Below are 72089 nucleotides of genomic sequence, written 5' to 3' on the forward strand. Positions count from 1 at the left end.
CCTAATATACCATGACCCCCCCTGTCCTTTTCAGACCTTTAACCCTGGCTTTTTTTTTTTTTTGGCAAATAATCCATGCCTCCACATTCACATCCAAGTTTTACACAATAAATTCCTCACAGAATACATTAATAACGCAATGTATACTGACAACAGTGGTGAAAAAAGTAGCTATGATAGATGAAGCTCACAAAATTGTTAAGTCTTTTGTTTGGACATGTTGATGATCAGGACAGCTGTTTAGACCCCTGTCTTTTTTCATTCTCTCTTTTTGGCAATGGATTTGGGGTTAAAACAAACACAGACATTTACAGGAGCACACCATTCACGCCTCCCTTTTTTTTGTGCGTGTGTGTCCTATATCTTCCACAATACCAGTCTTTTTTACCACGTAAATTAGACTATTGTCCCTTACATTACTTGAATTCCAACAAAAAAGTTAAACAGCTCTAATTCTTAATAGAAAGGAATGTATTCTTAAAATTAGGGTCCCCATACCTATCATTGGAATCATACTTGTACTCGTAAAAATGCTGTGATACCAGAAACCGATACTGTCTGATGTACAAATGCCATTTAGTGCACAAATTAAAATCGTGATATGTCCTTGTGTGATTATTAACAAAAATGCTGCAATTTTTTTTTTTTTTTTTTTTTTTTTTTGCATGTGCTGCGTGTTTCAAAGTAAATGCTCATACACTGAAAACACTGCATCATGAGCATTACGTACTGAGGTTGTGCAAAAAAAAAAAAATCTTTATTCGTCACTCTGACAGACTGAGTTGTAAAATTTCCATCATGGCCTACTTATATCCGTCATACTTGTTTTAATTTTAGAAGTACTCACTGATTCTTGAGAGAAGGGACAAAACCTGTTTTAACGTTTTCAAATTTTTTTTTTTTTTTTTTTTTTTTTAAACTAAATTAATTTGAAGTGGATGTATTTGTAGACAAAGATCTCAGCTAACAAACCATGTAAAGGAACAGGTTTTTATAAAAACACTTTTATTCTGAAAATTGACATTTATTCACTTCATAACTTACGTACATCTTATTGTAATTTGTGTCAACTCCATCAGACACACTAAACAGCATACTATTTTAATTTGATCCATCCAACAAGAATGTAAAGTCTGTAAAGAATATACAGTTATCGAATTATGGTGTTCAGTAAAAGAGTTAAGTGATACAATATATTCTATAAAAAAAAATCTGTTTTCACACTATTCTGAAAATTCTGCTAAACACAACTCAATATTTTTCCATCTTAACTATGTGTTGTACTCCAGAGCCATTTTGTTTTTGTTTTTTCCTCAGCTGAAGCTGCCTCTATAACTTCAACTATAATGCCAAAATTATTCCACAATTCTTAACAAAAATTATCACAATGGGATGACAGTTCTGACATGTTGAAACTGTGACTGCAGCATAACAGGTAGAAAGAATAAAAGTCTAACATAGGATTAATCTAAAAACTATTGAATCATTAGTACATTGAAAGTTATAAAATACATTTAAGCAGTTAATTAATTAATTAAATATCAAATACATTATATAAGTGGTTGCTTTTATGAACCAGGAAAGAAAACAATAATAACATTTAAGTAAATATAATAAGCATGTAATGAAATCTCTCCACTTATTAAGATGTGATTTAATAAAGGCTAAATCAGTTGTTTAATTGATGATTGATTTACTAATTGTATGATAATTATGAATGAAGAAATGCAGTAGAATGGGAGCTGAGCTAAATAAATATTCACTGCTACTGCATTCCTGACATGGGCCAGACCCTAAGTCACCCCTCAGATAACTTGTACATATAATACATAAAAATAAAGATAATAAGAAAATATTTAATCATGAAAAATAAAAAAGAATATTGATTAGCAATAAATGAGGATAGTAAAAAAGAGAATATGTAAAAGTAAAGGGGATTGAAAATCTACCCCTTCACTAAACTCACAAAATGTTCGTTTGTAAGCCGGAGTACAAAATGCGTTATTTTAACATCACAAAAAGTGGCCAAATCCAGATTTTATTTAAAGAAATTTTCTCAACATGAATTTCTACCTAGACAATTCAACAGAAAATATAATAATATACAACAATAATAAAACAAAAAGCACAAAATATAAGAAATAATAATAATAATAATAATAATATACCAAATGATTTTAATATCAAGTTTCATTTATACATAAAAAATATTTGAGAGTCTGACCTGGAAAAAAATAAATATCTAGGTGCATTTTTAGAAAAAGCAGAAATATACCCTTTACATCAATTCATAATCAGGTGGTGGTGGTGGTGGTATATTATATTATTATATTCAAGCATAATTGTTGACATGAGAAAATTGTATACCCCTGATTTCACTTCATAATTAAAAATGTACACAGTATATATTTTCAAGATGTCATCTTCAATATATTATATATATATATATATATCTATCTATCTATATATATATATATATATATATATATATATATATATATATATATATATATATTCAGCTATAATATTTTACTCTCTGAGACCCCTTTAAGCATAATGCATGCGTTCACTTGCTGGTGAACTGTTTTGACAAACCTGCTTTGAGATAACTCAGAGCGTCTTTATTTGCTTCCTCAGCTATGGCCACTTTCCTCAGGATCTCCAGTTCCCTGACCCAGTTATCTTTACCAGCCTCCTTCACTCTGGGGATGAAGAAGTCAAGATGATGAAGAGTGAAAGCAGAGTCTGGTTTCAATGCAATCTTAGACAGATGACTGATGGCCATGTAAGCATCATATAACAGAATGGACTTTTGTGCTTCAAGTTCCTTCAGATCTTTTTCAATATTTTGCATGATCTTAAAAAACAACATGGACTGTTCTTCTGCATACTCTCTTTTAATATCATCATATTGCATGTTAGTGCTTGAGTTTCTGATCACGTATTTCTTGTTTTCTTTGACATGTTTACTGTGGTGGCACTTCCCTGTGCACACAGTGCAGAAGCCATTTTTCATGACTTCACATTTGCTAGGGCCAGAAACCCACCAGCAGCCATATTCATGACAGTTTTCTTCACAGACAGTGCAAGTGGTTGCCTTCCTGTTTTTCCAAGAGTCACTCACAATGAGAACCTTTTCTTTGTAGGTCCTGCTAACTTCAATGGGAAAATTTGTACACTTGTCAATCTTTTCCTTGTTTTGCCTCAGTATTTCTTGAATCTGTATCTTTTCAGTCTTTTTGAATTCCTTTTCCTGTATTCGCATCTGCAAGTTGGAAATAGATGCCTCCAACTGCATGCGCTCCCTTAGTACATCAGAAGTCATCTCTAAACTTTTTCTGTTCTGTTTTTTTAGTGACTCAAAGAATTTCTTCATGTTTTCCATGCTGCTGTCCCATGCATCTCTTTGAGCATGAAGATAACGTGTCTCAGTTTGACGGCCCTCAGCTTCACGGTTGTTGAATAAGAAATAAACAGGTTGGCCACTGCTGTCTCTTTTGCAGGGGATTTTAGATTTATTGATAGCATTGAGGACATTTTGAGGTGGCAAACCATCAGAGTGTGTGATTAAAAAGACAATGTTGTTCACTATGTCTTTGCTGAACAGAGACAGAATTGAACTTATTATGTAGTGCTGTCTGTCTGAGAAGCGATTCTTAGATGCTTGAATCACAAAACAGATGGCATCGATCTCATGCACTCCATCTTCACTCTGAAACAGCGTGGATAAATTTTCAGCAACTTCCAAATCATTTTCCAGTCCTCTGGTGTCTCCATATCCTGGAGTATCAATGACTGTGAGTGATATTGATAATGGTGCTTTAGGACAAACCTCATACATAGTGATTTCAGAAGTTTGAGATTCTGATTGGTCCCTGGCCTCTTCTTCTGTGATTTCATACCAAATGTTGTGGTCAAATTTGACCCCCTTTAAATAGTTGACCATTGTGTTTAGGAGAGTGGTCTTGCCAGAGCCCGTTTCTCCCACCAGCAGTACAATTTTGTTTTGTTTACTGGTATCTCTTTTCCCATATGTCCATTTTCTTACTTTTCCATGATCATCAAGCACTTTTCTCTCTGTATGTAGACGGTATCGTACTGGAGGACCTCGATGAATAAGAGATGGTTTGGTTGGCAATGGCATCGGACATCTGCAACATATGGATTATGGATAGTTAGAATGTAAGAACTGTAAGCTTTGTCAGGTTTGCCACTGGATCAGGGGTCGATTGGCATGCAAGCAATAGCGAGAGAGGTGTAGAATTTATTATATATTTAGTAGACTATTTAAAAAAAACAAACAAAAAAATCTTGCAACTGCATGCCAACCCATCTTTCAATAATCCTTTCTCATTGTCATGTAGTCTGTTTAACTTCAGCCTGGTCTCATGAACATTGTGACTGTGGAAACATTTGTGCAAAAACGAAATTATGTGCTTTATTACACGTTTGATTACAGTTTACCAGTTAAATGTCCAGCAGGGGGAGCCAAAAGTGAGTAAAGTAGTGTCATAATCAAGTTTCAAGTTTTATTGGTCACATACATAACCATACACAGTATGACAAGTAGTGAAATTCTTGGTACGACTTTTCTCCCCACAGTTTATGATAAAAATATATATAGATAGATAGATAGAAAGGAGTAGAAATAGAAGTAAAAAACACAATTAAAAAACAATTTACAACACAATAAAATACACAATAAAATAGGAGAAAGAAGAAATATATACTGTATGTAAAAAGTATGCATATGAATATGAAATAGGGCATAATGACAGATGTAGAGGTGGTAGCAGCAACAGTTGACTGGCAATATGTAGATTGTGCAAGGTAAAATACAATTGTGCAGTAATGTTGACCTGCAACAGGCTGATGTTATAGAGGTGATGTTGTAGATGTATATAATGATAATATAATAATATGATAATGCAGAATGTAATATTGCTTCAAGTGTGTGGTGTTGAATAGTGAAACTAGTCCTGGTGTTGTCCTTGGTTCAGGACACGGATGGCCAGGGGAAAGAAGCTCCTTCTCATTCTCTCTGTTTTGGCAGTCAGGGAGCGGAAACGTTTCCCTGACCGCAACAAAGAGAAGAGTCCATTATTAGGATGGTTGAGATCTTTCATGATCTTCCTGGCTTTGGTCCTAATCAGATGAGTTTCTAAGATAAATGTTAAATGGAAATTTTAATGAGTAAAATGTACCTCCCTAACCTAAAACTTTAACCTAAACCTAACTGATAGTAATCTAAAATAAAATGAGAGGTGAACAAAACAGACGTCCTTACCCATAACCAACACCTTAACCTAACCAACAGTGACCTAAAACTAAATGAGAAATGCAAAGCACATTTTCTAAAGCAACCACATCATCTTGTGTCGCTTCTATGACTCTCGTTTCACAAGTCAGCTTGCGTGCTTGACTGGTCTTGAACCGTGTTCTTCTGAATCTAGAGTCCAACACTCAGTCAGGTGAGCTACCATGGAAACTAATCACTTTGGAATACGTGTATAAATGTTGCTTAGTCTGTAATACAAGCTTTAAAATGTATCATTTTTCAAATGATGCATTAGAGTAAAAGTGTTTCGATATCATAACAGCTGTGTGTGAGTAATAGATTGTAAAATAAGTGCATAAAGTCATAATAAGTGTATAAAGTTATAATCATTGTACTTGTGATTTGTGTGAAAGTGAATAAAACGCACAGTTGTTGCAGTGCCTCTAGTGTTAATTTCACCTGGAAACTGTAGTGAAACAGAACGCGGCACATACAAAAAGTCAGTTTGGAAAAATGTTGTTATAGTAATGTTCAATCTATGAGACTATGTTGTTTTATTTAGTTATGATCTGACTGCAAAGCCAAATATGTAAGGAATAATTGACGACGGATTGTTGAATTCAATGGGCCAGAGTCAATTATTCCACTTATACCACGGTTACCACACCTTAAAACATCGTTCAGAGTTTTATCTCAAGACATTTTCTGATTTTCGTCCCTAGAACACTCTTATGAGAGGAACTACTTTCTTCCGCCACAAATTCAGCATCTTTAATACAGCTCAAGCCTTCGTTGCTAATTCGAAATAGCAATGGAGGCTTGCGCTGCTTTCCTCGAGGACTTACTTACTACTGGAGTAATAAGATAGTGTGTTTGTGCATGTGTGAGTTTGTATTTGAGGGATCGAAAGAAAGAAACTCAGAAAATGAGAGAGATCGCTTCTGGGATTACGTTTTTTGTTGCAGCTCTCGTCATAAGTAACATCGCTTCAAAATCGCCAAGATGTGTTTCACCATATTCCTGCTATAAACCTTAACTTTATTTCATACCCATTGAGATGCAGGAGTACGCTGACATGAGGAGTTTTTCACTCACGAGTATGTTTGGGCCTTACATTTGTGCGTTACGTGTATAATGTCTGTCCACGTATGTGAGAGCTTAAGAGAGGGGGAGCACAAGTGTTTTTTCCAGAGATATCTCAGATAATATAGAAACTGTTGTACTGATCAAGTGTATCTAGCTTTGATATGGCTCAAGCCTTTGATGCTAATTCGAAAACATCATTTTAGAACTAGCAACGAAGGATGCTGATTAGGGCAAAATACATTGAAACATTAAAAGTTATTTTGGATAATAGAAATTGTTGTATTGATCAAGTCACAGGGTGCAGCTCTATTTGTTGGTCGCGACTCGAGTCTCAATGTGTGTGTGTGTGTGTGTAGGTGCGGGGGAGACGAGGGAGCACGAGGGCTCATTTGAACTGAAATTGAAATAAACGTAGGATATTTTAGACATTGTTTGATGTTCTTAACTGATTTGCTTTAACCATTGTCTTTGTTTTAACTGGTTATTTTGTTGTGGTAGCCTGTAGGGCTCTTTGAAATAACTGAAATAATTTGGCGAAGTGATATGGAACCGTTCTACGGTCAAGACCTGGAACTACTTTATAGCCATGCATTTCCTTGAAAAATAATTGCACACCTTACAAAGTCCGTCAATCAATCAGAATCAAGCATTTCACAGACCCATGGTAGAAATATATATATATATATATATATATATATATATATATATATATATATATATATATATACACTGGGGGCCATAAGTTTGGAATAATGTATAGATTTTGCTGTTTCGGAAGGAAATTGTTACTTTAATTCACCAAAGTGGCATTCAACTGATCACAAAGTATAGTCAGGACATTACTGATGTAAAAAACAGCACCATCACTATTTGAAAAAAGCCATTTTTGATCTAATCTAGACAGGTCCCATTTCCAGCAGCCATCACTCCAACACCTTATCCTTGAGTAATCATGCTAAATTGCTAATTTGGTACTAGAAAATCACTTGCCATTATATCAAACCCTGCTGAAAGCTATTTGATTTGTTAAATGAAGCTTAATATTGTCTTTGTGTTTGTTTTTTAGTTGCCACAGTATGCAATCGACTGGCATGTCTTAAAGTCAATATTAGATAAAAAAAAAAAAAATAAACAGCTTTCTCTAGAAACACGTCAGTAAATCATTGTTTTAAGGAATGAAGGCTATACAATGCTTGAAACTGCTAAAACACTGAAGATTTCATACAAAGGTATACACTACAGTCTTCAAAAGACAAAGGACAACTGGCTATAACAAGGACAGAAAGAGATGTGGAAGGCCCAGATGTACAACTAAACAAGAGGATAAGTACATCAGAGTCTTGTTTGAGAAATAGACTCCTCACATGTCCTCAGCTGACAGCTTCATTGAATTGTACCCGCTCAACAACAGTTTCATGTACAACAGTAAAGAGAAGACTCAGGGGTGCAGGCCTTATGGGAAGAATAGCAAAGAAAATGCCACTTTTGAAACAGAAAAACAAAAGGAAAATGTTAGAGTGTGCAAAGAAACACAGACATTGGACAACAGATAATTGGAAAAAGAGTGTTATGGACCGACCTTTTGTGGGATCAGCTAGACTGTAAGGTGCATGAGAAGTGCCCGACAAGCCAGCCACATCTATGGCAAGTGCTACAGGAAGTGTGGGGTGAAATGTCACCTGAGTATCTGGACAAACGTCATGGTTACTGGTGTAACCTCCGTTCCCTGATGGAGGGAACGAGACGTTGGTGTCGATGTAGTGACACTAGGGGTCACTCTTGGGAGCCCGAGACACCTCTGGTCTTTGATAAAAGGCCAATGAAAATTGGCGAGTGGTATTTGCATGCCACTCCCCCGAACATACGGGTATAAAAGGAGCTGGTATGCAACCACTCATTCAGGTTTTATGCTGAGGAGCCGATATAAGGTCCGGCCAGTTCAGCGTTGTGGCAGGAGGGACCAACGTCTCATTCCCTCCATCAGGGAACGGAGGTTACACCAGTAACCATGACGTTCCCTATCTGTCACTCACTCAACGTTGGTGTCGATGTAGTGACACTAGGGGTCCCTATACAAAACACCACAAGGCTGAACTGTGTTACGTGAACTGGCGGTGTGTGGTGGGCAGACTTGCTGTGTGCCTCATAGCCAGCACACCAGGTCGACACGTAACCTCCCCCAACACAGTTATGAGTGTCGAACGGCCCTTTTTGGGGACAAGTCGTCTACCCAAAGATAGAGACGGGCTTAACCCAGTCGTCGCCTCTTTTCCCCTTCTCTTTTTCCACTCCCTAAAAAAAGAAGGGGGATTATCCGACTGGGCCGCCAGGTCTAGTCGGGGGGTGTCCCTCCCAAGGGGAGGACACCGCGGAGACCACACCGCACCCCAGAGAGGGGGGAAATTTAAGTGGAAAAATACGTCACATGGTCTTTCCAACCATGTGGAGAGCCTTCAAGGTAGATCCTGCCCAATGGGGGAGGAGTTACTACAACATGGAGACTGGGGCAGAGGGGCTCTGCCCAAGGATGACGCAGTTTGCCATCAGGGAAATGAATTAGCGGAAGATAGATCGCATGGGGTTAGCCTTACAGGGAACCACCACATGCGGAGCACCTACCCCAGAACCGGGCTCTTAGTTAGCGTGTGTAGTGGGCCGGCAGTGAGTCTCTCTGAAAACTCGACTGCCACAGGGCTCGGAGGAAGTCAACCAGGGAACAACTTTTGTGAACACTACTGGGAATTAACAGCGCACGTCTTCAGCTCAAAAGGAGGTGGAAGGCACTATGTGCAAGCGATACACCCGGCCGGCTATCCCGGGCTTATCCACTTAGGTTGCATGCCACTACCTGGGATGAAACCGGTTCCACCCGGAGGTTGTAGAACCTTGCAAAGGTGTTGGGTGTTGCCCAGCCCGCTGCTCTACAAATGTCTGTTAGAGAGGCACCTCTGGCCAGGGCCCAAGAAGCCGCTACACCACGGGTAGAATGGGCTCGTAGCCCTACCGGGGGCGGCATGTCTTGGGTGAGATATACCATAGATATGGCATCAACAAGCCAGTGGGTGATCCTCTGCTTGGAGACAGCGCTTCCTTTCCGCTGTGCACCAAAGCAGACAAAGAGCTGCTCAGAGAGTCTAAAGCTCTGCGTGCGATCCAAATAGATGCGCAAAGCGCGCACCGGACACAGCAACGCCAGGGCTGGGTCTGCCTCCTCCTGGGGCAGCGCTTGCAGGTTCACCACCTGGTCCCAAAAAGGAGTGGTGGGAACCTTGGGCACATAGCCCGGTCGGGGTCTCAGGATCACATGAGAATAGCCCGGACCGAACTCCAGGCACGTTTCGCTGACAGAGAACGCTTGCAGGTCACCTACCCTCTTGATGGAAGTGAGCGCAGTCAGGAGGACAGTCTTCAGGGAGAGTGCCTTAAGCTCGACTGACTGCAAAGGCTCAAAGGGGGATCTCTGTAGGCCCTGAAGAACTACGGAGAGATCCCATGAGGGAACGAGGGGCGGTCTGGAGGGATTCAGCCTCCTAGCACCTCTTAGGAACCTGATGATCAGGTCGTGCTTCCCTAAGGACTTACCATCAACTGCATCGTGGTGTGCTGCTATGGCGGCAACGTACACCTTCAAGGTGGAAGGGGACAGCCTCCCTTCCAACCTCTCCTGCAGGAAGGAAAGCACTGATCCGACTGCGCATCTCTGGGGGTCTTTGTGTCGAGAAGAACACCACTTAGCGAACAGACACCACTTCAAGGCATACAGGCACCTCATAGAGGGGGCCCTAGCCTGAGTGATCGTGTCTACCACCGCGGGTGGTAGGCCACCTAGGTCTTCCGCGTCCCGTCCAGGGACCAGACATGGAGATTCCAGAGGTCTGGGCACGGGTGCCAGATGGTGCCCCGTCCCTGAGAAAGAAGGTCCTTCCTCAGGGGAATTTGCCAGGGGGGAGCTGTCGCGAGGAGCGTGAGGTCCGAGAACCATGTCTGGGTGGGCCAGTAGGGTGCTACCAGGATGACCTGCTCCTTGTCCTCCCTGACCTTGCACAGAGTCTGTGCAAGTAGGCTCACTGGGGGAAACGCGTATTTGCGAATGCCAGGGGGCCAGCTGTGTGCCAGCACATCTATGCCGAGGGGAGCCTCAGTGAGGGCGTACCAGAGCGGGCAGTGGGAGGATTCTTGGGAGGCGAACAGGTCCACCTGTGCCTGACCGAATCGACCCCAAATCAGCTGGACCACCTGGGGGTGGAGTCTCCACTCTCCCCTGCGGGTAACCTGCCGTGACAGTGCATCCACTGTAGCGTTGAGGTTGCCCGGGATATGAGTGGCTCGCAGCGACTTGAGGTGCTGCTGACTCCGGAGGAGGAGACGGCGGGCGAGTTGTGACATACAGCGGGAGCGCAGACCGCCTTGGCGGTTGACATATGCTACCGCTGCCGTGCTGTCTGTCCGAACTAGCACGTGCTTGCCCTGGATCAACAGCCGGAACCTCTGCAGGGCGAGCAGAATTGCCAGTAACTCGAGGCAGTTGATGTGCCAACGCAGCCGCGGACCCGTTCAGAGGCCGGTGGCTGCGTGCCCGTTGCAAACAGCGCCCCAGCCCGTCTTGGAGGCCTCTGTCGTGACCACGACGCACCTGGAGACCAGTTCTAGGGGAACACCTGCTCGTAGAAACGAGAGGTCGGTCCAAGGGCTGAAAAGACGGTGACAGACCGATGTAATGGCCACGCGGTGTGTCCCGTGGCGCCATGCCCGTCTCGGGACTCGAGTCTGGAGCCATTGCTGAAGCGGCCTCATATGCATCAACCCGAGCGGGGTGGCCACCGCCGAGGATGCCATATGCCCCAGGAGCCTCTGAAAAAGTTTCAGTGGAACCGCTGTTTTCTGTTTGAACGCCTTCAAACAGGTCAGCACCGACTGGGCATGCTCGTTCGTAAGGCATGCCATCAGAGAGACTGAGTCCAACTCCAAACCGAGAAAAGAGATGCTCTGAACCGGGAGGAGCTTGCTCTTTTCCCAGTTGACCCGAAGCCCTAGTCGGCTGAGGTGCGAGAGCACCAGGTCCCTGTGTGCGCATAACACGTCTCGAGAGTGAGCTAAGATTAGCCAGTCGTCGAGATAGTTGAGAATGCAAATGCCCACCTCCCTTAACGGGGCAAGGGCAGCCTCTGCAACCTTCATGAAGACGCAAGGAGACAGGGACAGGCCGAAAGGGAGGACTTTGTACTGATACGCCTGACTCTCAGACGCAAACCGCAGGAAGGGTCTGTGTCGAGGAAGTATCGAGACGTGGAAGTACGCATCCTTCAGGTCTACCGCCGCGAACCAATCTTGATGCCGGATGCTCGCTAAAATGCGTCTTTGCGTCAGCATCTTGAACGGGAGTCTGTGTAAAGCCCGGTTCAGTACTCGCAGGTCCAAGATTGGCCGCAACCCACCGCCTTTCTTTGGTATGATGAAGTAGGGGCTGTAAAAGCCTTTCTTCATCTCGGCTGGAGGGACAGGTTCTATCGCGATTTCCAATTTCCGCACACAGGGTAACAGCGTTTTCGCCCTTGACGAAGGTGAAGTGAATACCGCTGAACCTGGGCGGGCGCCTGGTGAACTGAATCGTGTAGCCGAGTCGGACGGTCCGGATCAACCACCGCGATGGATTGGGAAGCGCAAGCCATGCGTCCAAATTCCGTGCGAGGGGGACCCAGGGGACAATGTCGTCAGACGTACCGGCAGGTGGGGCCTCGTGGTGGGGCAGAGCGCGAGGTGCCACAGCACGTCGTGGCCGTGCTGAGTCTAGGGACATCGAAGCACTTACCTAGCTCCTGTTCTCACGACCCGTGGAGGCTGTCACATCGGGGGTGGATTTGTGCCACAGCTGGCGCTCAGGGGTGGAAAGGGCACCGCTGGAGCGCCAAACCTGCAAGATAAAGCCCGTGGACGGTAGTCGTGGTGATGACATAGGCCCGCCTGGGAAATGGGGGCAGCAAGGAACCATGACTTATCGGCCTCGCCCATCTCGACCAGGTTGAGCCACAGGTGGCGCTCCTGGACCACTAGTGTGGCCATCATCCACCTGAGAGACCGCGCTGTGACCTTCGTCGCCCGGAGGGTGAGGTCGGTCGCCGAGCGCAGTTCCTGCATCAAATCTGGGGCGGAACTACCCTCGTGCAGTTCTTTCAGTGCCTTGGCTTGGTGGACCTGCAGGAGAGCCATGGCGTGCAGGGCAGAGGCGGCTTGTCCAGCAGCGCTGTAGGCCTTGGCCGTCAGGGACGACGTGAGCCTACAGGGCTTGGAGGGGAGCTTAGGGCATCCACGCCAGGTGGCGGCGCTCTGCGGGCATAAGTGCACCGCGAGCGCCTTATCCACCGGGGGAATCGCCGTATAGCCCCTGGCCGCCCCACCATCGAGGGTAGTAAGAGCGGGGGAACTGCGGAGTCGGGGTCGGGCAGTAAAAGGTGCCTCCCACGACTTCGTCAGCTCCTCATGCACCTCCGGGAAGAATGGCACTGGAGCGGGGCGCGGCTGGTCTGAGCGGCGCCGCGAGCCCAGAAACCAATCATCAAGCCGCGAGGGTTCAGGGGAGAGCGGAGGGTTCCACTCTAGCCCGACGCTCGCGGCCGCCCGGGAAAGCATGTCCGTCATTTTGGCATCAGCCTGTAACTGGGCGACCGTCCCCAAAGGGGGAAGCCCAGCTGAGGCTTCTGCGTCCGTCTGGACAAGCCCGCTCTCCGATGCTGCGCTCGAGAGCTCATCATCTTCGCGGGCCTCGAACAAGAAGCCAGACTCGCCGTGCGACGAGCCGGCGAACTCATCCGGAAGCCCGATTGGGGCAGACGAGCATGCTGGGGAATGGGAGGTCCGCGGGGGGATACCCGGCGGAGGCGATCCCATTGAGGTCCCCAAATCGCCCCCAGCGCCAGCCGCACTGACCTCAAACCCGTAGGTAGGAGGACCAAGGCGGGGAGCCGCTGGGGTGGCTTGCTTCCTTACGAAAGCAAGCCGCGACCGCAACATTGCCATGGTCATGTTCTCGCAGTGAGAACATGAACCATTCATAAACGCTGCCTCCGTGTGGGTCGCACCCAGACACGAGATCCAGCGATCATGACCATCCGAAGTTGAGAGAAAACGACCGCAACCAGGAATAACACACGAACGGAAAGGCATCTTTAGAAAGACGCGTCTTTAAGAAGACGTTCCGTGTGTGCGCTCTTTTAGAGAAATATACTCTTTTAGAGGGGAAAAACGCTCTTTTAGAAAATATACTCTCTAGTTTTTCTGCCGAAGCGCCCAGGGGCGTTCTCTGCAGTGCACCAGTGCAGAGGAGGGAGAAGCCGCTGAAATGCGCCGTCAGATCCAGCAGAGGTGAATGAACAGTGCTATTCAGCTCAATGAGCATGACCGTTCGGCTCCGAAGAGAAAATCTGAATGAGTGGTTGCATACCAGCTCCTTTTATACCCGTATGTTCGGGGGAGTGGCATGCAAATACCACTCACCAATTTTCATTGGCCTTTTATCAAAGACCAGAGGTGATTTTTTGATGAGAACTCTTTGAAGTAGTTTAACTTGGATATATTTGTCTCTGCATAATAAGCTGGGATAAGAGAATGTATTTTAACACCAATATACCATCATTTACTTTCACCCAAGAAATCCTTATTTCATCACACTCACTTGGAGTCAAAAATCTATCATTTATCTACTGTCATGTTTATGCCATTATAATTGATGATACTCCCCTGAATGCCCAAGTACCTATGAATTAAAAAAACACATATGACGGAGAAATAAAGACTGTTATGGAAATTTTACAATTCAGTCTGTTAGAGTGACAGATAAATATTTTTTCTAGTGTGACCTCTGGTGTGGAGGCACACAGAGTGTATTCCATCCATCCATCCATCCATCATAGAGATGCATTTCCATTGGCTTCCCTCCAGCCTATTCATTCTTCATGAAAACCCACTGCAAGCACATTTCATGATGAGCAGCCATTCACAAATGAAATTATTTGCTGATGTAATTTGATTGGCTGTTGGTGACAGTTTTATTTATTTATCCAAAAATAATTATTATATGTTAGCACTTATAAGTAAGCTGAATTTAGAGTTGTAAAGATTTTGTTGTGTTATTGTGCCCCTAGACACAGTTATGACTAATTGTGATGAAATGAGTTTCATTGAGTTTGAAAATATAGATTAATTATATAACATAGACTATTGGCTCTATTGTGGAAAACAATTTAAGAAATCTGATTTCTTTTTCTTTATTGTTTTAACTCACTTTAATGCTTTAATAAAGCACCCAACGTAGTCCATGCGACTTGTGCATCATATTCCAAGTTCCCTTTCGTAGGAACCGTGTATGAATGCTATGGGACACTGTCCGTCTGAGTGTCACTTGGTCTGAAGCCCTTATAAAATCATGTTCATTTATTGGATGATGGCGCTTAAGCGACACCCCCTAGGGAGCTACTTCACGGGCTCGATAAAGGCGCCTCGCTTTGCACCATCAAGTCAGATTCCCTGTCTGTCACTTACTTGACATTGTGTCGATGTAGTGACACTAGGGGTTTGATCTTGAGAGCCCCAATCACCGTTGCTTAAAATAGAAAAGGCCAACGAGAATTTGCGAGTGGAATTTGCATGCCACTCTCCACCCCGGACATATGAATATAAACGGAGATGGCGTGCACCACTCATTCAGATTTTTTCTTCAGAGCCGAATGCATGCTTGTGTTCGTCCTCTCACCTTTCGCTTACGCTGCTGGATTTTAAGGCGCATATCAGCAGTCACCCTTGCACGGTCTATTGTGCTTCCCCTGGGCACTTTTGCGGCTGAGTCTACGGGTTCTAAAAGAGTATATTCAAAAGAGTATATTTCCTTCTAAAAGAGCTCACACAAAGGCTTGGCGTCTTTTTAAAGATGTCCTTCCGCATTTGCGCTACTGGATGTGGCTGTTATCTCTCCCATCCGGACATCCATGAAATCTGTCTCAAGTGATTGGGGCGCCAGCACGCCAAGGCAGCTTTCATGGAAGGGTCATGTTCTCATTCCAAGAACATGCCCATGAGAACGTTGCGGTCATGGCTCACTTCCTTCTTCACAAATCAAGAAGCCACCACGGCTGATCCCCAACCTGGTCCGTCCTGGGCTGATGCTCAGCCGGCCAGGTCGGCAAGCACCACGGGCGATCTGGATGTGGACATGGGAGCGTTTCCGCCAGCTCAGCCGCCACAGACCTTCCATCCCCCAGCATGCTCGTTCTATCCGAGCTGTCGAGCGATGCAGGCGGCCCACCTCAGGTCGGGTTTAATGTATCGTTCATGGCTCGGGACGAGGATGAGCTTTCGGTCACAGAATTGGAGGGTGGGCTTCTGCTATCGGAAGCGGACGAATCTTCTGAGCTCCCGCTGTAGAGCACATGATGAGGTGGACGCTGAGATGGCAGCTGTGCTTGCCCGGGTGGCTGCGAACATCGGGCTAAAGTGTAACCCTCCACCCTGCCCTGAGCGTTCGCGGCTGATTGATTGGTTTCTGGGCCCCGGTGACTTTCTTCCTGGAAGTGCACGAGGAGCTAACAAAGTCATGGAAGGCATATATTTCTGCCCGTTCACGCTTCGCGGGCTCGTCCACTCTGACTACCCTCAATGGCGGAGCGGCTAAGGGATATGTCGAGCTTCCACAGGTTGAGCGCACCGTAACGGTGAATTTATGCCTGCAGGGCACAGCCACCTGGCGTGACCGACTAAGGCTCCCTTCCAAGGCCTGTAAGTTCTCTTCCTCTTCAGTGACAAAGGCTTACAAGGCCACGGGTCAGGCCGCTTCCGCCCTGCATGCCATGGCCAGCCTGCAGGTCCAACAGGCCAAGGCGCTGAAAGATCTGCGGTAGGACCGACCCAGGGCTGATGCAGGAACTGCGTACTGCGACCGACCTTGCCATATGTGCGATGAAGGTCATGGCACGTGCCCTGGGCCGGATGATGTCCACTCTTGTGGTCCAAGAGCGGCACCTGTGGCTCAACCTTGTGGAGATGCGTGACGCCGAGAAAGTCCTCTTTCTCGATGCGCCCATCTCCCAAGGGGGGTTATTTGGCGACACCATTGAGGATTTCGCCCATCAATTCTCGACGGTGAGGAAGCAGACAGAGGTGATTAAGCATATCCTGCCGCAGCACGACTCATCTGACTTCAGGTCTCCAAAGTCCCGCACCCTGTCTGTTTCTTGCCAGAGTCGTTCCCCTGTGGTGCCGGCCCTGGATCCTGTACCATCGGAGCCCATACGCCGGCCTCAGAGAAAGAGATCCTCCTGCGGGAAGTCAGCTCCACCTACCCGTCAGCTGGCCCCCAAGAACCCCAGATGGGCTTCGAGGCAGTCCCGATACGGGCAGCCCAGGGATGAGGCAACTACTTCTGACCAGTCAGCGCGTGGTGAGTATTCCATTACCGAGTGCCCTCTGGGCCTCAGCATCCACATGGTCAATAAAAGAGCAGTTTTCTCATTCCCTGGGCCAGCGCACTCGCGACGGCCAGGTGCTGGAAGTCTTTCCGGTCAATCAGGCGAACGCAAGTACCTCCCCAGTCAACGGCCACCACTGTGGGCTTGCGGAGCAGCATGTCCCCCCTGGGTCTTCCAGGTGCGGCGCCTGCTCTGCCTTGCTGCGAACCACCCTGCCCGGGCATGGTAAGTCCTTTCATCCCCTTGGTGCCACTGTCATGGAGGCTGGAGGCATGGTTAGCGCTCTCCAGCCCCTCACGATGGCTCATCAGGAGGATTTGCCTCAGCTACATGATCCAGTTCGCCAGACACCCGCCCAGGTTCAGTGGCATCCTTTCCACTACAGTGCAGGGCGAGGGTACCTCTGGACCTAGCGGATCTTCCGCCAGTGGTACTAAATATGATCACTCAGGCCAGAGCCCCCTCTACAAGGTGGCTGTATGCCTTGAACTGGCGTCTCTTCGCGAACTGGTGTTCTTCCCATGGGGAAGAGATGCGCTGTCGGGTCTGTGCTGTCTTTCCTTCAGAAAGGGCTGGAGAGACGGCTGTCTCCCTTTACCCTGAAAGTGTATGTGGCTGCCATAGCAGCATATCACGATACACTGGACGGGAGACCCTCTTGACAGTGTATCCTGAGCAACAGGTTCCTCAAGGGCATGAGGAGGTTGAATCCTACTAGACCGCGCTTGATTCCCTCTTGGGATCTCTCTGTGGTCCTATCTGCCTACAGAGAGCCACCTTTGAGCCCCTGGAGCAGGCCGAGCTCAGCACTTTGTCTCTGAAGACGGCCCTCCTGGTGGCGCTCACTTCCATCAAGAGGGTGGGGAACCTGCAGGTGCTCTCTGTCACCAGTTAATGCCTGGAGTTCGGGCCGGGACAATCTCACATGATCTTGAGACCCCGGCCCGGTTACGTGCCCAAAGTTCCCACCACTCCCTTTCGGGACCAGGTGGTGAACCTGTAAGCACTCCCTTCAGAGAAGGAAGACCCGGCCTTGTCGTTGCTGTGTCAAGTTCATGCCCTGCGCATCTATCTGGACCGCACTTCCCAGTGCTATTGTAGAAAGTGCTCGGCGGGAAATTGCTTAAGAGCAAATCAGGAAAGGCTCCGCCGCTAGCCTCCTTGGGTAAGTGCCTCCTCCCCCCTTAATGGGACTAGGGAGACACCTTACCTAACTCGCTGGAAGGTCACAACGTGATTGAGCACTCTTCTGTACCTCGTGACATGTTTCACTTTCCTATAGGAACCCCTAATATTACTACATCGACACAATGTCGAGTGAGTGACAGACAGGGAACGTCTTGGTTACTGATGTAACCTCTGTTCCCTGATGGAGGGAACGAGACGTTGCATCCCTCCTGCCACAGCATTGAACCGGCCGCTGACATGGCCAGGACTCTCTATCAGCTCCTCAACATAAATCTGAATGAGTGGTGCACCTCCTTTTATACCCGTATGTCCGGGGCAGAGAGTGGCATGCAAATTCCACTCGCCAATTCTCATTGGCCTTTTCTATTTTAAGCAAAGGTGATTGGGTCTCTCAAGATCGAACCTCTAATGTCACTACATCGACACAACATCTCATTCCCTCCATCAGGGAACAGAAGTTACATCAGTAACCAAGATGTTTTCTGTTCTTCAGTGAACAATCTCGTCTGGCCCATGTTGTACTAGCAGCTCGTGTGACTCGTGGGGGTCAGCACAGATGCTGAGGAGATGGGAGCTGAGCAGCAGGCCGACCTTCGGTTCTCTCTGTCACTCTCCCTTGATTTGATTATACATCATGATGGCACCATGGATGGCCTCCTCAGTGTGGAGTGCTTCTATTGTTTTGTTATTTTTGTTTGTTTATCCTGTGTTTAGTAATCTTTTTTCAGTCAGTTTTACCAGAGACGAACTGCTGAACATTCGACAGCATACACCAGTCAATCTTTTCCCGGATTTTGAATATTTGCATGTTTGTTTGACATTTTAGTTGGAGGCGTGGCTGTGTTGTTTAAACGCACTATGAGACACAGGCTAGGGAGATGAGCAGGCATGCTGGTCAGGCTCCATTGGCAGGGCTTTCGAACAACGCTGCCGAGCATTCATCTAGCGAATCTCCGCTCTCTCCCTAATAAAACGGACAAACTACATCTCCTCACCCGCACAAACAAGGACTTTTCAAACTCTGCTGCCTTGTGCTTCACAGAAACCTGGCTGAGTGAAGCCATTCCGGACAGCGCGTTACATCTGCCGGGCTTTCAGCTGTTCAGAGCGGATCGCATTGCGGAGTTAACGGGGAAAACGAGAGGCGGTGGAACATGCTTTCACATCAATGAAAGTTGGTGTACAGATGTAACAACGTTAAAGAAGATGGGCTCTCCTAATTTGGAAGCGCTCTTTATTAACTGTAAGCCTTTCTACTCAACGCAGGAGTTTTCCTCGTTTATTTTGGTGAGTGTGTATATCGCGCCAAACACGTATTTGAATGCCACGCTGCAACAGCTGGCTGATCAAATCACAGACACAAAACAACAATACCCAGACTCAGTTATTATTATTCTTAGAGATTTTAACCAAGCAGTCAAAACAACCTTGAGCTGAACACACTCAAAATGGTGGAGATGATTGTGGACTTTAGGAGGAACACCCCAACACTAACCCCCCCCCCACCCTCCACCACCACCACCACCATTCTAAACAGCACTGTGGCAGCAGTGGAGTCATTCAGGTTCCTGGGCACTACCATCTCACAGGACCTGAAGTGGGAGACCCACATTGACTCCATTGTGAAAAAGGCCCAGCAGAGGTTGTACTTCCTTCGCTAGCAGAGGAAATTCAACCTGCCACAGGTGTTGCTGATACAGTTCTACACAGCAGTCATTGAGTCTGTCCTCTGCACTTCATCAAATGTCTGGTTTGGTTCAGCTACGAAATCAGACATCAGAAGATTACAAAGGACAGTTCGGACTGCTGAGAGGATTATTGCCCCCCCCCCCCCCCTTCAAGAACTATACACTTCCAGAGTGAGGAAAAAGGCTGGAAAAATCACTCTGGACCCCACTCACCCTGCCCACTACCTTTCTGAACTGTAGCCTTCTGGCCGACACTTCAGAGCTCTGAGCACCAGAACCGTCAGGCACAGGAACAGTTTTTTCCCTTAGGTTATCCATCTCATGAACAGTTAAATTGCCCCATTGAGCAATAACTATGTGTAATACACAGTTTAGTCTTTCTTATATTTACCCAACACCTCCATCCTCTTCTGCCATTTCATTCCTCTGAAAAAAATAACATTTGCACTGTACATAACAGATTTGTATTTGTACTGTACATAACAGATTGTATTAGATTTGCACTACCCATGTGTATGTGTGTATGTATGTATGTGTGTGTCTGTACATATGTGTATAATTGTTTTTTATTTTTTATTATTATCTATGTCTTGCTGCTGTTTTTGTATTGTTTTTGTATTGTTGTACACTGGAAGCTCCTGTCACCAAGATAAATTCCTTGTATGTGTAAACATACTTGGCAATAAAGATCATTCTGATTCTGATTTGGCTCGACGTTCTCCCGTGGAATTTACACATGACACTTGTGTCCTAGCCCTGAGGCCCACACAGCGGTTTCCTTCGGTACTGAGGACGAAGACGCCATGTCTACGGCACCGTTGGATTCCGAGGATTTTGCCGGCGGCCTCCTTGCCTTGCCTCCTAGTGGACGGATTTCCAAACCCTCAGTAACTTATATGGAGTTGCTATAGGTTATTTCACACACAGTGGAGAAGCTCTACCTGGACTGGCCAGATGAAATGCAATCAGATGACCGTAAATTAATCTTGTATGACTGCTTCTTAGGGGGCCAACGTGCAACTATGTCTCGTAGACCGCTCCCTTTTCCCCCTGACCTCCATCGGGAGATTTTGAAGTCCTGGGATCAACCTTACTTGGCCAGGATTACAAACCAAGAGTTTTCAAATGTGTGTCAAGCTTCCGACCATGGATATACTTGGTATTTGCCGGTGATGGAAGAGACACTGGCAGCCCATCTCTGTCCTTCTTCAGCAGCTACGTGGAAGTCGAGGCATACTCTATTCTTGAAGCCTTGCAAGATGACTTTGTCCTTGTTGAACAAGGCATACCTGGCTTCGGACCAAGCGGTTTTGGCACTGCACACACTGGCAGTTTTGCAAGCCTACCAAGACCATTTTATGAAGAATTTAGATGAGGGAGCTGGACTGGATGCGGAGGCCATCATGGAACTATGCCGAGTTTCTGATTTGCCGCTGAGAGCTAACAAATACATTGCTTGTGCTGTTGGATGGAATATGGCAGGCCTCGTGGTGGCGGAGCACCATCTGTGGCTTATGCTCATGGATATACGTGACAAGGACAAGACCTTCCTAATGAACGCCCCTGTGTCACAATCTGGTCTGTTCGGTGATGCAGTCCAGTGGGTAGTGGAAAAATGTTGTGCTGTTAATCAGCAGACTGCTGAATTCTTGCAGATGGTTCCTTGCCGAGAGAGAGAAAAGCCTGCTGCGTAAAGAGAGCTGCATAAAGCGTTGGACACGAATTTTGCACCCCCTCAGAAGGATTGGGGTCCTCGTATGTTCAAGGTCCCGCCATCAAGGGCGCCTCTGTGTAGCCGTTTGGATGTTGGCCCGGCTCATTTTAAACGGCCGGCAGAACATCAGAAGCGAGCCTTACAGACTAGTGGTGAAATAAAGGGTGAGTCCCCATTCAGTGAATGAAACTGGACCATACCAATTTATCTGTTTCTCTCCTGTTTGCCCCTTGGACAGTATCAGGATGAGTTCGCCATTGTACACGCCTCGAACGCCCGACAACCAGAATACGGTTCAGTTTCCCCCTGCAGCATGCGCTGGGGAACGAACATTAAAAAACTGCATCCCATATTCAGCCTCTGTCTCCATTACCAAGAGTCTCGAGACATGTTTAACAGAATTCGATGTTCATCAAGTACAAGTGTACACAAAACACACAGCAAACATAAGCACCAAATGTTTCCTTGGCACACTTTCATTGCTTGAATGCCACAGCTTATTTCAGTATTGTTGTTGGCCATGTTCATCCCTTCATGGCCACAATTAAACCATCTTCTAATGGCTACTTCCACCATGATAACGCACCAAAGTAAAAGTCATCTTAAACTGGTTTCATGAACATGACAATGAGATCACTGTTCTTCAGTGGCCTTTCCAGTCAATGGATCTAAATCCAGTGGAACACCTTTGGAATGTGGTTGAAAGGGAGATTTGCAGCATGAATGTGCAGCTGTCAAATCTGCTGAAATGCATGATGCAATCATGTCAACATTGATGAGATTCTCAAAAGAATGTTTCCAACATCTTGTGGAATCCATGCCACGAAGAATTTAGGCTGTTTTGAGAGCTCATACCTAGTATTGGTATAGTGTTCCTAATAAAGTGCTCAGTGGGTGTATACTGAGGGAAACACATGGGGAACAGGTTACAACAACAGACTAAATGAGCACTAGATGAGGAGGAGTGGTGAGGGGAAACAAGGAGTTGGAGTCCGGGAGCACAGGACTGACAAACATAAACAAAGCCATGAGCTAAAACACAAAACAAATACACACCCAACCAAAACAGACAAACAGAGCGCAGTCCAGATGGGATTGTGACAAATAAATTGAATTCAGCAATCAGGACATTCATTTAATTATTTTCTTTTGTGTTCTGCAGATGAAAATCGTATGGGTATGGAATGACATGTGAGTGAGGTGAATAGATTTTCATTTTTGGCTGACTTATTCCTTCAGCATTATCTGTTGTAATCTGTAATTAGTAAGAGAGGAATCTAGGATATTTAATTTACTTATTTGAATTGGTAAATGGCAAAGCCACAAAATAAGTTTTGAGACATGCAAAAAAATTGCAATCTTACATTCAGCAGATGGTGCATGCCTGAACTAGAGCACATTGGAGGATTAAGGTCATTAAGCCCCTTGCCATGAAGAGGAACTTTTGAGAAAAAGTTTTACAACGTCTTTTTGTATTGAAAAAAATATTTTGGTAAAACCAGCTTTTAGACTCTGGTGTTTTCTGTTTTTGTTTTTTTTAATCAAAATTTGCATCAGTCATTTGTGTTATGTGTTAAATTATACCTAATGTAAAACTATAATCATGTAATATAGGGTAGATTAACATTGAAAGTGACAGTTTAACAACACTTGTTCACTGAAACAATACTTTGTATATAAAGGTTATTAGAAAGATAATTGTAATTGTATCAATAAATACTGTATATCCATTGCACACAGTATGTTGTCAATTATACATATTGCATTATGATTGTATTATCAAAGTACTTTCTAAATTTAAACAATTTTTTTTTACAGTGTAATAGTAAATATTCATCAGGTGTTCTCATTGGCAAGTATGTGGATCAATATTATCCTTTTACACTAAATATTCACATAAAATTCAACTTACCTGGTCTCCATAATGACTGGTACACTGAATGTCTCAACTTAACAGAAGACCTACTTAACTCTTTATTAATTTACTTAAAATAAAATAATCTGATAATATTTCAAAAACAATTATGTGGAAAAACTATGGCTCTTTTTTGGCTCTCAAAGGGTTCTACACACCTGTGGTTTAATGTCAGCTCTATTCTGAATTACATGCATGCATCTATTTAACTCACTGAACTACTAGTTGGTCCCTCCCAGCCAAATATACGTCACCTACATATCTGAAAAGTCATCAGCCACAAGGAAAGGCAGGGCATAATATGCTTTAGTGTGGAGTTGAATTTAAAGCAGCTCTTGATTTATTGACACACATAGGTGTAACTTAGCTAAATAAAAAAAAAAAACACAAAAAAAAAACAACAACATACATTTCAGAGAGGATTAACCATGCTATCAATTATGTGACAGATTTTATTGCCATATCATAGAACATAAGCCAACAGTCAACAGCAATATGCCAACGTGTCCTGTTCTCATAGGATGTGTTTTTGATTATGAGCAAGGATTACCTCAAGAAGCAGATTGTCACTGGGTCTGCTCCAGCATACCTAAAATCATTTCTGCAGAGGTATGTTCCCACCAGAAGCCTGCGGTCAGCTAAGGAATGTCTCCTTGTTGTACCAACACAAAGAGGCACCAAAACACTTTCCTGGACTTTCGGCTTCATCATACCTCGTTGGTGGAATTACCTTCCCAACTCCATTCGTGAAGTTGACTCACTTTCTGTCTTCAAAAAACAGCTAAGAACACATCTTTTCCATGAGCACTTAACCAGTCACTAAAAAAAAAAAAAAAAAAAAATTCCTTGTTGCACTTTAATCTGTTTTGAATGCTATTCTGATGCTAGTGAAACTTTGTAATATGGCACATTTCATACCACTGTCTCCTTAAGATGATTTGCATTCAAGTTTTCCTCTTTTGTAAGTCAACAGATGAAATGAGGGACTTAGATATAAAAAAATAAATAAATAAAAAATCTATTCTAGAGTAAATCTTATGGACTGATTAAAAAAAAAACATACAGTCCCTACCAGATGGGATAAAAAGTCTCAAAATATCTGTAAGACCACTATTTTTACACATCCAGTGAAGCGTCAGTGTTGCTCTAGAGGGCTTGCACACTTTTGCTTCATTATGATCAAGGACTGAGTCCATCAAAAGATTAAAGTCTCTTCCCAATATTATATCATGAGGGGTGCCAGTGGCTTGCAACATCCCTTCAAGATCTATAAAAAAAGCCCTGATCATCAACGTTAGGTTCGTAAATATTAGCCAAAATAAGATTTTGCCCCTGAATTTCTGCTAAAACAATAATGACTCTTCCTAATTTATCTTTAATCTGTTTGAGATATTTGAATTGTAGATGTTTACTTATCAGTGTAATGACTCCCCTGCTCTCACTTGAGCCAGCAATAAAGAAAACATGTCCACCCCATATCATCACAAATTTTTCAGCTTCCTGCAGGGAAAGATGCGTTTCTTTAAGAAACACTATATCATATTTCTTACGCTTAAGAAGATAAATAACCTTCCTTCTTTTTATGGGGTGTCCCAACCCATTCACATTCCACGTGGAGAGAGACAATCCACTTATATTAACATTTTACATTTTGACATATAAGAAAAAATAGATTGTGTGTCAAAAACAAAATTATAAAGACCACATTCCAACATTAGTGCAACAATCAAACCCTGAACTTCCCCCAACCATCACAAAAAGAAAAAAAATTGTGCTCAGTTTCCTCGGACAGTCAAATGAATGTTCAGTGAGCCGGCCCACCTGGCTGCTACAAGAGTCGCACAAATGACCTAATCACTCCAATGTCTTACAAGAAATACTCCACAAAACAAAATCCAGCCAACAGGAGGCATAACAACAAAGAGCGTGCAGATTCATCCACAAAACTGTCCCGAAGGAGTGTTACTCCACAAAACAAACTCCAGCTGCTAGGCAGAACCAGCACAAAAAGAAAAAAAAAAGGCGCTCAGTTTCCTCAAACAGTCAAGTGAATGTTCAGTGAGTCGGTCCACTTGGCTGCAATGTGAGTACCACAAGATAACTTACTCCACTGACTTTATGAAGGACATCGCTTGTTGTGGGCATGTGAATGCTTTACGGCCTTAGCATCTATTCTCAATTTGGTCGGGAATATCAGTGCAAAAGCAACCGTCCGTTGATGTAAAAGTTTCTTGCATTCCTTGAATCTATCACATTTCTCTCTTGTCAAATTTGCAAAGTCTGGGAACAAGAAAATGCTGTGAGTTTTCCAAGAAAGCCTTCCTTTACTCCTCGCCTCGCGTAAGATCTTTATTGGATGATCTCAGAAATTTGGCCAGAATTGATCAGGGCCTGCCTCCCTCTGCAGCTCGCCGAGAAGGAACCCTGTGAGCTCGCTCAATTTCCAGCTTATGGCCTGTTATTTCAAGCAGATTCGGAAAGAGCCCGTCCAGGAGTTTCACCATATCCTGACCCTTTTTGGCCTCAGGAATTCTGACAATACGGACGTTATTCCTCTGGCTACGGTTCTCCATGTCCTCCAACTTCTCCCAGACATGCTCCAAATCCACCTTGGTCGCTAGTGGATTAGCAGATAATTCCCTCTCCGATGATTCCAGATAATCAATCCATTTCTCAACATCCCCCACTCTTATAACCACCTCAGAGAATTTCGTCTCCATGGCAGTGATCGATCAATGTATCACAGCTAGATCCTCCAATTCAGCATTGACCTTTGTCAGCCTTCCTGGCTCGGGGTCTTCTCGGGGGTGTCAGCTTGAGCACGTAAGTGTCTTTTAAAGTCTCCAGAGCCCGAGGATTTTGAATTCTTTGACATATTGTCTTCCTAGAACAGTTAAGAATCAGGGTGTATCGAATCGCACTGGTTTATGACACAAAAAGTATTAAAACTTGCAAAGAGCGCAGAGTTCGCCATTCACACGTCCGAACCTCGCATGGTGCCATGCGACTCCCAAATTTGGCTTCTTAAGAAGTTTCTGGATCACTGCTTGCTCAAAGCAAAAATCAAGGTTACAGTGAGGCACTTACAATGGAAGTGAACGGGGACCAATTTTTTTTAAAACTAGCAAAGAGTGCAGAGCTCGCCGTTCACACGTCCGATCCTCGCACGGCGTCACGTGACTCTTTCGATGGTTTACGTTTTTACGTGTTTTCTATTGTTATCTCAGATCAAAATGGAGACCTTTCATTGTCCATCTGCCATCAACATGACATAGCATACACATTGTATGCATTATTGTAGTGATGGAAGTGCATATCAAACACCTCAATCATGCAGGTTGTTTGTAGACATTCATGCATGTTATGTTGTAATGAAACTGATTTATCTCAAAAGTTTTATTTTTATGTTTTATTTTTTTAGCTGGAATACAGTATAGAAGTATAGTATATTTAGCTATATTTAGTATGCCCTACACCAGGGCTATTTAACTTTACCAACAAGTGGTCCTAATAGACAAATTCTTTGGGGTGTGCAGGCTGAGCCAGAATATTTTGTCTAAAAACGCTACAAGCTTGAGATAACAGTTCTATGATATAAAATTATAATATTTCACAGCATACGTCATCAGTACAGCATCAGTGTTTATAGCTTTCATTTTTTTTTCATTTGTTGTTAGAATCTCTTCAACTATAAGGAAATATAATAAATATTATTTAAATAAATTATAACATTTAAATTAAAACAACTAACCATAAAAGTGCATTCAAATCCAAAGAGTGCATTAATATTTAATCCAAAACGGTCAAATTAAATCAGACCGATGGCAAGTAAGCTATTAACCATCAAAAGCCGTAACAAATACTTTTTTTTTGAGGAACTTTAAACATTAAACCTATCAGGAAATTCAGACAAAATACAGTTAAAATAAAAACCTAAATAAACTAAAAAAGTACATTCAAATGTAGATTGCATTAATATTTGGTCCATAAGAGACTGATTAAATTAGACGACTGGTAAGTAATCAAAAACTTGTTACAAACATGTTTTAGGGCAGCAAGACCCACATACTGTATGAACTACTCACTAGTGCCATGATTTATTAAAAATTTGCATGTAAAACATGTGCAAACTTGATAGTGCAAGCAAAAACAATTTCAAGTTGATATTTACTGGTGTTGTCTTCTGAGAATTGTGTCTTTCAGATGCGCAAAATACACTATATTGCCAAAAGTATTCGCTCACCTGCCTTTAGACGCATATGAACTTAAGTGACATCCCATTCTTAATCCATAGGGTTTAATATGACGTCGGCCCACCCTTTGCAGCTAAAACAGCTTCAACTATTCTGGGAAGGCTTTCCACAAGGTTTAGGAGTGTGTTTATGGGAATTTTTGACCATTCTTCCAGAAGCGCATTTGTGAGGTCAGACACTGATGTTGGACGAGAAGGCCTGGCTCGCAGTCTTCGCTCTAATTCATCCCAAAGGTGCTCTATCGGGTTGAGGTCAGGACTCTGTGCAGGCCAGTCAAGTTCTTCCACACCAAACTCGCTCATCCATGTCTTTATGGACCTTGATTTGTGCACTGGTGCGCAGTCATGTTGGAACAGGAAGGGGCCATCCCCAAACTGTTCCCACAAAGTTGGGAGCATGGAATTGTCCAAAATCTCTTGGTATGCTGAAGCATTCAGAGTTCCTTTCACTGGAACTAAGGGGCCAAGCCCAGCTCCTGAAAAACAACCCCACACCATAATCCCCCTCCACCAAACTTCACAGTCGGCACAATGCAGTCAGACAAGTACCGTTCTCCTGGCAACCGCCAAACCCAGACTCGTCCATCAGATTGCCAGATGGAGAAGCGTGATTCGTCACTCCAGAGAACGCGTCTCCACTGCTCTAGAGTCCAGTGGCGGTGTGCTTTACACCACTGCATCCGACGCTTTGCATTGCACTTGGTGATGTATGGTTTGGATGCAGCTGCTCGGCCATGGAAACCCATTCCATGAAGCTCTCTACGCACTGTTCTTGAGCTAATCTGAAGGCCACATGAACTTTGGAGGTCTGTCGCGATTGACTCTGCAGAAAGTTGGCGACCTCTGCGCACTATGCGCCTCAGCATCCGCTGACCCCGCTCTGTCATTTTACGTGGCCTTCATTCCTGTCATTCCCAATCGCTTCCACTTTGTTATAATACCACTGACAGTTGACTGTGGAATATTTAGTAGCGAGGAAATTTCACGACTGGACTTGTTGCACAGGTGGCATCCTATCACAGTACCACGCTGGAATTCACTGAGCTCCTGAGAGCGGCCCATTCTTTCACAAATGTTTGTAGAAGCAGTCTGCATGCCTAGGTGCTTCATTTTATACACCTGTGGCCATGGAAGTGATTGAAACACCTGAATTCAATTATTTGGATGGGTGAATGAATACTTTTGGCAATATAGTGTAGCATGACTTGGCAATTTCTGTGTGTTTCCCTGAAATGAATATGCAAAAGGTGTGCCTCCAAATGCGCATAATATATGGCAGTATCAATGCAATTAATTCAAAATGCACCCCAATGTGATTTATCAAGCCAGAAAATAATTTTAAATATGGAAACTCGGAGAGCAAATTAATAAAAATGAAAAGTAGGTATTAATCCATGCTATGCATCATGCTGTCATTATGGCAAAACAGATCTGTTGTAGGTAAGAAAAACATGACCATCTTGCCGATCATTAAATTTTTTCCCCGTGTTTTCTATTGTTATGTTTGATCAAAATGGATTCCTTGTGTCCTCCAACATGGCATACCATACACATTGTATGCATTATTGTAGTGATAGAAATATTTTTAAAATGAAATGCATGTGAAACACCACAATCATGCAGGTTGTTTGTAGATATGCATGTAGGCTTTTAACAATGGCCATCACTTCGTAGAACAGGCTGATGGATAGTCAAGTATTTATTGCTGTGCCAAGTACATCACACCAAAGTTGGTGTACCCAAGACATGATGCAACACCTAAGAGGTGGACTGACATTCAATATTATTGAGGCTTTTTATCCAAATCTCTGACCTCCCACCATAGGAATTGCAGATCTTCAGGAAAGATGAGCAATTGGTGAAACATCTTTTCAAGCAGCACAGCACTCCCACCAAAGGGTTGATCAGATCAGGCCCAGTCGGAAGAGTGTCATTTAGAGAGAGAATTTAAGAATTTGGCAGAGCAATCGAACACAACCCTTAGCTTATTCGGCTTCTGGGGGTGGTACACACCATGATGGGGAATGTACCAAACAGTTTCTCCTTCAGGTGTTACTGGGGCTGGTTCTGCATCACCTTTGTTGGTCATCTCCTCCATTGGATTAGAGAGGCCTATGTTACTCCAGCCAAGCATAGTTCTTTGTGCAAAAGGTTAATTTTCACCACCTGTGAAGACCTTTAACCCTTACCAGCCGAAGCATTCAAATTTGGGAACAATTATTCCCATGGTTCCTGTCTCAATATCTTCACCATCCAATCACCAATTTTATTTCTGGAAACTGCCAGATACTCATGACAACATAAGCTAAAAGCACATATGATTGGTTAAGGGGTTAATAGGTGTGAATAATAAATGTATCGTCATCATCATCATCCTCCATTTGCCTGAGCGGAGTCAGAGAGGATATGCCGGGAGATTACCTCCAGTGTTGGACTTACTGCTTCAAATTGAAACCTGAGGCGATCTTTCGAGGTAAGACAAGTTACTTGCTAAATAAACATTAGCTAGCAATACTATGTAAATTTTTAGCTAAATATCAATAACTTTTCTGGACAGTTTTGTCACTTGTGGAAGATAGTCAAACCTTTTTAGTTACGAAGCATTTATTTGCTATTTGCTGATATTTTATATCAGAGAGCAGATGCTGTTCAAACCTTTTTCTTTTTTTTTTTTTCTTTTTTTTTTTAAGCTGTTCAGACCTGCCTGGAAACTGGCCTGCTAGTTAGATAAGTTATCTAACTTGTTGATTTTCCCATGAAATAAAAAAAAAATGGTAGATATCTTTCTATAATTTAGCAGATAGCCTTACCAATCCATCTCACAGACATGATTTTAGATTGTGTGTAGCTTCCTGTTCACAAGGAAAATGTGAGGGGGCTGTCTGCAGTTGGACATTCTGGTTAGTCTGCAAGCCTTTGGTGACTACTCATTGTATGGATTTGTGAAGAACACACTGCTGGCTAGCAATTGTTATACTTTTTTCTGTTGTAGAGATGGATAGAGACTATGGCTCCCTGCTTTTGAGGGCATGAGCACACAGGAGGAAGATCTGCTGGACCAGGAACTACTGCAGGAAGACCCGGACCACCAGAAGATGGAGGATGAGATGTAACCTGATCCCCAGCCAAGACCATCAACTGGGTATATATGAATGTGTATGTATTGTTTGTTTCTATTTCTCATATGACTGATACTCACAGTAACACTAACACTGTTACTCTTATTATTTTGGATATGGCTAGCCATTGTCGCACAGGTCCCAAGTCGGCTAGAAAGCGTAAACGCTTCCCTGACTGTTTCTTATCCCTTGTACTCTGACATCGATTCACAGGCACCAAAACCTCTCCCATTTAAGCCTAGCCATCCATTCAGTATTGACTTAGGTAGCGTGCATCAAGCTGTGTGGTCAACCTCCAATATGATGTTGCGAGAAATTTACTTTTTCATGCTGTTTTCTACTCAGGCTATAATTGCTGAGATATGCAGCTTTACAAACCATCAGGGGTGGGAGCTCGTCGTAAACTGTCCATCATATTCCAGCTACCAAGGAGCTTGGGTGGAGGTAACCCCCGATCAATTTTACAAATTTCTTGGGTTGCTCATTTACATGGGGTTTTCAATTCAACCTGATTCCCATCGTCAAGTCACTTCAGGGCTCGTGGGCGAGGGGATTTATGTTGCATGACCACTACATGGCTCTTTTAGCAGCTCTACATGTTGTAGACCATACCACAGAGGATAATCAGGATCGCCTTAGGAAGTTGCGTTATCTTATGGACCACCTCAAACAAAAATGCCAGCAGCTCTTTCAGCCTAACCAAAATATCGCAATAGATGAATGTATGGATTTAAACAATACATGAAGGGCAAGCCTACTCGGTGGGGTTTTAAATTATGGGTAATTGCAACATCAGACTCAGGGTATACTCTCGGTGTTTACACAGGTTGTCATGATGGGCGTGTCACTGACTTGGCCACCAAAGCAGTTGAATCATTATTGCAGCCATTCAAAGACCAGGGCCACAATGTTTGGTTTGACAACTTTTACACATCCTCAGCTCTTATGATTAAGTTGTTAGAAATGGGAACTAATGCCTGTGGGACATGCAGGGTGAATCGTAAACTGTTTCCTGCAGAATTGAAGACATCAAAAGATGGGAACGCAAGACAGCTTGTGGGGATATGAGGTGGTATAGGATTGAGGGGAATATATTGTAATTCAGTGGAAGGACACGCGTGCAGTTTCATGCCTCTCCAATTTCCACAATGCGAATGGCTCAACCGAAATTACTAGGTTTGTAAAAACGTATGGCGACTGGACAAAACAAGTAGCCCTCCAGCCCACTGTCAACAGCGATTATAACAAAAACATGGGCGGTGTTGATATGTCAGACCAAATGATAAATTCTTACGACGTCCTACAAAAACTCAGAAGTGGTGGAAGTCTCTATTTTTTCCACTTCATAGACATTGCCATCATCAATAGTTTCATATTGTTTAAGGAATGGCAACACATTCATGTGGCACCAGGGGATGAGCGTAGACCAGTGAACTTAACCCAGATAGATTTCAGAGAAAACCTGGCTCGTCAGCTGGGAGGTATCGATATTCACACAAGTTTCCCTTTGCATACACTAAAGCCTCCTTCGTCATCACTCCACACAGCCCATGTCCCTAAATTTGAAGAGTTCTCTAAGAGATGTTGGCTATGCTATCGGACAAGTAGGACTGAAAATAAAAAAAATTATAAAAGTAGATTGTTGTGTGCCGGAATGTAATGGCAAAAGTCTTGCTTGGTTCGCGATAGGAACTGTTTTCAGTCTTGGCACTTAGCTGAGTGTGACCAGTTTCGCGAAGAGGCCTAGGTTGGGCTGTGTTTACTGGTGTTGTTGTCCTCCCGCTCCCCTCTTTTATCCCTCTCTTCTCTCCACAGGTATTGCAGTTGTTGAGTATTTATGAATTTATATATATTCTGTTCCTGCACTCTTTATTAAAAATGTATTTACTGTAGGTAGTTCGAAAGTTTGATTTTGTATGTTTTGCTGTGTAATTCATGTGTAATTCTAATGTTCAAATTAAATAAAGTGTATGTTTTATTGAACACATAAAATTTATATTTCAAGTGTTTGTGTCCTTCAATTTCAGATGCAATCTCAATTTATTATTACAGGTGCTCAAAAGGAGTATTTGAGGAGTGGTCATATAAAATGTATCTTAACATTCTAAATGTTTGTTTTATTCCGTTTTCCCACTAATCACTAGAATGGTCATAACTTTTAAAAAATAGTTTATATTTCTAATCTGTCTGCTATTCTACATTGCCCACAAAATTATGTATATTTCATACACTCTTAAGTTTCCCTCTAGCTTATAACTAAAATGGTTGTATGGCAGCAGGGGCGTGGTCAAGCATCCATCCAGAGAGAGAGAAAGCGGTAAGGGTGCTTTCACCTGAGCTAAATTATGTCTAACACCTGTCTCTAATTACAGTGAGCACGGGGAGAGTGGCATAAAAGAGCCACGCCGCCAGCAGACCAGAGAGAGAGAGTCTGGGTCTTGAAGCTCTTCGTGAATCTACAGAGTTATTGTGAAGCTAAAGTGTTATTGTGAAGCTAGAATCTTATTGTGAAGCTAAAGAGTATTGTGAGAGCGTGAAGCTGACGTGTTGTGGCAACCCTGTAACTCCATTAAAGACCCTTACCTGAGTGAAAGAAAACTGGTTCCCGATGTCCTCCCTGGCGAAACCCTTTACACTGGTGCCGAAACCCGGGATTGAGCCCAGAATGGAAGCGAATCGCCCCGTAGAGTCCTCCCAGCTGTCAGAGATCCTCCAATCCCTCACTGGCCTTCACCAAGCACACCAACAATCACTGCTTGAGCTCTGACAAGACCATGAATGTCGTCCAAGCAGAGGACCGGCAGGTGATCCGGAGCCTCCTCAGCCAGGAGACCGCCCTAGCCGCAACCCTGGACACCACAACCCCCTTGACCTCACCCATGCTACAGAAAATTGGGCCGGTAGATGATCCTGAAGCATTCTTGGATTTGTTTGAATGCACCGCGGAGATCTGGGCCTGGCCACGCGGCCAGTGGATGGCGAGGCTCATACCATTACTGTCCGGGGAAGCACAGCTCGCGGCTCAACATCTACCGGCAGCGAGTCTCCTGGCTTATGAAGATCTAAAAAAGGCCATCTTGCAACGGGTGGGCCGGAGCCCGGAAGAGAATCGCCAGCTCTTCCAGAGCATGGAGCTTGAGAGGACCGACCGCCCATTCACCTTCGCCCAGTGGCTCCGAGATGCCTGCTGAAGATGGCTGCTGGCAGGGGACCGCGACATCGAGGGAGTCATCAATCAGGTGGTACTGGAGCAGCTGACACATCGACTACCAAAAGGGACAGCAGAGTGGGTCCAGTGCCACTGCCCGGCATCGCTGGAGGAGGCTGCCCGGCTCGCGGAGGACCACTTGGTGGCATTCCCGAGGGCAGAAGAGCCCTCCTACACTCTCTCTCCTCCCCCTGTCTCCTCCCCCTCCCCTCTTCCCCCTCACTCTGCTCTCTCTCCAGGGCCAGTTCCTGCCCCACGCAGGCGAGGAGGACCGCCACTGAGACCAGTTCCCCAGGCGAGGGGGTGCCCCCCTTGACTCCTACGATGCCGACATTCCACAGGCTGCCCCTGACTGGGCCGGAGCGTACCGGATTCCGGTAAGTGTCGGTGGGGTACTCACCAAGTATTGGTGGATACAGGTTGTAATCAAACCACTATCCACCAACGCTTGGTTCAACACAAGGCTTTGGGCACAGCTAAAACGGTGAGGGTGAAGTGTGTGCATGGGGATTTTCACAGGTACCCGGTGGTGACCCTTGTGATTAAATTCCGGGGGAAAAAGCATAGACTGGAGGCCGCGGTTAGTTCCCGCCTCACCCATCCACTGATTTTGGAGACTGATTGGCCTGATTTTAGAAATTTATTTGGTATTTGCATGGTTGGGTCCTGCACTAAAGTAAGGAGATGTGAAATGTGCGATGCTCTGGCAGGGGAGGCGGAGCCGGGGCGGCCTCGTCAGCTGCACGTCAGAATGTCAAGAGGGTGGGAGAGGCTGCAGCCCCTCCCATCCTCAGGGGATTTCCCAAAGAGGATTTCCCTTTGGAGCAATCACGAGACGAAACCCTCAAGCACCAAGTGAGAGTGGTCAATGGTCAACAACTCCAGCCGAACCTTGCACTTTCATATCCCTATTTTGAAATTATAAATGAGCGGTTGTATAGAGTGATGCAGGACACTCAAACAAAAGAAGATACAACCCAGCTCTTGATACCGCGGAGCCATCGGGAAATGGTGTTCCAGGCAGCTCATTATTATCCCATGGCAGGTCACTTAGGGGAAAGAAAAACACTGAACCGTCTAATAGCCCATTTTTATTGGCCGGGCATTGGCGTCGATGTCCGCAGGTGGTGTGCAGCATGTCGCGAATGTCAGCTGGTAAATCCACCGGCCACCCCAAAAGCGCCATTGCGCCCCCTTCCGTTGATAGAGGTCCCCTTTGAGAATATTGGAATGGACATTGTCGGGCCATTAGAACGGTCAGCACGCAGACATCGCTTTGTATTGGTCCTATTGGACTATGCAACGCGATATCCGGAAGCAGTACCTCTACGCAATATCTCAGCATGCAGTTTAGCGGAGGCGCTCTTAAAAATAATCTCCCGGGTGGGGATTCCGAAAGAAATCCTCACCGATCAAGGCACAACATTTATGTCACGGACACTACGCGAGCTATACAAGTTATTGGACATTAAATCGGTTTGCACCAGCGTGTACCATCCACAAACAGATGGCCTGGTGGAACGATTTAATAAAACCCTTAAAAATATGATTCGTAAGTTCGTGCACGAGGATGCTAGAAATTGGGATAAGTGGCTCGACCCTCTGTTGTTCGCAGTACGGGAGGTCCTGCAAGCCTCCACTGGTTTTTCCCCATTCCCCATTCGAGCTGCTGTACGGGCACCCGCATGGTGTGCTTGATGTCTTGCAGGAAGCCTGGGAGGTGGGACCTTCAAATAGTAAGAATGAAATTCAGTACGTTCTTGATCTAAGAGCAAAACCCCACACTTTGGGGCAGCTAACACAGGCTCCAAGCTCAAGAACGGCAGCGCCAACTGTATGACAGGGGAACTCAGCAAAGGGAATTTTCACTGGGAGATAAAGTGCTTGTATTGCTTCCCACATCGAGCTCTAAATTACTCGCCAAGTGGAAAGGACCCTTTGAAGTCACACGACGAGTGGGGGAGCTCGATCATTAGGTTAAACGAACTGATAGAGGGGGCGCACGTCAAATATACCATCTCAACCTCCTGAAATTGTGGAGGAAGGCGGTTCCCGTGACGTTGGCTATGGTATTTCTGGAGAGGGCGTAGCTCGGACCAGAGATGAATTCAAAACATAATCATTTCACCCCAGTCACTTGCAGAGACCACCTCTCACCGAGTCAACTCGCAGAGGTTGCCAGGTTGCAACAGGAGTTCGCGGACGTGTTCTCCCCTCTACCGGGACGTACGAACCATGAGAAATTCAACATGGGCAGGAAGCTGATAGAGACCATCCAACAGCTGTACGCCAAAGCTAGCAGCACCATTCTACTCTGGGGCCAAATTGGAAAATGGTTCTGCACGACTGTCGGAGTCCGTCAAGGATGCCTCCTGTCTCCTTTTTTGTTCAATATATTCCTGGAACGTATTATGACCGTTGCCCTCGAGGACCACCATGGGACTGTCAGCATTGGAGGGCGTACCATCACCAACCTCTGTTTCGCCTATGACATTGACAGCTTGGCAGGAAGCGAAGATTAGCTGGCAAATCTAGTGAACCTCCTGGATAAAACATCAACGAGATATGGCATGGAGATAAGTGAGGAGAAAACCAAGATCATGACAAACTCCACCCAACCCATCACTAAGAACATCTTAGTGAATGGACAAAAGCTGGAAGAGGTCCACCAGTTCAAGTACCTGGGTGCCATCATCAGTGAAGAGGGGTCCAGGCCTGAAATCCTTGCCAGGGCAGCACTAACAACAGCTGCGCTTGCCAAACTCAAGCCCATCTGGAGTGACAGTAAAATCAGTCTCAAATCCAAACTCAAGCTGCTTGTACTGGTCCTGTCTATCTTCCTGTATGCTTGCGAAACATGGATGCTGACAGCAGAAATAGAAAGAAAAATCAAGACCATGGGGATGAGATGTTATCGTAGAATCTTGGGCATCTCATATAGGGAACACATCACTAACGTAGAGGTCCAAAGAAGAATTAAGGCACAAGGCCATTATGAAGACCTGTTGGCCATAGTAAAAAGAAGAAAGATGAGGTGGTACGGACATGTCACTAGGAGCGATAGTCTGTCAAAGACAATTCTTCAAGGGACAGTACCTGGAGGCAGAAGACGAGGCTGACAGAAAAAGAAATGGGTGGATAACATCACGGAGTGGACTAGCAAGAACCACAACCCAGTTGCTTGCCCATGACCGACAGAAATGGAGGAAGATGGTGTTCGATTTAACCATACAGTGACCCCACAACCCAGCAGGGTTAAGGGACAAATGATGATGGTTAAGTGCTCATGGAAAATATGTGTTTTTAGCTGTTTTTTGAAGACAGAAAGTGAGCCAGCTTCATGGATGGAGGTGGGAAGGTCATTCCACCAACATGGTACGATGAAGCGAAAGTCCGGGAAAGTGTATTTGTGCCTCTTTGTGTTGGTACAACAAGGCGATATTCCTTAGCCGACCACAGGCTTCTGATGGGAACATAGCTCTGCAGAAATGATTTTAGGTATGCTGGAGCAGACCCAGTGACTGTTCTGTATGCCAGCATCAGAGCCTTGAACTTGATACATGCAGCAACCAGCAGCCAGTGAAGAGAGACAAGGAGTGCTGTAACATGCACTCTCTTTGGTTGATTAAAGACCAGATGTGCTGCTGCATTCTGGATCATTTGCAGGGGTCAAATTGCGCATGCAGGGAGGCCTGCAATGAGAAAGTTACAGTTGTCCAGTCTAGTTATGACAAGTGACTGAACAAGAAGTTGTGTGGCATGTTCAGAGAGGAAGGGTCTTATCTTCCTGATATTGTAGAGTGAAAATCTACATGATCGTGCTGTCTTTGAGATGTGGTCTGTGAAATTTAGTTGGTTATCAAAGGTTACCCTTAGATTTCTGACTGTTTTGGAAGGCGTTACTGTAGTTGTACCCAGCTGCACAGTGATGTTGTGTTCAACAGCAGGGTTGGCTGGAAAGACAAGGAGTTCAGTCTTGGCTGGGTTAAGTTGTAGGTGCACTGCAAGTAATTCTGCACTTGCCAAGATTTAAAATCTTAGATTTAGACATGTTAGGTGGATTATCTTGTTTTAAAATGTATTTACTTGTTTTTAATCTTTGCATTTATGGTATAATCTTAAATTGATCATGGACATGTCTTTTTTGTCTCAACTAGTCTGGGAATCTTAAAATTGAGTGAATAAATGTTAAAATAGGTTATTTTATTTCTAGCTCTAGCTCTCACCAAAATTGTCTCATCAAACTTGTTTTTAGATTCAGTAACAACCTCAAGTTACTTGATTTAAGAATAACACATAAAGCATCTGTTGAAAATATAATTTATTAAATAGAATACCTCAGACTTCTACAAACATGTACAAACAGCATGGAAGATAAACCTCTACCTCAACCACAACTCATGATACAATTACACATCCTCACGTCCATTTCTATGGGCAGTAATATCACAAAGACTATATTTTACTGGCACAAACACACTTTCTTTGAAACTCATAGAAAAATATTAAGTGTAATCAATGAGCTCATGTACTAATTCTGTAGCCTGGGCAAGAGTGGGCACTGCCACTTAATATGCCAACAAGTCTTGATTCAAATTTAAAGTTTCATAACTCTGGTACTCAAAAGCAACAAAAGAGGAATCACAAAGATATTCTTTATCAGTCCAAACACTGGGAAAGCATCATCCACATCTGTGATAATCATAGACTTCCCACTGATGTACTTATTGCCATTGAGGATATACCATTTCACAGAGATGACAGAATGTATGACCTCTATTCCCAAAAAAATCTTTGACTTTTCTCTTAACATATTCAGGATTTTTGACAGCTGAGACAGGACCTGATTCTCTTTCATTTGCAAAAATTGGATTCTCAATGCCTATTTCATAAGTGAATCATCTTAAGGAGACAGTGGTACGAAAAGTGCCGTATTACAAGTTTCACTAGCATCAGAATAGTATTCAAGACAGATTAAAGTGCAACAAGTATTTTCAGTGCTATTTCAAGTGATTGGTTAAGTGCTAGGCTTTTGACAGAGTATGGCATGGGTAGGAGTGGTGGTGGCGTAGTGGACTAAAGCACAAAACTGGTAAGTAAAAGGTTGTTGGTTCAATCCCCACAACCACCACCATTGTGGCCTTGAGCAAGGCACTTAACTCCAGGTTACTCCAGGGGTATTGTACCTGTAATAAGGGCACTGTAAGTTGCTTTGGATAAAAGCATCTGCCAAATGTAAAATGTATTTCATTCTGACAACATTCAAGAAACTGATTTTGATTTAAAAACATTTTTTAAAATTTAACTTAGAAGCCCACTGCTTAAAATAACTGTGCTTTGCCTTAAATTGCATACACATACTCCTTATTTTTAGATCATAATATGTTATTTTAAAAATATTTTTTATTAACAAGAATATACACTGTAAAAAAAATTCTGTTAAATTTACAGTAAAAAACTGGCAGCTGTGGTTGCCAGAAATTCACTGTAAAAAATACAGTAGCCACGTTTCAGGCTTTCCGGGATATAATTTTGATGCCTGTATATTTTATGGTGCAGTACTGTTTATATTATTAAATGATATAAAATGAATACTTTAACCTTCTGAAATTGTAAAAATCTGCTTTTCACTTGATAATGTATTGTTATTCACCATAGTATTTACAAAAAGGCTCATGATGACAGGAAGTTCATCAGTAGTGGGTAACATGTGAAATTAAAATAATGCAATAAACATGAACTAAACTACATCAGATGTAACACAGAACACCCCAGTGTACATAACTGATATTAAAAATAAGAAGAAATATAACTATTCCCATAAAATATAATGAAATGTGATGGGTAAAGCAGGGAATTCTGGGCATGCTCGATCATTGCTTTTAATTAACTGTAATTTTACCAATAATTTACCATAAAAAGTACATATACTCGCTTGTTAAACATAATATACATTTTTACTGTAATTATACGGTAAAATCATACTTTTTACATGTAAAATTACTTTTTACAACATTGTACTGTAAAATTACATGTATTGTCTTTTTAAATATATTATAATATTTTACCATATTTCTTTTTTAGGTAACTGCCCGTTTACCAATTTTTATTTATTTATTTATTTATTTATTTATTTTTTTACTTTAGCATTTTTACAATCTTTTACCGTTAAAATTACGGACATTTTTTTACAGTGAATTTTTTTTTTATGTTTTCATTTTGAATTACAGTATTTTCTGCACGTGCGCATCGTCAGTTCATGTCAGTCACATCTCGATGACGTCAGTAACTTACTTTGAAGCGATTTCGCGTTCTGATAACGGAGGCACGTATCTTTGATGCGAACTGAGCGGACAACAGTCCAGGGTATGTAACTTTAGCCTACATATTTTTATTATATTTGCAAAAATCATGTTTTCAGGACCACAGTGTTAAGATATATAACGGTATTTCACATGTCCTCCACGGGGGCTGCTGGCTAGCAAGCTAGCTAACGTTAGCCAATGTCAACTTTTGCTAGCTAGCTAGATAGCTCACAAACTCACTCTGTGGCTGTGGGTCTTTACCAGGTACTGTGTGTACTAAGGCTTGGGCGAGCGGGAGAAATCTTAAGTCGGCATGGACGATTTTGACGACGCCATACTGTCGGTGTTCGAGAGTAAGTCGTGTTTTTCATTCATATTTACTGATTAGCTTAGCAATGTTAGCGTCTGTATCTGTATATTTGATCACGGGATCGTTAATATTGCACACTATTAGCTGGATAATGCCTGTCTGCAAAAAAGGCCACGCTTAAGCGTCGTGGATAACAACTAAGTTAAAGTGAGAGAACATAAGTAAGTAGAATTATATCAGCTCCCAACTGTTTGTTTCTTTTGAAAAAAATATACCTAATATGTACCTTTTTCTTTTCCATTTATACACTACATGCTTCAAATCAATGTTTGGAATTTCAGAATGAAAAAACAACTAGTTCCTTTTATATGGTTTATTACGTTGAAATATAACTGTCCAAAATAAAAATAAAAATTCAGAAAAATAATTATTGCTGTAATTAATGCTTCTGATTTACCCAAATGTGTATATATATATATTTTAACTGAATCAGTTAAGGTTAATATTAATCTCTGTCTGTGGATCTACTAAAATATATTGTTGTTGAACACACTATGATTTGGATTAATTAATAGATTTGTCTTGCTAGGTATTCATTATTTACAAATTGGTGCATGTAATGCACCAATGGGGCTGTCAGAAGCAGCAACTTAAGTGATAATTTTGTTGATAGTGTGGTCAATTGGTCAATTTTGCCTTAGCCAGTAATTTTTTTCTCCTGAAATGACTATGGATCCCGCGGTTTAAATATCTTACCTGGTGCTGAACACGCCTTAATGCTACTTAGCACAACAAAGCTAGTCACGTGGGCAACCGAAACTAAGGGTCGCGAGAGGTGACAAGCGCAGGAAAAACGTGACTTCAGTACACCGCAAACAAACTATGCTATACTTTAGCAATAAATAATACTCTAAAACAAGTGAAGCACTGTTTATAGACACACTAAAAACAATGATAGTTTTACACACACTGGACAAACAAATCTAAATCTAGCAGTGAATACACTGGGACAAGTCAAAACAATGTAGTACACACACCAACACACGTTTAAGCGGCGCGAGTTCAACACAGTAAACAAACAGCACAAGTCTAGCAATGAATACTACTCTACAACAAAGTAAAACAATGGAATAAACACACTTACACACAGCTGCATGACTATGGATCCTGCAGTTTAAATATCTTACCTGGCGCTGGGCACGCCCTAATAATACTTAGCACAACAAAGCTAAGGGAGACCGAAACTAAGGGTCGCGTGAAGCGCGGGAAAAACGTGACTTCAGTACACTGCAAACAAACTATGCTAAACTTTAGCAGTAACTCACAGATTTAAATGAGGGTGTGATACTTATGTTTCTCATGTATTTTACTGAATAACAAAGTATAACAAATCAAATGTAGCCTATGAAGTCTCCGTATATTGTGCGCTTCTCAAAAATCTGCTTTTGCCATGCGTAACATTAGCTGTGATACTATATCATACACATTTTCCACTTTTTGAAATGTCGGTGTTAATGTTTAAAACCTTTCGACAACTATACGAGAACATGCCTTCGATCTTTCTTACTCCTCAAGTTAGGGATTGGCCATACCACTTATTTTCTTTTTGGTCTGATACCAAGTATTATCAAAGCCAATATTGCCTATACTAATAGTGATATTTCTGTTACCATATTTTCCTGAATACACGTCATTTTCTTTTCTTCATCTAAAAGGTCTTGCAACGAATAGTCTGAAGTGACTTATATAAATAATTTGTATGTAACTGATGTCGACCAGTCAAACACGCTGCACACTAAAACACCAATGCTGAAGTCAAGTAATTTATTTATAAAGCACATTTAAAAACAACGGTTGTTGAACCAAATTGCTGTACAATAAATGACATTATAAATACAATGAATACAACAATAATACAATAAATAGAACAGTACAGCAAAGCCGTAGGGGGGAAATAAATACAGGTTTGAACTTTAATCTAATTCAAATGCTAAAGAAAATAAGTCTTCAATTTATTTTAAAAAATTGTAATAAAGGCAAGTTAAGAAGTCTCCCTAGGACTTAAAAATGAGGTCATGGTCAATTGTATCAAATGCTGCACTAAGATCTAGTACTACTGATATAGCACTGGATCCAGAGTTGAGGGAAAGAAAAAAAAACACGGTTAAAGTCATGGATAGTACCGTCATGATTACTACAATATTACTATAGTAAAACCATAGTTTCTGCCATAAAACCATGGTTAATACAGTCATGGTTACTGCAATATTACTATAGGAAAACCATGGTTAATTGTATTAAAACCATGGTTTCCACAATAAATAAATAAATATACATGGTTATTACAGTTAATACCATGGTTAATTTCCATTAGGGCTTAACAAAACCCTTTATCAAAGAAGCAAATACAGTTAAGAAATGTTGAATAAAAATATGCTGAGCCACAGGAGAAAGCCATCACCCCTTGTGCCTCAGACAAGGAAGGGAACAGGTGCGACCGACAGACCCCACCCCTTACCAGGATCAAACCCTTTTCTGATTCTGAGCCCACAGCAGATTTGAGTTTCTGTCACTTGCACATAAAAACACATTCACACTGTATATTCTCTGCACCACTGAAATGACACAAATTATGCACATTGTCGGAAATGTCTATGCTGGTAGTATATTGGTTATCCTATAAAGCTAAGCAGGTTTGAACCTGGTCAGGGCCTGGATGGGAGACCTCCTGCCTATAGCAGAGCTTCATGGTGCTGTGCACCCATGGCCAGCTAATCAGGGCTTTGGGATATTTAGTGATTTTATTTGGGAAAAACACTGTATGCTTAATCAATAATTCCAATGACAAATTTTGGGCAATTTACCAATTTCCTCTTTGTAAATATGATATATATGCAATTTCAAAATGTGTTGTGCCCACATACTACAAAGACAAGGCTTCACAACAACCTCGTGGGGAAAAAGTAAGAGTAGGGTGCAGCACAGAAGGAACATTACCCCGTGTTCATGGCCATATGCTAAAGTGCTCTTCAGACTGATTTTACACACGGCAGGAAAATATTGAAATTCCGGGACATTTCGCATCCCCAAATTGAATTATTTTTTTCCAGGACATATAGCCAAAAACCGGGACGATACATGAGAAACGTAAGTATCGCACCCTCATTCAAATCTGTGTACATGCATGATCATGGTATCAGCAGCTTCCTCATCAGTTCGCAGCATTTCAGAGATGTCCGAAAGTGGTGGTTCTCAGTTCAGTGTACTGTTGACTTGAAAACTGTTGCATCTGGACTGTTCAGCCTGATTAGTTGGCATGGTTCATTGCAAAGAAGAGTTAGGAAAAGGCCTATTGTTCTTCTAAGGATTATTATTATTATTATTATTCTTTCAAAGTTTGAAATTGTCAAGACACTGCTTATGTAAAATTGTAATGGAATATTTGATATCTGATATACTGTTGCCATGGCAATGCATTAATTGTTATTATTCCATTCTTCCTATATTTGGGTGTTTTTAAGGCACTTAGCATGCTTGAAATTGAAAATGGGCATGCAAGGGGGGCTCTGTAGCACCCCCATTTTCACCTACAGTCACCAAAATTGGTACATACATAGTCCTCATAAAGCCAAACAAATTTCATACTCACAGTCATTAGCTCCGCCCAACAGGAAGTCAGCCATTTTGGATTTTCTGAAAATCGCAGACTCTGAACCTTTAAATACTCCTCCTTGGGGATTCATGTGACTGGCACCAAATTTGTGCAACATCATGCCAAGACATAAATTGGATTTTTGATATTTTGAACGGTCTTCATGGCGAAGCAATAAGTTTAGGGCTAATATCCTTATATCTTCTGTGTGCACTGTGTGATTTTGATGAAAATGCAGCTGTGTTTGGTAATGAGGACTGATCACATTAATGGGGCTATTATGGGTCACGGTCATAGCGCCACCAACTGGATGCAGGAAATATCACACTTTTTACAAACTTTGAAATAGCCCACTTGTGTTTACATAAATTGCTCCAAAATTGGACATATATAGTTCTCATCAAGCTGAACAACTTTCATAAATATAGCCATTAGGTCTGTCCAATAGGAAGTCGGCCATTTTGGATGTTCTGAATTTTGAAGTCTCTGAACTTTTAAATACTCCTCCTAGGTGATTCATGAGACTGTCACCACATTTAGACAATATTATGCAAGATATTGAAGATGCAAAATTGTGAACAGATTTTGATATATTGAACGGTGTTGCCATGGCAAGGAATTAAATTATTTGCGAAAAATGGGAAACAGAAGTGTCTTATATCTTCTGTGTGCAATGTGTGATTTAGAATTAAATTGAGATGTATGTTTAGTCTTGGGGGCTAATCACATGGATTTGACTATTTTGGGTCACGGTCATAGTGCCACCACCTGGCAGCAGGAAGTGTGGTTCTTACAACAGACTTTAAAATAGTCCTCTTATATTTACTCAAATTACTTCAAAATTGTTTAGAATAATGTCAAATGCCAAATACATGTGTCCACCTTGCATTGTTTTCCAAAAGCCACCAGGTGGAAATGGGCCAGTTGTGCTTGGGCCCGTCGTCACTGCTTGCAGCTATATTTTTAATTGAGAGTCACCTTCATTGTGAATTATATGGAGTTTGAATGCAGGGTTTAAAACTCAAACACTGAAAGCAGTATCTCCATATTTATATCAAACGTTCTTCTTAAAAAAAATGCAACAATTAATATTAGATCCTCTTTCAGCTCATAATAAAATAAAACATGCTGCATGAATATGAGCAAGGATTGCTCCAAGAAACAGATTGGCATATAGATACAACACATTTAATAACAAAATCCATTCTCCTCTCTCTAGCAAATACCCCTCCATACCACGCGCACCGTATGTTACCGACCCAGACTATTATTGTGATTTGTTCACATGCGTTCCTGACTACTGAGCTTAAAAACAGTTTTTAAAAAAAACATAAAAGATTTTTCCGATGACAGACATAGCTGAAAACAAAGATGTGAGGAACACCTGACAGTCATCTGACAGATCAGTTAAATTTTTTACATGCTTTCTATTGTTAAATTGGATCAAAATGGATACCTTTTTTCCATCTGCCTCAGATATGATGTATAAAACACATTGTATGCATTATTTTAGTGATGAAAATATTTTAAAAATGAATTGCATCTCAAACACAGTCATGCTGGTTGATTGTAGTCATGCATGCAGGTTATGTTGGTATGTTTTACTCACAAAAGATCACAGAGGTAACCAGTTTACCAGATCGGACTGAATCGGTTGGTGTAGCAGCCCAGTTGACTTTGACAAATGGGACACAGAGTGTTTCTGACGGGTGCTTTTTTCTTTATTTTAATGCATATTCGCATTGTCACAGAATGTAAATGATCACAATAGATGATTTAGACCAGTGTTTCACAATCCTGTCCTGGAGTACCTCAAACATTACATATTTTGGATGTCTCCCTTATTTGACACACTCAGTTCAGATCAAGGAGCATTCTACTAATGAGCTAATCAGTAGAATCAGGTGTGTTGGATATAGGAGACATCTAAAATATGTAGTGTTATTGGTACTCCAGGAAAGGAATGAGAAACTCTGATTTAGACCATTAAAAAAATTAACAAGCAAACTTCAAACCACAATGAAAAAAATAAATAAAAATAAATTTAAAAAAAATAAAACACAACACAAATAGAGAAAACATACCTCACTCTGCTTGGTAAAGGGTGCTAAGTTAAATTCATATTGTCAAATATTACATATTTGAAAATTTTTCCAGAGGATTCTCAAATCAGGAACATGTGGAGCTGCACACATTACTCTTCGCTCTGCTATGGCATCATTAATTTGCATCACTCATTTTTATATGGGTAATTCTACAGAAGTGGTGCAAATTTAGGGTTGGATGAGTTTGACATTTTTTAAATAATTTCTTTCCAAATGTATTTTACATTTTTATTGCACTGTATCTGAAATTTATAAATTCACTATAGGTACACTGAAATCTTTTAATGAATTTTCACAATTATTCCTAATTTTAGACAGCGTTCCTATTTTTGTCAACATAACAAAAAACTCTAATAAATAGGAAACAAATAAGTATTCTTCATTTTTGTTGATTCAACATAAAATAATTTTTAGTACATTTGTTGGTGCCTATATTAAATTTTAAATAATTTCAGAACTATTTTATGTTCCCTATTATACTTTAATTTATGCAACTACTGTAAAAATCAAAATGTAAAATATGGAAGATACCATGTTGATATTCATAGAATACATGACCCATCCTGGTCACTATAAAAAAAAAAAAAACAAAAAAAACAACTGTGTTTCGGTTGTGACCTTGATGTTTTGGTAGTGACCTTATTTTCATGGAACACCCTTTACTTGTTTGTTTTACACATCAAGCCACTTAATGACACTTTAAGCAAGTATGTTCAGGTTTCAGGTATGTTGTGGTCTGGTGTATGTTTACCTTCAATTGATGTACGAGGTGGAGTTGTTTCCCTGCAGAAGATCTCTAGTTCTTTCTGTGCTTTCTTCCATGCCCTATGATGTTTTTGACTTGCGCTCCATTTTGCACGTGTGTATCTCTTCTCCCAGTCTTTTACATTTTTAAATGTTCCCTCTTGCTTTTGTCTTACATTTTTATTCTCTTTCTTTTTGTAAGTTAATTGTTGATATCTTATGGAGGTCATCCCTAATCCTCCGCCAACTGTTGGGCACATCTGCATCTCTTGTGTCTATCTGCCTGTATCAGTCTACAAGTAAAAACACACACAGATTTCCACTCACTGAGCAATTCATTAGGAACATTATGGTCATAATTAAGTGTCTGATTAGTTATTCTGCTGTTTTAGCCCATTCACCTCAAGGTTTGACATGTTGTGCATTCTGAGATTCTGACATTCTGAGTTACTTTGTTCATCTTTTGTTTCCATTAAAAGCTGCACTTAGGGGGCCTGGGTAGCTCAGTGGTAAAAGATGCTGGCTACCACCCCTGGAGTTCGCTAGTTTGAATCGCAGGGCGTGCTGTGTGACTCCAACCAGGTCTCCTAAGCAACCAAATTAGACTGGTTGCTAGGGAGGGTAGAGTCACATGGGGTAACCTCCTCGTGGTCGCTATAATGTGGTTCATTTTCAGTGGAGCGCGTGCTGAGTTGAGCACGGATGCCGCAGTGGATGGCATGAAGCCTCCACACGTGCTATGTCTCCGTGGCAACACACTCCACAAGCCACCTGATAAGATGCGTGGGTTGATGGTCTCAGATGCGGAGGCAACTGGGATTCATCCTCCGCCACCCGGATTGAGGAGAATCACTATGCAACCATGAGGACTTAATTTTTTTTTTTTTTTTAAATTGGGTGAAAAAAAAAAGAGGCTGCACTTAGATCCTCCAGCCTCGTTACAGAAAGACTGACCAAAAAATGGATCTAGCGGCCATCAGAATTCTGCTCCTTCAACAAGGGGACCTTCCAGTTGAGGATCATGTCCATGTGTTTTTAGAGTGGCAAATGCAGTGCACTATCCAGACCGCTCTCTGGTGGTTTTCTTCCGGGCCGGTCTGAATAGTGCACTGAGGGAACTGATGCCTCCGGCTGATCCTCACTGGACACTCGGTGAATATGTGGAGAAGGCTCTGGAATTTTGCGGTTCCCTTTATACAGTGTATTATGGCGGGAACCCTGCGCCAAAACCTGCGTCTTTGGCTCCCTTGTCCAAGCCTTCCATGGCCCCTGTCTCCAAGTTGTATGATCTGCCACTGGTGTCGGTGCGTAGGTCCATGAAGACCCTACCTCAAAAATTGTCCGCGCCCACGCCTGCCACAGTCAACAAGCCAATGCCCACGCCTACCATGGCCAACGAGTTGCCAGCCTCGTCTGTCCCAGAGCCAGCGTTGCCAACTTCAGCCATCCAGAGGAGGAGGAAGAGAAAAGTTTCTGTTCCCGAGTCTCCTCCCATGCCCACGACCACAGAGGTTGTTCCCGAGTCTCCTCCCATGCCCATGACCACAGAGGTCGTTCCCGAGTCTCCTCCCATGCCCACGACCACAGAGGTCGTTCTCGAGTCTCCTCCCATGCCCATGACCACAGAGGTCGTTCCCAAGTCTCCTCCCATGCCCACGACCACAGAGGTCGTTTCCGAGTCACTGCCCGTGTTCACAACCACAGAGGTCGTTCCCAAGTCTCTTCCCACATTCGCGACCATGGAGGTAATTTCATCCAGGACTCTTTGTCTCAAGCCTTCCATGGCTCCGCACGCTTCCCCAGAGACTGTTTCCTCCAGCGGCTCTGCCGCCTGACCCAGTCCCTGTCTCGGCCCTGCGGCCACCTCCCAGGCCTCCTGACCCTGTCTCGGTCCTGCGGCCGCCTCCCAGAACTCCTGACCCAGTCCCCACCTTGAGGTCATCTCCTTGGTCTCCTGGCCGTCCACCTGATCTGCTCTGGTCTCCTGGCCATCCGCCTGATCTTCTCTGGTCTACTTGGTCCTCTGAGCCTGCAGCGTCACCCTGGCTCTCCATCCCTCCGGCTCTAGCTTTTGTTTCAAGCCTCCCTGACTTTGCCTTGTACCTCTGCTCCCCTTGTGCCCCCTTGAACTGTTTGTTTACCCCTTGCGCCCCCCTGAACTACCTGTTTTCCCCCACACTCCATGGATATTTTTTTTTCAAGCGTCTGGAATCCGCTCCTTAAAAGGGGGACTCTGTCAAATTCCCTGTTTTTTGCATTGACTTATGTTGAAATTCTTGTTTAGTTCCTGTTTCCTGATAGTTTGTAGTCCTTTTGTAGTTTCATTTTATGATTGGTTTTCCCCTGATTGTTTCCACAGGAGTTCCTCGTTCCCTTGTTTTCCCCTGTGTATTTAAGCCCTTGTTTTCCCTGTTTCCTTTGTCAGTCTTCACATGTATTGTCATGTTCTGTACCTGGTTCCCTGTGTTTTGTTTTCATTTTTATTCTGAGTTACTTTGTTCATCTTTTGTTTCCATTAAAAGCTGCATTTAGATCCTCCAGCCTCATTACACTACAATTGTACAGAGTGGTTATTTGATTTACTGTAGCCTTTCAGTAAGCTCAAACCAGTCTGGCCATTCTCTGTTGACCTTTCTCATCAAGGCATTTCTGTCCACAGAGCTGCATGATTTTATGCATTGTACTGCTGCCACATGATTGGCTGATTAGATAATCACATGAATAAGTAGGTGTACAGGTCTTCCTAATAAAGTGCTCGTGAGTGTATTATATATGTATAAATTATGTATATTTTTAAAAATCAAATCTGAAAGAACTTAATATCACTACCAAAACAACCATAGCTTGTTCGGTAATGACAATTTATTTTTATTTTTTAGGTATTTAGCAATTAACAGCCCCACGTCACAGTTCTGGAGTGGTGGCAATAGATTGGTGGCAAGTGTTTGAGGTAAGGCCACTGAAATGCAGTCTTTTTGGTTGGGATATAAGACTTGTCAACAGGGATGAAGTCTCTAGTGTAGGCTTGCTGTAGTTGGATGCTGTTAGCACCTTGAAGTCCTCATACTTGCTTACCATGGTCCCTTTTGCTCGCTTCACAAGTTCTTCATTGTAGACCTCATCTATGGTCTAAATTCATTTTTCTCACAAGCTAAAAAAATCTTTGCAGTCAGTGTGGCACATGCATCCATTCAGTTGACAACATCTGGCTTAGTAGTATGGCTGCACAGTATTGGTTCAATAAGCTGATATCTAAGTCATGTCTACTTTCAATGTCTTGCTGTATTTTGTCAAGATCCTCTCATTAATGGAACATTTTAAATCTTGACCTAGTGTCTTTTGCAGTATGCTTCCAGGAGCTATAAGCCTTGTTGAAAGTTTTTCTTGTTTCTTTGCTACCTGGATGCACATCTCTAGGCCTTTTTCTTTAAAACTTTTTCATGTAAACTTGACCTGAACTGTTGCACATGAAGGGGTTTGCTGTTTTCTTCTGCAGGGTGTGACATCTCATTATTGTTTTAAGCTGCTTGCTCAGCTGTGTTTTCCACTGTCTTGTCTGTATTTAACTTCAGTGAGCATGGATTTACTGTATATCCAGCACTGAGGGACACCACTCACATCAGACATCTAGAATTTAAGCACCCAATAATTTTAGCAAACAGGAACTTACATTTTCCAGGTGAATGGATGCTCTTCACATGTGAGTATGTTCATCTTAAACTGTCTGTTGTCACTCTGTTTCACTACGTATCTGTAATAGATGTATAATAATTTGCTGTCTCTTTTTCTTTATTGTACTCGGTTAAGCACCACTGATATTGTAGGGCTTTACTGGTTGTTTAGATCAGTGTTACTATCAGAAATAATTAATAATTATTATTTCTGTAGTTATTAATCAATTTTTAAATTAATTAATTGGATCTAACTCATTAAAACCTCATATGGGACTCCAGTAAATGTAGTGTTCTACGTTTAGGAGCAAGTTTGGTTATTAGCAATAATTAATAATTATCAAAGATAATTATTAATTATTAAAATCAATAGAACATTGATGAGAATCAATGTTAGTTTTTTTTAATCCTTTAAATCAACAATTATCAAAGATAATCGTTAATTGTTAACATCGATGAAACATTAATTAAAATTAACACTAGCTTATTGATCATTCAAATTCAATCAAAGATAATTATCAATTATCAAAAATCAATAGATTATTAATAAGGATTAACATTGACGGGGCACCACCCTGAAATCAGGGACTAATAAACGAATAGTAAAACAGTCTCAATATTAGATTTTCTTAGGAAAATCGGCATCCGAAGAATATCGATTTTCGGGAAAAAAAAACAATGAATGAAGGTTTGAATCCGAGTACTGACATCCTGTCAGCATGACACAAGCGTATGCAAAACAAACCAAAACACTTCTCTTTGTAATATAAACAAAGTTTATTTATGCAGTAATATCAATTAATAATTAATACAATGCAGTCAATAAACTTCCGACTTACAACTACAAACTAAACAGTGACATGATTAGATATGGAAATAAAAATAATTCTATAACACACAAGGTGTGTGTGTGTGTCAGTGTGGTTAGTGAGAGAGAGAGAGAGAGAGAGATTATTAAGTGACAGCCCGAAAGCTGATTTCTCGATAGCTGGAGAGAAAGCAGCCGTGTTCATCACTCAGAGACGCGGTTTTACGAGCGGGGCTCATAAAAGGCCTGCGTTATTTGACTCTAATGGATGAACTCAGTTTCTGTCTCACCCGCGATGGCAAAAATGCACAACAATCCAATTTGGTTGGACCACAATACAGCAAAACAAATTTGTGATAATTAATACCCTGAGTATTAATAATGAGCGGACATGGCGGTCCGTAAACTGTACAAGCAAAAACCTTGAAACACAAGAATAACACACTATAATATTCTATCTCTGCCCAGACGTAACCTCTTACTTGAATCACATGAGGACACAGGTAGAATGTGTTTTCCTCCGTCCTTTAACTTTGACCCGGTTCCTTGAGGCTTGGGTGATGACGGGAGGCCGTTTCCTCGCTCTGTTGGCGGGCGGTACGGCTGTTGATTCTCGGCGGGCTGGCAGGGAACTCAGAAATGTCGACTTGATTGAAGATGGAAGAGAAATCTTTAATCTCTTCACTTCTGTAGGCAAACGGGTGAAGATGCGAATTGCTCGGCGGTCTCCTTCGGATCCGTTAGAGTGTTTGGTTGAACACAGAGTAATCTCAACTCGTCCAGCGAAATGGAGATTGTATGGCTACAGTTTCAAGTTGGACATTACTTCCTTATGCCACGAGGTTGCACCGGAGAGCAGCAAAAAGCTACGTCTATATTCGATGAACGAAGTCGCTGGAAGTGAATTCTGGAAGCATTTCAGAATTATTTGAACTCCTGATGATGTCATGTTTGAGGGACATTCTGTTGTGTGCCTCATCCAATAGGAGTTGAGAGCTCGATCCTTTAGTGATCAAGGCTTCCCGGATTTGTAGTCTGTTTTGGACTCCCTTTGTTTGATTTTGGCGTGATTTTATCAGTAAAATTTACGACTTAGAAGGTGGGGGCTTGAGTTATGTTTTTATGACTGTTAGGCCTGCCTTTGTCTTCTATCTGAATACATGAGGCCCAACAATATCACTTTAGAGTATCACTGTAGCACTGTGAAACTACACAAAGAAATGACACTCAGATACACAGGTAAATGTCTAAACCTCTGCCGGTGCCATCAGTTATCCAGCTATGGGGTCATCAGCTGGGAACCAGCTATCATGGATGTTTCCCCCCATTAATCCCAGAACATCTCCTGGTGGTGGGGCAGCAGTCAGGGATGTCTCCCTGACACCCCCTGCAGCTGGACACTGGATCCTTTCGTTTGCCTCTCATTCTTGCTTTCCCATCAAGATATTCCTCTTTTACTGTTGAGACATACCATACAACCAGGGTTCAATACGCTCCCCCCCCCCATGAGCAGACATACCCTACATCCAAGGCCTCTTCTCTGTTAGAAAAAAACACAGGCTATAAATCTCTGCCTGCCACCCATCCAGGTGCCTAACCTTAAACCAATTCTCCAACAGATTAAGTAGGAGAGTGACCTGAGAGGCAAGCCACGGTCCCTCTAATTCCTAGCTTGGCCTGGTTTGCTCCACCACTCAGTCCCCTTCCAGAAACCAGACCAAATGGGTCAGCAGAAATGATTCCTACCCACCCCTTTCCTCTTCTACATGCTACCTTACCACACAATTGGTGTCACAATGTCACAATTGTTCCCTTTTCCCACTTCCTCACTTCTGCAAACCCCATTTTTCATCCTTGTTAATCATAGCCAGAAGCTGATTTTCTTCAGAGACTTCTTTAACACTGATCCAAAGATACCAATGTTTGTCAACAGGTGCTGCACTGAATTTCCAATAAACCCACAACACCCGACCTCCACAGGGTAAGTGGTAGCCCTCCATCTATTTTCCCTGCACTCAGCGGCCAGATCAGCATATTTTAGCTTCTTCCTTTCATAGGCTACTTCCAGTCCACCTTCATATGGGACAGTAAGTTCAATCATTATGACTTTCCTAGCTGATGCCACCCATAACACTATGTCCAGCCTCATGGAGCTAATAGTGATCTCAGAAGGAAATTTTGGCTTCAGACCAAGGTCGTCCACCATTGACTAACTACTTCCACCCTAAAGCTCTATCAGATGTACCCTCCCATATCATGTACAGTCCTTCTTCAATCCTAGATGCTTCTGTAACTATCATAGCTTTCCTCTGCTTTCTGGAGGCTGCTAACCACAGTTTGGGAGCCACCCCCATCCAAAGCCTGATATTACTTACTGATTTCTTCCAACAATCTCTTGATGCTTCAGCCTTGAAACTGCCTGGTTTACAACCTTTTCCACCTTCCAAGTGTGGCCTGTTCAGACCTGGGCTTGGATCCTCACAGACTGGCCTGTCAATACTTGTAGTTCTAAGACCAGCCTGGTATTATCCTGCTTTAGCCCAGTGTGATTGTCCAGTGAGTGGCAGCTGTAAGGCATTTCTTCCAAACAATGCTTCATCTGAAAAGCAACACGGCAAGCCCAGCCACTTTCTGATGTAACTGTTGGCCTTGCAATCCATCTTTGCCACCGATGCCGCAGTGATCTCACACATTTTGAATGATCAGATCAGGCAATAGTAAATTGTAAATTGGTAACACCAGACCCCAAGTTTGCCTGGTAGATAACAATGATCTGTCTTATCCAGGCCCTCCTTTACTTGCTTCAGGACCAACCCTGCCATGTGTGTGTCTGAAAGATCTGCAGTGTATTCCTAAAGTTTGAATAGGCTGCTGTACTAGCACTGGGATTCATTCCCCATCAACCTCAAACAATATCTTGGTCATTGTTAAACTCTCTAACAAATATAAAGGCAACATGCTTTTGATGGCATAGCTTCATCCTGGCCCATTCCAATAGCTCTTCCACCCTTTTGAAAAGTACATTTTCACATTTACCTGTCTGGAGGATGATTGTGACGTCATGTATATAGCTGCCCAGAGCTGGCAATGTCATCCCAGACTATGCACAGATTCTTCAGGCAATCGCTCTTGCCCCAATTAGGATGACCAAAAAAGACCTCCTTCAACTTTTTGTTTTTTGTTTTGTTTTGATGTGTTTTATTTAAAATTTTCAAAATAATGAAACTTTGTTTATTTCCTGGTTTCATTTAGATTTTTTTTTCATTTAGATTTTGAGACTAATCATGTAGCCTAGTTTTGAGAGTCATCTTCATTGTGAATTAGGGAGTGTGTATATGGGGTTTTAAAATTCTCAAATATTCACAGCGGTATCTTCATATTTGTGGCAGCGGGGGCGTGGTCAAGCATCTCTCTGGAGAGAGAGAAAGCGGTAAGGGCGCTTACACCTGAGCTAAATTATGTCTAACACCTGTCTCTAATTTCAGTGAGCACGGGGAGAGCGGCATAAATAGAGCCACACCGCAAGTAGACGAGAGAGAGCCTGGGTACCAGAGATCCTATTGTGAAGCCAAGAGTTTATTATTGCGAAGCTGAGAGTTTATTATTGTGAAGAAGTTTGTTTATTTTTAGAGTGAATTATTGAACAGCGTGAAAACCCTGAAAGAGTGTATCTGCTGCAGTGAGGAGAATAAAACGCTTACCTGAACCAGGAAATCTGCTTCTCGCCGCCTCCTTTCACTGAGAAGTGTTACAATATTTAAATCAAATATTGTTCTAAACATGCAAAAAATTATTTTAGCTCCTCATTCAGCTCATAATTAAATAACACACACTGCATTATTATAAGCAAGGAGTGCTCCAAGAAGCACAATGGCATGCAGATGAGAGGGACTTCATAATAAAATCCATACTCCTCTCTCTCGCGTATACTTGCGTGACAGGGCTTACTTCTCCATACCAGGTGTGCCATAGGTTGATGACCCATAAAACTCAAAAGGATTTTTCAAATGACAGACATAGCTGAAAACAAAGATGTGCACAAAATGTAACACCCATTTGACTCATCAGTTACATTTTTTTCATATTTTCTATTGTTATATTGGATCAAAATGGATACCTTTTGCTGTCCATCTGCCTCAAAGACATAGCATGCACATTGTATGCATTATCGTAGTGATGGAAATATTTTTAAAATGAAGTGCATCTCAAACATCTCAATCATGAAGATTGTTTGTTGAGATGGCTGCAGGTTATGTTGTTTACAGAACTGTTTTTCTCATAAAAGATCGCAGAGGTAACCACTTTACCAGATCGGACTGAATCGGTTGGAACAGTTTGGGTCTCGGTTCCACACTGATGCACAAGCTATTCAATCATAACCCGTCTCTCGGGCTTGCCTGACAGTCCGACAGGAAATTAGCCAATAACTGCGAGTAATATGATCCTAGGACTAGTGATGTATGCTTTTCCTAACTCTTCTTTGCAATCAACCACTCCAACTAATCGGGATGAACGGTCCGGACACAACAGTTCTCAAGTCAACAGTTCACTGAACTGAGAACCGCCTCTTCCGGACATCTATGGAATGCTGAGAACTGATGAGGAAGCTGCTGATACCATGATCATGTGTGTACACAGATTTCAATGAGGGTGCGATACTTATGTTTCTCATGTATTTGACTGAATAACAGAAAGTATAACAAATAAAATGTAGCCTATGTAGTCTCCGTTTATTGTGCACTTCTCAAAAATCCGCTTTTGTCAAGCGTAACATTAGTTGTGATACTATATCATACACATTTTCCACTTTTTAAATGTTAATGTTTAAAACCTTTCATGAACTATATGAGAACATGCCTTCAATCTCACTTCACAAGCTAGGGATTGGCGACACCCCTTATTTTCTTTTTGGTCTGATACCAATATTGCCTATACTAATAGCGATACTTCTGTTACCGTATTTTCCTGAATACAAGTAAATTTAAAAAGGTCTTGCAACGCATAGTCCGAAGCGACTTACATAAATAATTTCTATGTAACTGATGTCGACCAATCAAACAGTCAAGTAATTTATTTATAAAGCACATTTAAAAACAACAGTTGTTGAATCAAATTGCTTTACAATAAAAAACATAATAAATACAATGAATACAACAATAATACAATAAATAGAACAGTACAGCAAAGCCATAGAGGAAAAAAAAAATACAGGTTTGAACTTTAATTCAAAAGCTAAAGAAAATAAATCTTCAATTTATTTTTAAAAATTGTAATAGAGGGGGAAAGCTATTCCAAAGCTTAAGTGGCAACAGAAAAAGCCCTGTCTCCCTTAGTCAATTGTATCAGATGCTGCACTAAGATCTAGTACTACTAAAATACACTGGATCCAGAGTCGAGGGAAAGAAAAAAAAACATGGTTAAACTTATGGATAGTACTGTCATGATTACTACAATATTACTATAGTAAAACCATAGTTTCTGCCATAAAACCATGGTTAATATAACGAACGTGAAGCAGACAGAGGAGTAGAATCCATGTGTGAGTGTTTATTATATAAAACAACCATTGCAGGCAGATAATCCAGACAGTAATCAAAAGGTGTAATCAAAGTCCAGGCAAATGTCGTAAAGAAGGAAACAGCAATCAAAGTTAAACAAATCCAAAACAGTAATCCACACTCGTAAATCCTTTTAGAGTGAATTATTGAACAGCGTGAAAACCCTGAGTGTATCTGCTGCAGTGAGGAGAATAAAACACTTACCTGAACCAAGAAATCTGCTTCTCGCCGCCTCCTTTCACTGAGAAGTGTTCCACTGGTGCCGAAACCCGGGAAGGAGGAGGGATTCCCGTCGCAGAATCCTCGACACTGCCGTCCACCCAGGGGAGCGCCGCTGCCATCTGACGGGGGACGGAGTAGCCCGACCACCCGGACGCGGGGAATGGCCGCCGTCCGCGAGGCGAGTGGGGACGGGACTCCCCGACCGCCTGGAGCGAGGGAGCCGCTGCCGGGGGCGGAGGAGTGCCCTGCTGTCCCCCGGGAACACGGAGGGGTCGAGAGAAGACTGCCGTCCGCGGGGGGAGGAGGGAAGCGACTCCCCGACCGCCTGGAGTGGTAGGGCCGCTGCCAGGGGAGGAGGAGTGTCCCCATGGGATGCCGGGAACGCGGAGGGGCGTTCTGTCTGCCGGGGTTCGGCGGCCTGACTCCGGTCTGCCCAGGGAAGAGCGGCTGCCATCTGCCTGAGAGGGTGGAGGAGTGATCGAGGACCATGTGACGGCGCATCAGAGAACCGGTGAGTTTCTTTTTCTCTCTCTCCTCTCTCTCTCTGTCGCTCTGTGTTGGCCTTTCCCTCGCCTATTTTGTTTTGTTGTTGTTGTTGTTGTTCTTTCCCTCCTGTCTCCTCACAGGTCGAGGAAGGCGGGGATGACCCACCAGCAGTCGGGGCGCAAGGCACGCCCCCCGGAGAGGAAGGGGGGATGTACGTCATGCCGGGGGCTCCCCGGCCTGAGGCAACGCCGGGAGGAGTGTAGAGCCGAGGAGGGTGGGGCCGGGCTGGAATGACGCACGCCCAGTCCCCAATCACGAGGGATAAAGGCGGCCGGGGACTACAGTTAGAGAGAGAGAATTACAGGCAGCTGTACTGTGTGTTTATGATTGTGTGTTTTTGGTTAAGTTTATTATTAAACTATTATTTATATTCTTAAGCCGGTTCTCGCCGCCTCCTTTCCATCGAACCCCCTTACACTGGTGCCGTAACCCGGGAAAAAGGTTTGAAGATGGATGGAAGTCGCACCGTAGAGTCCTCCCAGTTGGCTGAGATCCTCCAAGCCCTCGTTGGCTTACATCGGAGCCACCAGCAATTCCTGCTTGAGCTCCGGCAAGATCAAGACCGCCGGTTTGTGGAGCTCATGCGCGCTCAAGCAGAGGACTGACAGGTGATCCGGAGCCTCCTCAGCCAGGGGGCATCCCCAGCCATGACCCCGGACAAGAAGACAAAGGCAGGCCTAACACAGTTGTAAAAACATAACTCGAGCCCCCACCTTCTAAGTCATAAATTTTACTGATAAAAATCGTGCCAAAATCAAACAAAGGGAGTCCAAAACAGACTACAGATCCATGAAGCCTTGCTCACTAAAGGATCGAGCTCTCAACTCCTATTGGATGAGGCACACAACAGAACGTCCCTCAAACATGACATCATCAGGAGTTAAAATACCTCTGAAATGTTTCGTGAGTTACTTCCAGCGACTTCGTTCATCGAATATAGACGTAGCTGTTTTTGCTGCTCTCAGGTGCAACCTCGTGGCACAAGGAAGTAATGTCCGACTTGAAACTGTAGCCATAAAATCTCCATCTCGCTGGACGAGTTGAGATTACTCTGTGTTCAACCAAACACTCTAACGGATCCGAAGGAGACCGCCGAGCAATTCGCATCTTCATCCGTTTGCCTACAGAAGTGAAGAGATTAAAGATTTCTCTTCCATCTTCAATCAAGTCGACATTTTTGAGTTCTCCGCCAGCCTGCCGAGAATCAACAGCCGTACCGCCCGCCGACAATCAACAGCCATACCGCCCGCCGACAGAGTGAGGAAACGGCCTCCCATCATCACCCGAGCCTCAAGGAACCGGGTCAAAGTTAAAGGACGGAGGAAAACACATTCTACCTGTGTCCTCATGCGATTCAAGTAAGAGGTTACGTCTGGGCAGAGATAGAATATTATAGTGTGTTATTCTTGTGTTTCAAGGTTTTTGCTTGTACAGTTTACGGACTGCCATGTCTGCTCATTATTAATACTCAGGGTATTAATTATCACAAATTTGTTTTGCTGTATTGTGGTCCAACCAAATTGGATTGTGCAAATTTCGCCATCGCGGGTGAGACAGAAACTGAGTTCATCCATTAAAGATTCAAATAACGCAGGACTTTTACGAGCCCCGCTCGTAAAACCGCGTCTCTGAGTGATGAACACAGCTGCTTTCTCTCCTGCTATCGCGAAATCAGCTTTAGGGCTGTCACTTAATCATCTCTCTCTCTCTCTCTCTCTTATAATCAAACACACACACTGTCTCTCACACACACACCTTATGTGTTATAGGATTATTTTGATTTCCATATCTAATCATATCACTGTTTAATTTGTAGTTGGAAGTTGGAAGTTTATTGACTGCATTGTATTAATTATTAATTGATATTACTGCATAAATAAACTTTGTTTATATTACAAAGAGAAGTGTTTTGGTTTGTTTTGCATACGCCTGTGTCATGCTAACGGGATGTCAGTGCTCGGATTCAAACCTTCATTTATTGTTTTTTTCCCCCAAAAATCGATATTCTTCGGATGTCGATTTTCCTAAGAAAACAATCTAATATTGAGACTGTTTTACTATTCGGTTATTAGACCCTAATTCCAGGGTGGTGCCCCGTCAATGTTAATCCTTATTAATATTCTATTGATTTTTGATCATTGATAATTATCTTTGATGATTGAATTTGAATGATCAATAAGCTAGTATTAATTTTAATCGATGTTAACAATTAACGATTATCTTTGATAACTGTTGATTTAAAGGATTTAAAAAGGTAACATTGATTCTCATCAATGTTCTATTGATTTTAATAATTAATAACTATCTTTGATAATTATTAATTATTGCTAATAACCAAACTTGCTTCTAAACGTAGCGGGGAAGCCCAGCTCGCGGCTCAACAACTGCCAGCGACGAGCCTCCTGGCTTACGGAGACTTAAAGAAAGCCATCCTGCAACAGGTTGGTCGTAGTCCGGAAGAAAGTCGTCAACTCTTCCGGAGCCTGAAGCTGGAGAGCTCCGACCGCCCGTTTGCCTTCGCCCAACGGCTCTGCGACGCCTGCTGAAGATGGTTGCTAGCAGGGGACCGCGGCTAAGATGGGATCATTGACCAGGTGGTACTGGAGCAATTAATACATCGACTGCCAAAGGGGACGGCGGAGTGGGTCCAGTGCCACCTCCTGGCGTCGCTGGAGGAAGCCGTCCGGCTTGCGGAGGACCACATGGCAGCGATCCCGAGGGCGGAAGAGCCCTCCCACTCTCTCTCTCTTCCCCCTGTCTCATTCCCCTCCCCTCTCTCCTCTCATTCTGCTCTCTCTCCAGGTCCCGTTCCTGCCCCACACAGATGAGGAGGACTTCAGCCACTGAGACCAGTTCCCCGGGTGTGGGAGCCGACACCTTCCCTTATCCCGATGCCCTGCCGCTCTCCCCCTCGCCCGCCAATGCAAGTGCAGGCGTAGCGCCTGGGCCAGCCTGCTGGAGGTGCGGGGACCCTGGCCACTTCCGGGATCAGTGCCCTCTGATGGAGCTGGGGATGGTGGTGCGGGTCTCTGACCTCCCACAGGCTGGCGTACCGGATACCGGTAAGTGTCAAGGGTGGTACTCACCAAGCGTTGGTGGACACCGGGTGTAATCAAACCACTATCCACCAACGCTTGGTTCAACCCGAGGCATTGGGCACAACTAAAACGGTGAGGGTGAAATGTGTGCACGGGGATATTCACAAGTAACCGGTGGTGACCCTGACGATTAAATTCCGGGGGAAGAAGCATAGAGTGGAGGCCGCGGTTAGTTCCTGCCTCACCCATCCGCTGATTTTGGGGACTGATTGGCCTGATTTTAGAGTTTTATTAAAGGGAATTTGCGCAGATGGGTCCTGTATGAAGTTAGGGAGATGTGCAATGTGCGATGCTCTGGCAGGGGAGGCGGAGCCGGGGCCATCCTCGACAGCTCCGCGTCATAATGACGAGAGAGGGGGAGAGGCTGCAGCCCCTCCCCTTCTCAGGGAATTCCCTGAGGGGGATTTCCCTTTGGAGCAGTCGCGAGACGAAACCCTCAAACACGCCTTTGACCAAGAGAGAGTCATCGATGGTCAATGACTCCAGCTGGACATCGCCCTTTCATACCCCTATTTTGCAATTATAAATGAGCGGTTGTATAGAGTGACACAGGACGCTAGACTAAAGAGGATACAACCCAACTTTTGATTCCACGGAGCCGTCGGGAAATGGTATTCCAGGCGGCTCATTATAATCCCATGGCGGGTCACTTAGGAGAAAGGAAAACACTGAACCGTCTAATAGCCCGTTTCTATTGGACGGGCATTGGCGGCGATGTCCACAGGTGGTGTGTGGCATGCCGTGAATGCCAGCTGGTTAACCCACTAACCACCCCAAAAGCGCCATTGCGCCCTCTTCCTTTGATCGAGTTCCCCTTTGAGAGAATTGGAATGGACCTCGTTGGGCCATTAGAACAGTCAGCACACGGACATCGCTTTGTATTGGTCCTAGTGGACTATGCAACGCGATATCCGGAAGCAGTGCCTCTTCGCAACATCTCAGCACGCAGTGTTGCAGAGGCACTCTTCAAAATAATCTCCCGGGTGGGGATTCCTGATCCTCACCGATCAGGGCACAACGTTTATGTCACGGACACTATGTGAACTGTACGAGTTGTTGAGTATTAAATCGGTTCACACCAGTGTATACCATCCTCAAGCGGATGGCCTGGTGGAACGATTTAATAAAACCCTCAAAAACATGATTCGTAAATTCGTGCACGACGATGCTAGAAATTGGGATAAATGGCTCGACCCCCTGTTATTTGCAGTATGAGAGGTCCCGCAAGCCTCCACTGGCTTCTCCCCATTTGAGCTGCTGTATGGGTGACACCCACGCAGTGTGCTTGATGTATTGCGAGAGGCCTGGGAGGAGGGACCTTCAAACAGTAAAAATGAAATTCAATACGTTCTTGATCTTAGAGCAAAACTCCACACTTTGGGGCAGCTAACACAGGAGAATTTGCTCCAAGCTCAAGAACGACAGCACCGACTGTATGACAGGGGAACTCAGCTAAGGGAATTTGCACCGGGAGATAAAGTGCTTGTATTGCTTCCCACATCGAGCTCTAAATTACTCACGAAGTGGCAAGGACACTTTGAGATCACATGACGAGTGGGAGATCTCGATTTTGAGGTTAAACGAACCCATAGAGGAGCGCGCATCAAATATACCACCTCAATCTCCTGAAATTGTGGAGGGAGGCGTTCCCCGTGACATTGGCTATGGTAGTTCCCAAGAAGGCAGAGCTCGGACCAGAGGTGAGTTCAAAACATAAACAGTTCACCCCAGTCATTTGCAGAGACCACCTCTCACCGATTCAACTCGCGGAGGTTGCTAGGTTGCAACAGGAGTTTGCGGATGTGTTCTCCCCTCTATCGGGACATACAAACCTCATCCATCACCACATCGAGACCGAGCCGGGGGTCATGGTACGTAGCCACCCCTAACACAAGAAGAAAATTGTTCGGTAAGAATTGGATGCAATGCTCGATATGGGGGTAATAGAAGAATCCCACAGCGATTGGTCCAGCCCAGTCGTTCTAGTGCCTAAGAGCGACGAGTCTGTACGGTTCTGTGTGAATTATCGGAAAGTCAACGCGGTGTCTAAATTTGATACGTATCCAATGCCTCGCATTGATGAGTTGCCCGATCGGTTGGGCACTGCTCGATTTTATTCGACATTGGATTTGACGAAGGGCTATTGGCAGATCCCCTTGACACCAATTTCCCGTGAAAAACCCGCCTTCTCCACACCGTTTGGATTACACCAATTTGTGACACTTCCGTTCGGTTTGTTTGGAGCCCTGGCTACGTTTCAGCTTCTCATGGACCGAATCCTCAGACCACATTCAGCTTACGCCACTACCTGTTTAGATGACATCATCATTTATAGCAATGATTGGCAGCGGCACATGCAACATCTGAGGGCAGTTCTGAGATTGCTGCGCCGAGCAGGACTCACAGCAAACCCAAAGAAGTGTGCGATTGGGCGGGTGAAGGTACGGTATCTGGGGTTCCACTTGGGCCACGGGCAGGTGCGTCCCCAAATTGACAAGACAGTGGCGATTGCGACCTGCCCAAGGCCAAGACCAAAAAGGGGGTGAGACAGTTCCTGGGGCTGGCTGGCTATTATAGAAGGTTCATTCCTAATTATTCAGATGTCACCAGCCTGCTGACTGATCTCACTAAAAAGGGAGCTCCAGACCCGGTCCAGTGGACGGAGCAGTGTCAGCAGGCATTCATGCAAGTTAAAGCCGCACTTTGCGGGGGGCCGCTTTTACATTCACCTGACTTCTCTCTCCCTTTTGTTTTACAGACAGATGCTTCGGACAGGGGGCTGGGGACCGTACTCTCGCAGGTGGTGGAGGGGGAGGAGCGCCCGGTGCTGTACATTAGCCGTAAGCTCTTGTTGAGGGAAACTAAGTACAGCACCATGGAAAAGGAGTGTCTCGCCATCAAGTGGGCGGTCCTCACTCTCCGATACTACCTGTTGGGGCGGGCCTTCACTCTCTGTTCCGATCACGCCCCACTCCAGTGGCTCCACCGCATGAAAGATACCAATGCCCGGATTACCCGTTGGTATCTGGCTCTTCAGCCATTTAAGTTCAAGGTGGTCCACAGACCGGGAGCGCAGATGGCTGTCGCTGACTTCCTTTCCAGGAATGGGGGTGGGGGGGGGGGGGGGGTGGTAGGCAGGCCGGATGCCGCCCCGGCCTGAGTCGGGCGGTGGGGATATGTGGCAGCGGGGGCGTGGTAAAGCATCTCTCCAGAGAGAGAGAAAGCGGTAAGGGCGCTTACACCTGAGCTAAATTATGTCTAACACCTGTCTCTAATTTCAGTGAGCACGGGGAGAGCGGCATAAATAGAGCCACACCGCAAGTACACGAGAGAGAGCCTGGGTACCAGGTGAAGCCAAGAGTTTATAATTGTGAAGCTGAGAGTTTATTATTGTGAAGAAGTTTGTTTATTTTTAGAGTGAATTATTGAACAGCGTGAAAACCCTGAAAGAGTGTATCTGCTGCAGTGAGGAGAATAAAATGTTTACCTGAACCAGGAAATCTGCTTCTCGCCGCCTCCTTTCACTGAGAAGTGTTACAATATTTAAATCAAATATTGTTCTAAACATGCAAAAAATTATTTTAGATCCTCATTCAGCTCATAATTAAATAACACACACTGCATTATTATAAGCAAGGAGTGCTCCAAGAAGCACAATGGCAAATAAAATCCATACTCCTCTCTCTCGCGTATACTTGCGTGACAGGGCTTACTTCTCCATACCAGGTGTGCCATAGGTTGATGACCCATAAAACTCAAAAGGATTTTTCAAATGACAGACATAGCTGAAAACAAAGATGTGCACAAAATGTAACATCCATTTGACTGATCAGTTACATTTTTTTCATATTTTCTATTGTTATATTGGATCAAAATGGATACCTTTTGCTGTCCATCTGCCTCAAAGACATAGCATGCACATTGTATGCATTATCTTAGTGATGGAAATATTTTTAAAATGAAGTGCATTTCAAAAATCTCAATCATGAAATTGTTTGTTGAGATGGCTGCAGGTTATGTTGTTTACAGAACTGTTTTTCTCATAAAAGATCCCAGAGGTAACCACTTTACCAGATCGGACTGAATCGGTTGGAATAGTCTGGGTCTCGGGTCCACACTGATGCACAAGCTATTCAATCATAACCCGTCTCTCGGGCTTGCCTGACAGTCCGACAGGAAATTAGCCAATAACTGCGAGTAATATGATCCTAGGACTAGTGATGTATGCTTTTCCTAACTCTTCTTTGCAATCAACCACTCCAACTAATCGGGATGAACGGTCCGGACGCAACAGTTCTCAAGTCAACAGTTCACTGAACTGAGAACCGCCTCTTTCGGACATCTATGGAATGCTGAGAACTGATGAGGAAGCTGCTGATACCATGATTATGTGTGTACACAGATTTCAATGAGGGTGCTATACTTATGTTTCTCATGTATTTTACTGAATAACAGAAAGTATAACAAATAAAATATTTGCCTATACTAATAGCGATACTTCTGTTACCGTATTTTCCTGAATACAAGTCAATTTTTTTCTTCATCTAAAAGGTCTTGCAACGCATAGTCCGAAGCGACTTACATAAATAATTTCTATGTAACTGATGTCGACCAATCAAACAGTCAAGTAATTTATTTATAAAGCACATTTAAAAACAACAGTTGTTGAATCAAATTGCTTTACAATAAAAAACATAATAAATACAATGAATATAACAATAATACAATAAATAGAACAGTACAGCAAAGCCGTAGAGGAAAAAAAATACAGGTTTGAACTTTAATTCAAAAGCTAAAGAAAATAAATCTTCAATTTATTTAAAAAAATTGTAATAGAGGGGGAAAGCTATTCCAAAGCTTAAGTGGCAACTGAAAAAGCCCTGTCTCCCTTAGCAAACAAATTAGGTCATGGTCAATTGTATCAAATGCTGCACTAAGATCTAGTACTACTAAAATACACTGGATCCAGAGTCGAGGGAAAGAAAAAAAAACATGGTTAAAGTTATGGATAGTACTGTCATGATTACTACAATATTATTATAGTAAAACCATAGTTTCTGCCATAAAACCATGGTTAATATAACGAACGTGAAGCAGACAGAGGAGTAGAATCCATGTGTGAGTGTTTATTATATAAAACAACCGTTGCAGGCAGATAATCCAGACAGTAATCAACAGGTGTAATCAAAGTCCAGGCAAATGTCGTAAAGAAGGAAACAGCAATCAAAGTTAAACAAATCCAAAACAGTAATCCACACTTGTAAATCTTAAAGGCAGGCAAGGTCGGTACACGAAAAGCAAACAGTGACATGGAAAAATGCTTAGTAAGGCAGGATAGAACTGGCAATACTTCGCAATAAGTCTGAGCGTTAACAGAGCTTAAATACACATAATTAAAGTAAATGAGTACAATTGAAACAGGTGTATGGAAGATGGCTGAAGCAAGGATTCTGGGAGATGTATTTCATAATGTTTTAGTATTCGGGAGGTAGCACCCTCTGGTGGTTTGATGAATGGGCTGTGAGCTGAGACGTTACAGAATCCCCCCCTCTAGGAACACCTCCAGGTGTTCTTCTCCTGGGACGCCCTCTGGGGCAAGGCGCCGGGCGATCTGGGTGGTCTCGATGATAATCACTGAGTGAGGGATCCAAAATGTCAATGGCTGCTACCCACGATCTCTCCTCCGGTCCATACCCCTCCCAGTCCACTAAATAGTGCATTTGATTTCCTCTCCTTTTGGAATCTAGCATTTCTCAGACTAAATAGGCCGAGGATCCATAAATTTCCAATGGTGGAGCCGGTGCTGACTCAGAAGTCTCCGGGTTGGGTGCACAATGGGTCGGTTTGAGGAGGGACACATGGACATGGGTCTCAAGATTTGATATTTTAAAGCGATTTTGCCAATCGCAAAGTTAAAACAATAAGATTTTAAATGTGCCAAGAGTGATAATCAAAACATGGAAAATGAAACCGGACGTTCTGACATTTATGGTCTTCCAGCCAAACACAGATGAGCAGAATCCTCCAAAGTTTGGTAAGCTTTTCATTGCAAGAGTCCAATAAATATAATCCATTAGAGATTTTAGTCCAAATATGAAGAAATATTATTCAATCTGTCTTTGTTCAGGTTTTACATATTCAACACGTTATCATTCATGTCCATTCTCTGCGAAATCTTGCACTCAGTGTAGTGTTTTAGTAGCAAAACACCCAAACATTATATTTGGGAGGGCCTTATGAACAAAATGAGCCCTCCCTCAAAATTTTCTGTGCAGTTGTGATTGGGTAGTCACTCAAAATAGCCAAACAGGACAGTTGACACAAGTGATGTAAAGATTTGCATCATCTACACTATATTGCCAAAAGTATTCGCTCACCCATCCAAATAATTGAATTCAGGTGTTCCAATCACTTCCATGGCCACAGGTGTATAAAATGAAGCACCTAGGCATGCAGACTGCTTCTACAAACATTTGTGAAAGAATGGGCCGCTCTCAGGAGCTCAGTGAATTCCAGCGTGGTACTGTGATAGGATGCCACCTGTGCAACAAGTCCAGTCGTGAAATTTCCTGTCAGTGGTATTATAACAAAGTGGAAGCGATTGGGAATGACAGCAACTCAGCCACGAAGTGGTAGGCCACGTAAAATGACAGAGCGGGGTCAGCGGATGCTGAGGCGCATAGTGCGCAGAGGTCGCCAACTTTCTGCAGAGTAAATCGCTACAGACCTCCAAAGTTCATGTGGCCTTCAGATTAGCTCAAGAACAGTGCGTAGAGAGCTTCATGGAATGGGTTTCCATGGCCGAGCAGCTGCATCCAAGCCATACATCACCAAGTGCAATGCAAAGCGTCGGATGCAGTGGTGTAAAGCACGCCGCCACTGGACTCTAGAGAAGTGGAGACGCGTTCTCTGGAGTGACGAATCACGCTTCTCCATCTGGCAATCTGATGGACGAGTCTGGGTTTGGCGGTTGCCAGGAGAACGGTACTTGTCTGACTGCATTGTGCCAACTGTGAAGTTTGGTGGAGGAGGGATTATGGTGTGGGGTTGTTTTTCAGGAGCTGGGCTTGGCCCCTTAGTTCCAGTGAAAGGAACTCTGAATGCTTCAGCATACCAAGAGATTTTGGACAATTCCATGCTCCCAACTTTGTGGGAACAGTTTGGGGATGGCCCCTTCCTGTTCCAACATGACTGCACACCAATGCACAAAGCAAGGTCCATAAAGACATGGATGAGCGAGTTTGGTGTGGAAGAACTTGACTGGCCTGCACAGAGTCCTGACCTCAACCCGATAGAGCACCTTTGGGATGAATTAGAGCGAAGACTGCGAGCCAGGCCTTCTCGTCCAACATCAGTGTCTGACCTCACAAATGCGCTTCTGGAAGAATGGTCAAAAATTCCCATAAACACACTCCTAAACCTTGTGGAAAGCCTTCCCAGAATAGTTGAAGCTGTTATAGCTGCAAAGGGTGGGCTGACATCATATTAAACCCTATGGATTAAGAATGGGATGTCACTTAAGTTCATATGCGTCTAAAGGCAGGTGAGCGAATACTTTTGGCAATATAGTGTATGTATGTCTCTGGCTAAAGCCGGCCAAAGAAAAGCTAGATAATTTTTGACTGATGGGTCATGTAGCCAATGAAAAGATGAAAACAATGATATAAGGGTTGTTTATATCCCTGATACCGATTCGTGAAGGTTCGGAGTGGAAAACCGTCGACCGGTTTTGTTTGTGTTTGTGCTTGTGCTTTTACGCACGGTGTAGCGTGTTACTGCTGTACTGTTGACAAAGAACTTGGGTTTTGGACGTGCAGTCTGATCCACATACCTCGGCTTCAGTCACCATCACTAAGGGTTTGGAGAACACATGCTCTCTACTGCATTTTTTCATCAAACCCCCTGTTCAACTGAACATCCAAGGGGCTTGGACATGTCATTCAAGCCGAGATGAGCCACCCTCCAAGGCTTCGCTCACCGTGAGTTATACCCTGGAGCACACGCGCTCCCAATGCATTGACGTTCAGCCAGGGCCTTTAGCCTCTGCCTCAAGCTGAGAGGCGCCACCCTCCTCGGCTTCAGTCACCTTCACTGAGGGCCTGCAGGAACCACTCCTCCCGACTGCATTTGTTTATCAAACCCCTTGTACAACTGCACATCCAGGGCCATTGAAATTTTTTCCACTGCTTTTCGTTCAATCTGCATTGGGAGCAGGTGTGCTCCAGGCTTCACTGATGGTGATCGAAGCTGGGGAGAGTGAGTCTCCCCAGCTTGAGGCAGTGGCTAAAGACCCTGGGTAAAATCTCTGAAAAGTCAATTTACATTTGTATGGGGATACAATTTACAGAAGTATCTTTATTGTTCTTTTCACATTGTTTATAAAATGCATAAATATATATGGAAAGCATTATAATATATTCCCAATAATAATAATAATAAAAAAGATATCTTCGTGTATATTTTGGTTTTTGTGGTATTTTTTTACATTGAAATATAAGCAAATTGTGTGTTTTGAACCACTTTCAACATCTGGTTTACGTACTTATTACAAGTTGTCTATTGGCGCCTCCAAGTGACCTTTATTTTGGAAGTACACTTACATAAATCATTATGGAACAAAAAGTTTTGGTCATATCGACTTCAAAATTGTGTAAGACCTTCATCAGACATGTGGCTTTGTATCAGATGTGTTTTTGGGGCACTGCGCATAGTCTTGCATATTTAAAAATAAAGTATTTTATAAAAATATTTATGGTCACTATTCAAAATATTTGAATAGCTCTAACAAAATATTTTTTTTTTTGTACTAAAATGATACATTTTTACTCTTGAATAACAAATGTCTAAGTGTCTACTTTCAAACGAGCCCAAGTTTGTGTTTGTAGACCAAATGGTTCAAGAACTTTTACTTTGGGTATGTTGTTTTCAAGCTCATGCATAAAAAGAGGCCAGATGTTAAGGTTAGCAGATTGACAGGGTAAACAGGTTGTTTTAGATGCAACCATGCATTACTGAAAACATACATACAATTGTGTTACCTCCTGTGTTTCAAAAGATTAAAATTGTTCAGATTTTTAGATAACATGTGGCTGGGAGGGACTAATATGCCAGGCTGTTAACATATGTCTATGTGTTGCTGATTATAACTCACTTTTACTCAAGGAGACATCATTTACAGACAGGTGTGCACGAATATTAACTTGGTACCAAATTTCTCTCAACATGTTATTCTCTTAATGCATCATGTACATATGTTTTTTGAAAAGCAAGATTAAGATTTATTTTGTTGTAAGTAGATTACAGAAGCATTGTGAAGGTTTTCTGTGCAATTGACAAATTCATTCAGAAGCCGTTATGGATTCCAGGTGAGTTTTACATTTATGTTACCACTTTCTACAAGGAGGTGGGTGGTGGGGGCAGGCATATGTTAAATTACACAATTTAACATATCAGCACTGATCATTTTAATTTACACATTGTTCCACTTAGTCATACAGCACATCTTCATATTTCGTTCACTTTCATATTGATCCATAATAGGAAATAGCACAGGTGTACACTGATATTAAATTAATGAAAATATTTAAAACAATTTTCTACAACATAAAACCATACAGGTACAAAGTGCTGTTACATGGAATTTTATGAAATCCATACAGTGGATACACATCTCTGTTAAAACAGCAGGTTTTTGTGATGTAAAAAATTCAACAAAGATGAATCATATCAGAATTTTTGCACCTTTAATATAAAAATTACAACCTATGCAATGCCACTGAAAACCAAAGTGACACATTTCAGAGAAAAAATAAAAAACTTAGAATAACCTAACTACATAAGTGTGCACATCCCTGAACTAATACTTAGTTGAAGACCTTTGATTTTATTACAGCACTCAGTCTGTTTGGATAAGAGTCTGTTAGCTTGGCACATCTTGACTTGGGAATATTTTCCCACTCTTCTTTACAAAAACGTTCCAGATCTGTCATATTGCGAGGGCATCTCCTGTGTATGACCCTCTTCAGGTCCCCCCACAGATTTTCTATAGGATTCAGGTCTGGGCTCTAGCTGGGCCATTCCAAAACTTTAATCTTTTTTTGCTGAAGCCATTCTTTTGTTGATTTGGATGTGTGCTTTGGACAGTGCTGGGGAGTAGCTAACTACATGTAGTGATGCTACTAACTTAACTACATTTTTCAGTAGCTTGACATTAGCTCAGCTGCTTTAAAACAGAGTAGCTTTTGCAGTAGCGAACTACTTTTTCCAGCAAGTAGCGGTGTAGCGTGACCAAACGCTACATCATGTTGGTCATGTTATAACTAATATATTTCCTTATTACGTAGAAGCCAAACATTTACCGGCAAAACATCCGATGATCTGGCAGCATATTTCTATCTGCTGATCAAAATCAGGCAGCGTCATCTTCTTCTTTTGTAATGGCAGATCACAAACAAAAATAGTGAATTACCGCCATCTACTGAGAGCATATTACAGCTCACTTGGATAAGAAGAGATTGTCTGATGGTTATGTAAAGCGAGCAACCACAGTTTGTTAACCTTTACAAGATGTACAGGGACAGGTAAATCTGAAAATGATAAAAGAACACCATTTTATTCTTCTATGTAACAAAGAATGTTTCAGACACTTTGTTCTTAATAGATCACACAACAGCATATTTATCTTTACTATTTTAAATAAAATAATAAAAAAAAGTTATTAATGCCTTTTGAGGGATTTCGTTTCTTTTCTAAATATGTTTATTTTGCTTCTCATCATCTGTGCGTTATTGGGAGCAGCGAGTGAATTATTATTATAATATTCATAAATATACAGTATATATTATTATAATAATTACTACCATGCAGAACTATTTGATTTCTCCATTTCTTAGCATTTAATTAACCATTATTTTCATGTAAAATAAATAAAATGTTTGGTAAAATAAATCATTTATTATTATGCAACAATCAAGGATGACCATCCTTGAGAAGAACCTCAGAATTAAATTTTACTTAATCTATTACAACACATTCTGAATCACTTATTCTGTCTGATTGTTGTCACAGTTATGCAGATGAATATAAACTCTTCAACAGTAATTACTCACAAATATTATTTCTAACCATGCTTTTACATTGATTCTAAGACATGTTTGCTTCAATCCACT

The 72089-nt window shown here is 43.0% G+C and overlaps 2 protein-coding genes and 1 long non-coding RNA gene across 3 annotated transcripts in view; 2 read left to right on the forward strand and 1 right to left on the reverse strand.

The window, feature by feature from the left end:
• Nucleotides 1-1008: 1008 nt before the first annotated feature.
• LOC127430331 (uncharacterized) lies at nucleotides 1009-23487 on the reverse strand. Its single transcript, XM_051680065.1, has 2 exons — nucleotides 23321-23487; nucleotides 1009-4151 (listed from the first exon to the last, which is right to left on the reverse strand). The coding sequence occupies exons 1-2, from the start codon at nucleotides 23329-23331 to the stop codon at nucleotides 2567-2569; spliced, it is 1596 nt and encodes a 531-aa protein (XP_051536025.1). The 5' UTR covers nucleotides 23332-23487; the 3' UTR covers nucleotides 1009-2566.
• Nucleotides 23488-40169: 16682 nt separating this feature from the next.
• LOC127430340 (uncharacterized) lies at nucleotides 40170-57186 on the forward strand. Its single transcript, XR_007895434.1, has 3 exons — nucleotides 40170-40268; nucleotides 40472-40560; nucleotides 55128-57186. It is a non-coding gene; the product is annotated as an uncharacterized LOC127430340 (long non-coding RNA).
• Nucleotides 57187-69812: 12626 nt separating this feature from the next.
• The window catches only part of LOC127430330 (uncharacterized), an 8289-nt gene continuing 6012 nt past the window's right edge, over nucleotides 69813-72089 (forward strand). Inside the window, exon 1 of the mRNA XM_051680064.1 lies at nucleotides 69813-70286. Within this exon, the coding sequence (XP_051536024.1) occupies nucleotides 70276-70286 (11 nt within the window). The 5' untranslated portion in view covers nucleotides 69813-70275. The remainder of the gene's footprint in view (nucleotides 70287-72089) is intronic.

The sequence above is a fragment of the Myxocyprinus asiaticus genome, chromosome 39, assembly GCF_019703515.2.
Source record: "Myxocyprinus asiaticus isolate MX2 ecotype Aquarium Trade chromosome 39, UBuf_Myxa_2, whole genome shotgun sequence".
Classification (NCBI taxonomy): domain Eukaryota; kingdom Metazoa; phylum Chordata; class Actinopteri; order Cypriniformes; family Catostomidae; genus Myxocyprinus; species Myxocyprinus asiaticus.